At 30.5% G+C, this 72089-nt stretch overlaps 1 protein-coding gene across 1 annotated transcript; it reads right to left on the bottom strand.

The window, feature by feature from the left end:
- Positions 1-29482: 29482 nt before the first annotated feature.
- On the bottom strand, positions 29483-47691 carry LOC107456761 (uncharacterized). The gene is made up of 3 exons (XM_016074706.4): positions 47510-47691; positions 36869-38046; positions 29483-31952 (listed from the first exon to the last, which is right to left on the bottom strand). The coding sequence occupies exons 1-3, from the start codon at positions 47547-47549 to the stop codon at positions 30630-30632; spliced, it is 2541 nt and encodes an 846-aa protein (XP_015930192.1). The 5' UTR covers positions 47550-47691; the 3' UTR covers positions 29483-30629.
- Positions 47692-72089: the final 24398 nt, after the last annotated feature.

Raw genomic sequence — 72089 nt, 5'->3', positions numbered from 1 at the left:
CCATTTATTGCTTTATTTATAGTATACTTTTTTAGTTTACATTTGAGCGACGACGAAGATTTCCTGACCAAACCTTAAATCTAAAAACTATTAATTAATTGTTTTATTGGTAGTTACTAGTTTCAAGTTATTAAATATTTAGTGATGCCGGATTAGCTCCCTCTTTGTAAAATATAATTTTAGTAGAAATAAAATTAAGTTATTTTTCAGTATGTTTCATTTTAAATAATTTTTACTCCTCTGCACAGTTAAAATTCAAAGTGTCATATAAAAAGCAACTGTACTACAGTTAACTCGTGGTTACACTATTATGTGGTGGGCGTAACTATTCTTATGGGATAACATTAAAAGGTAATTGGCACGCTGGGGTATTCGATAGTATAACTAAGTCATGATTTAATGATTAAGTAATATTACGATTACAAGAGGAGTTAATAATATAAAATTGTAAAAATATGTTAAGAAGTTTACTATAATCGTAGACACCTATTTTGTCAAAAAAGAAAAAAAAAAGAAGCATTTTTTCTGAAGTGATGTGAGAAGCACATTAAAATTTTACAATAGAAAAATATGTAGATTATTATGGTATAAGAAAATTATACTCATAATTCAATTTTTTCCGCTCAATTAAATTAAATGATAAAAAATAATAAATGACTTTTCAAAATTACTTTATGCAAGGAATTTTTTGGGGGAAAACCTGTTTTATAAATGGATGAGCTTTTTTTTTTTTTTTTTTGAATTCCTCAATTAGTCTTAAAAATATGACTAAAAACGTAAAAAGTGAAATTAACTTTTAGGGGTTCGAGCCTTGGATTGTTCTCCTGATCAATTTCCCAGATTGCGGCTGCGTCCTGTATTTCGAATATTAAAAACCCAAATTTGTAAAAAAAAGTAAAGAAAACAAACTATATGTTTATTCAGATAAAATACTTTTTCTTGTCCGATTTCGTAACTTAATTAAGAGTTAGCACTAAATAATTAGCACTATTTGGGGTCATCCCCAGGAACCATCGAGATTGACACTCAGTATGTGAAAATCCGAGCATTAGAACAAAAGTTTTTCAGGATACCTCTTTTTAATCAGTGATTTGACTCACTTGATCTAAGAATCATTGATCCAAATGTCATGATTCGAATCACTGCTCTGAATCACTTAAATCAAAAAGTGTTCAAATCACTTAATTTTAATCAGAGATTTAATCACTTAATTCGTATCATTGATCTAAATAGCATGATGCAAATCAGTAATTTGAATAATTTGATTCGATTTACTGATCAGAATCATTTGATTCGAGTCATTGATCCAGATCCCAAGATTCGAATCAGTAATTTGAATCACCGAATTCACAGGAAATCTTATGAATCATATGATTGCAACAAAATGATTCAAATCGTGGATTTGAATCATGTGCTTCAGATAACTGATTCAAATAATGTGATTCAGATTATTGTTTCAAATCAAGACATTTTATCAATATTCAAAATAAGTGGTTCAGATCAGTGATTCAATTCATGTGATGTGGATCAATATTCAAATCAAGTAATTTATATCAGAGATTCTAATCACGCGATTTTTATCATTTTTCGAATCAACGGATTTATATAAGTAATTTAAATCACATTATTCGGATCAATAATTGGAATCAACGGATTTATAAAAGTAATTTAAATCACATTATTCGGATCAATAATTGGAATCAAGCGATTCAAATCTCTGGTTCAAATCAAGCGATTCGGACTAAATGATTCGAATCATGCTGTTTGAATCACTGATTATTACGAAGTGAATCGGGTCACTGATTTGAATCATGCGATTTGTGTCACTATTCAGATCAAGTGACTAATATCAGTGATTCACATCAAGTGGTTCAGATCAATGATTCGAATTAAGTCATTGAAATCGCTGATACGAATCATATGATTTGGATCACTGATTCAGATCATGTGATTCAGATAGCTATTAAATCAAGTGATTCTGTTTAATGATTCAAATCTTACTTTTTAAATCACTGATTTGAATCACGCGACTGAAATCAGGGAATCTAATCAAGTGGCTCAGATCTTATTTCGAATCTAGTAATTTGGATCACTGATTCAAATAACATGACTTATTGCTATTTACAAATCAAATGCTTCAAAAATGAAATTTAAATTGCAAAAAATATGAAAAAAAGTTTACTTAATTATCACTATTTTTTTTTAACAAATGTCGATGGAAAAAAAATTATTCATTCTCAATAATGAATTTTTTAAGTAAGTAAATATACTTATTATAGCTGTCGTATAATTATATTGTATATGTTGTTAATATGCCATTAAGACTTTAAGCTAGGTAAAATTTAGGAAACTACAAAATAAATATGCTACGTTTTTTATTTATGTTTCTATCTGAATCCATCGAATTCTTTCATTGGAAAATCTCATGTACTTAATAATGAACAGGTAAGAATCTCATAAGTTGTACAAGAAATTTTTAAATGTATATGACATAGCATCACTGCGAAACAAAACTAACTGAAATTTAAGAAACAATTATTTATTGTAATTTAAATTTATTTCGATAAAAACAACTAGTTCGGATAACAGATTCGAACCATGAAAGTTAGCTGATTCTATTGATTCGAAATCACTTAGATGATTCGTTTTGCCCAACTCTAATTTATAAGATATCTGTTGGTAATGACAATTAAAGCTCTTTACTATCTAAATTTAATTTATATAGATCATCAAACAAATGAAGCACAGCAAATCTAAACTTATTTTTATTTTTCTATATTTTACACTGACGTTGCCATTCATAAAACTATGTACAAAAATTATGTTAAGCATCAAATACAGGTGGCGCTTCTGAAACTAGTTGCTGACGCAACATTCTCCCACCTTTTGATAAATACCATTTATCAAAACTATACAAACTGCAATATGGCAATATAAAACGCGAATCTAGAGTTCATAGTTTTTAAATTTCGTTTGCGTTTTAATGTTCCTACCACTCCTAGAAATTTTTCTATTGAGCACTTCGTGTACGTCTTTTGAAAGACGTACTCCCTCTCCCTCCCTCTTCTCATTGTTGAAAGACGGAACCTCCAACGAACACACCCGCTGTACGGGTCTCAACAACTCTCCATAGGCGGTTTTCAGACGCACTAACCTACTATTAACGTCTTTGCCAGGGTAAATATGAACGACACGCCCTAAAGGCCAAAGTGCGCGTTTTTTATTTACACTTTCAATTATAACGATATCATCAATTTTTAATGATTGCCCAGGGGGTTTTGTTGATCGTTTAAGCGAGATATTCTGATCTAAATCTTTGTCTCAAATGTTCTCTGAGACGTTGTTGATATTGAATTCTTTTCGTAAAATTTATTTTATCCATATGATTAAGATCAGGAACGCCCACTTCCTAGAGGTTGCAAGTCATCCGAGTTTTCTGAAATGTTTGTAATAGGTCTTGCATTGATTATCAATTCGCAATCACAAATCAAAGTTTCTAATTCTTCGTGAGTCAAACTCACATTGACAAGGACTCGTCGCAGAACTTACTTCACAATCTGTATAAGGCGTTCCCAAAAACCACCCCACCAACTCGCTGTTGTCGGGTTAAACTTCTATGTTATTTTCTTGAAACTAGCCTATACTTCTACTTTGATCCCTGTGTTAGATTTTGGCCACGCCTCTTCCTATTTCTTGAGCCACCTACGGGAGTCAATTAATTTCTTTATGGAACAACCTCTCGAAGGCAGATCTCCGGGGTTTTTCGAACTAGGTATGTACCTCCAGTTCTGGGGATTTGAAAATTCCCTGATTTCCTTAACCCTATTTTGAACAAACACTGTCCATTGCTCTTGCTTTTGAATCCAACGCTGTAGGAGAATCTGACCAGAAAAATTTCTTCTCACCCACAAGATTCAAGGCCTTTTTAACAGAAAGAGCTAATCTAACACCAATATTGCAAGCCATCAATTCCGATCTTGGAATAGACATCTTTTTTAATGGAGCAATTCTTGACTTGGCAAGAACCAGTTGAATTTTTACTTCTGTTTCATTTTCGCTCCTTATATATACGACTGACGCATAAGCTAAACCGGAAGCGTATTGACAAAACATACCGTAGATTATAAACGTGGCGATTGCAGGTGGAATTGGCGATGGATTACGCGTAAATGTGGTGGGAGAACGAAATTACATTAATCTAAACAGTGTAATTCGATATTCTTTTTCTCCTCCTCGACTAGCCGTGATGAATAAAAATAACTCATTAATTCTTTTTAGAAGAGAATTAAAAAAGAAAATGACCTTTTTACTGTCAGGATCACTTTACAAATACACTGTATTCATATTTTATTAAACGCTATAATTTATATTTCATAAAACGATCCAGTTTTTTGATATAACAGATTCAATTTTTTAATTTTTTTTAGAAGAATTGTGTTGGCAATTCGCAAGAATTGTGTTTGCGAAGAAATAAAAATAATTTATTAGTGAACCAATCACAAAAAATAACGTAACATTTTAATACTATGTTTTATTGAAACGCTATTTTGAAGAATTAATTCTATTTAGCTTTTATTGTAAGAAAACATAACCTGTTTTATTTTAGTGATATTCTCTATTAAATCAATATTCTCTATAAAAGAATAATGTAAGCTTTTTTATAAATATTATTTTTTTAAAAAATTAACAAAGACATTATTTACTAGAAAAAAAAATAGAGTATTCAAAAATGTTATCACACTTTAAAGTAATAGTTTCCTGTAAACGATATAATCAATATTTTTAAAATAAAGTTTGAAAGCGTTTGTTTCATTACTAGAAGCATTCATTATAAAAAAAATATATTAAATTACTTTGTTTGCGTAATTTTATTAAATAACTTTTTTTTTGCGATGAGACGAGATCTTAAACTTTGTGAAAAATTGATTCAATTTCTTAATATATATAAAAGTCGGTAAATAATTCATTCATTATGGAGGTCATAGATAACTTGATACTTTTTCAATATAAGAATAATAAATGCAATTATTAGAAAATGCACAATTTTAAAAATATATTTTATTTACATATATTGCGTACAGGTTATTCTGCAACTATCATACGTAACATAAATTTATAGATTTCTGAATGCTGTTATATGAGCTTGGTAATTAAAAATATAATTAAAAAATAAAATAATTAAAAAAATGTCAACCTTCAATTAAAAATTTCCTGTTGTCAAATATTAAAAATAATTATAATTTTTTAAAAACTTTTTTGGGGCACAAATTTTTAATTCTCGAACTTAATACTATCCTTCATATGAAAGTATCAGGAAATTTATAAGAGAAGAACTATATTTTAAAATTGAGACATTAGCGACAACAGAGGTTAGATGTATGCGCTGAGTTTAAATAAATTATATGTTATAAAACTCATATTTAAGAGTTAGATCAATGTATTATCAGGTCATAAGAATATTTTTTAATAAATAAATGAAGTGATTGTTTGATTAATTTGATTTGATTGAAGTGATTTGATTTGTATTACAATTGTAAATCCTGGGTGTTTAATGTTAAGTTATACATTTCTTTAGAAATAATATTTGAAATATGCAAAGCTGGGCGGCATTCATTTCAACTTAAAAATCATAAACTTAACTTTCAATAACTACAGATAAATAAAAAAAAGTTTGATAAAAACTTTAAATGAAATACTTTTAGAAAAATTCTTTTTAAATAATATTTAAATAAAACACAATCTCTTCGCCTGAGTGATTTTGTAAGGAATTCTAAACTTTATAATTTTACAAGTTAGGTGAAAAGTAAATATCTTACAATAGTAGTAGGGAATTAAGGAAATTCTAAATCTAAAGTTTGAGTCCTAGAACGTAAACATCTGATCATTAGATCAAAAGTCAGTTTTAGATTTTTCGTTTACTGCTCACTGTACACTGAAACGCGATTTTTTTTTCTTTTGAAATTTTGATTTTAATGCCCTTACTTCAACCTCCTTCGAGTTATGCTTATTTTATAAATTTAATCTCAATTTTATTTTTCCCTTCACTTTTAAACTGTGAAAGACTTTTTCTCCATTTGTAAATTATGAAAAAAGTTATTAATCTGATTGCGTAAACAGTTAATTTATTGAAATTGGGTATTCTCAATTAATTCCTTTTAATAGTCATTTATATTATTAATAATAATTATTTGCACAAAATTATAATAAAGGAAAAAGTTTGATTAGAAATTTAAAAGTTCTTGTTGCGATAATTAGGGAATTTCTATTGACAAATTCAAGTAATTTTTTTTCCGGAGCAAAATGCATTTTTATTTAAAATGGAACAGTGCCGACTGTATATTTATACGATAAAACACTCTCTAATCGCTAAAACCGATGACAGGAAAAAAATTTCGTTTTTTCTTCTTTTCCACAAAAAGTTTAAAACTTAAAATGTTGTTCTTTCATTATAAAGCAATCGCATAATAATCTCGTATCATGTAAAACTTTATGACGAAGTTACTTATCTACCGTTTTACATATATAAAATGAAATAATTATTGAATTCTACTTGCATTTTAAAATGTAATACTCAATCGTTCAATGAATTTTACGATTATTTTTATAAAACTGTGTATAATGAACATTTCAACTAAAATAATTAGTACAAAATAGCTGCTAAAATTCTCTTAAACACTTATAAATATTATACATTTATAAATTTCAGCTTTTCGCATTATTGCTAAATCTCTACGTCGAAAAATATTTAAGGAATCCCATAATAACTGAAAATTAAATAAAATTTAAAAAAAATTGTAAATGGTAATCGAGCAGAACCTTTAAGTTTAATTAATGAATATAGAATTAGAGACAAAGTCTCTGCTAAACAATAATTTTTTTTTAAATCTTTTAAGTAAACAAACTTTAATGAAATAAAATCATTTCATTATTAAGGATTAGAGGTTATAGTGAAATTATAATTTTAATTAGTGGATTAGTAGGTAAAGAAGTTCACTACTCGAAATACATTTAATGAAAGTTATGAAAATACTGAATTATGGAGGTAGTAATATATAATTTTTTTAATCTTAGTTTTATTACGACCTTCTAAAAAACGCTAATAAACACAATTATGTCAACAGATACAAACGATTATGTCGGAGCTATAAAAAAAAAAAAAATTACGCTTTATATTTCATTTAATGCAGAAGAATCTAATGAAGATCAGCTTATTTGAAACTCTGAAATGTCACACCCATATGTAACTTGGTGAATGATAGATACGTGATACCAAAAAACAAAACAAAAACATAAGCACACAGCTGTTTGGCGATTTGCGAGAACGTTCGTTTAACGCCAATTGAAAGTTTCGCCAACCCTTTTATAATCTACGGTATGTTTTGTCAATACGCATACCGTAGATTATAAACTAGGCGATTGCACGTGGAATTGGCGATGGATTACGCGTAAATGTGGTGGGAGAACGAAATAACATTAACCTAAACAGTGAAATTCGATATTTTTTCTCCTCCTAGACTAGCCATGATGAATAAAAATAACTCATTAGTTCATTTTAGTAGAGAATTAAAAAAGAAAATAACCTTTTTATTCTTAGGATCACGTTACAAATAAACTGTATTTATATTTTATTAAGCGCAATAATTTATATCTTAAAAAACGATCTAGTTTTTTAATACAACAGATTTAATTTTTTAATTTTTTTACAAGAATTGTGTTTGTGAAGAAATAAAAATAATTTATTAATGAACCAATCACAAAAAATAACGTAACATTTAATACCATGTTTTATTGGAACGCTATTTTGATGAATTAATTCTATTTAACTTTTATTGTGAGAAAACATAACATGTTTTAATTTAGTGATTTTCTCTGTTAAATCAATCTTGATAAAAGAATAATGTAAACTTTTTCATGAAAATTTTTTTTAGAAATTAACAAAGACATATTATTTATTAGAAAAAAAAAATTGGAGTATTCAAAAATGTTATCACGCCTTCAAGTAAAAATTTCTTGCAAATGAAAAAATTCATTGAACCAATTCAGAAGACTTGGAATCTATTGGATCGGTACTCCCTGACGTATGATTTGTTGTGGGAACATAGAGGACTTTGTGACTCGACAGATTTAACGTGCATCAGTCACAATTTACTACATGGGGTGTCTTCGGCCGACGGGGATCGACTCCTAGCCCTTTTGGACATTGGCCCAGTGCCTTACCAACACGGCTATCTCGGCCCCTTCTTCTTCTTCCTTACTTCTCAAAACTAGTTTGTTCCTGGTGAACTTTCATATTTTAAATAGTTGAAGAATTTTTTTTCTTCCCTTTTCTAAATTAGCAAGTAAAGCTGAATTTTATTTGTTGATGTTTAGGACAAAATCTTTTCATCTCTTCCTGTATATCCGTTTCAATTACAAGCAGAAATTTGGATCTTGTTGCTTTCCTTCTGTTTTTTGATAGTGAAATCTGTCAAGAAAAAAATGATTTCGTTAGCGTGAAAATTTATTTATCTTTTTTTCAAGAAAAGCTTCGCATAAAATTTGTTTATTGAATTTTTCAGAGGTGACATGCATTATCATTACAAATAGACATTTTGTATACATTAAATTATTTAATCAAGTAAGCTTACAATCAAGTAAATAATTAATCAATTTAAAAAAAAATGTTTGTTCGTTGATAGTTGTCAGTTCGTTAATCAGACTTATTATATTTATTTCTTATCTGCCAACGCATGCATTTTTTTACGAATTTTTTTCTATTGATAGAGGTATAACTAATACTTTCTTAGAGCCGCTCCTGATGCTTCATTATATATTTAAGGATAATTGCTGGAGCTTATTCATGATTCGGTGAAATTCAGAATTTCATTCAGCAAAATGGGAATTCCTCCCCCCCCCCCATTAAAATATTAGTTCATGGCGCCCTTTGACGCTACGCCTATACTTCCTCCCCATAGCTGTTATCATTAATAAGTATTAATGGTATTCTGATCCTTTTGGGTGCAGATAATTTAAAATTACTATCGTGTTTCAGTTTTTAACTCCTCCCAGTTGTGATTTTTAGCAATTTTATAACTTGAAGCAAAAGTTGGCGTGTCTTGATTAGTAGGCGGGATTAAAAAGGCTTCTCATGATCAGAATATTCCGATGACTGAATCGTGCTGCCATCTATTACAGTACCACTGCTCAGCTTCTTTTTTATGATGTATTTAAGCATCAGAGTTTGAATTAAAATTGATTTCAACAATTGCTTTTACTAATTTTCATTGGAAAAACTAGTATGAAGCTTCTTACCTATAGTTTCGTCATTTTTTCTTTTTCTGTTTGCAGAAGTAGCAGGGACGCTAGATAGTGGTAAGCGTTTTTGCAATATCTGTTTTTTTTTTAATATCTTTCCTTTCAATTTATGCCTAAATCATTTGTTTATTTTGAATTTTTAAGTAGATTACATTCTTGTTAATTTTATTAATTTTTTTCTTGCTGTTTAGCTACCGTTTTTTTAACGATTCAATATTTCAGGTTAAGGTTTTGATTTAAACTAATTATGATCTTTCAATTTGATTCACACCGCATATTAAATATTGTCGTCTGTCTGGAGATATCCGTTAGATTCCATCTTGATTTCCGAGATCGTCTAGACTCGTTCCTGGTAAAACCCAGGTTCACTTCAAAATACAAAAGACACTCATATATTCACAATTTAATATCACAAAGTGTAATCGTAGGCAACTGAGTACACAATTTCAAGACTAATTAGCTACTCCCTCAAGCATTTGAGGTACTGATATCTGATGTGAATGACAACTGGCATTTTTGAGTGAAAGATGTAAAAAAGCGGTGTATCATGTAGACTTTTGAATCATTTACGCGTGGGAAATTATTTAAAATCAATTTTATAAGACAAAGAATCATTTCATATCTGCTTGTTTCTGAAGCTCTAATAAAGTTTTCAATCAGGAAAATAATCATATATTAACACATTTACGTGAAAGAATTTTTCCTCAAAAGTGGAGAAAGTTAGCAGCCCTGTATACTCCATTCTTTCAATTAACAACTGACGGAGAGGCGAACTGCATCACTCTACCAAAGAATATATAAGACACACTAAAAAAAATATATTCTTTGGCTCTACACCGATGAAGCCCTTGGGGGGTGGGTGAAGCCAGAAAGTGCTGCAGAGATTCAATGTGTCTATTTTTATTATCTGAAATATTGTATATAGTCCTTATCCTGACTAAGATGAAATTTTGCTTATTTAGCTTTTTTTTTATAGTGTTTAAACTTTCATCATGCAGATTTGCTATCGCAAACTCCCCTTTAAATTTAATTTTTGATGAAGGAGCAAATAGCTCCTTCAGCTAGGAACTCCTCACAGAAATTTGCATATTCATCTTGGTTGCAGTTCCATATAAAATTACTTTTGCCCATTGCTATTTCAATAAAAAGTGGGCGTTTTTTCGCAGTTTTGCACTTATTTCCTCATACATATTTATATATTCAATTTTTTGCATCCGTGAAGGAAAAACAATGTAAAACTTAGTAATCTTCTTAGGATTTCCATTCAGAATATGGAAGAGTTCAACATTTGGCCTTCTGTCTAATAGGTAAAACTTTAAACGGTTTAAAAAAAAATTCATTTATTAAAACTTATGAAAATATTTTGCTACCAGTCTACAAAATAAATTACATTTTGCTGTATATGAATTAAAGTTTCATCGAGGAGTTAAAATTAATGTCGTTCAATATTAAAAAATTCTACCGGAACTACAGCCGATCTGCGTTCTGGGAGAGAGATTACAAAAAAAAAAAAGCCAAGAAGTTATATTCTTATCTTATTGATTGGTAATAAATGAAAAGTTTCAACATTTCTTTCTATTTAAATTTCGAATTTAGATAGAAGATGGTAATTTTTAATTTTCAGCAACGTGTAGTCACGTCATTATCACAGATAAGGGTCAACGAGTATACACGTCTTTTGCACTTTACAAGACAAAGGCCAAACTTATGTCATTGTTTAACTTCAAAAAAAGTTTATGGCTTAAGGACAAATTTTTTTTCCTGTTCAATAAATTCGTTTTATGCATAAAGTTTTTCAAAGGAAAAAATAAATGAATTTATAAACCGAACTTCCCTAGAGAAGCTTAGAAAGTCATACCTCAATTTCTCTTCTTTCTCAGACACAAACGAGTCTGCACTGTAAGTAAAAGGTAATGAGATCTTAACAGATTAAGTCTCGAACGATTGGAAACTTCTAAACCATTATTATCGTAAATTATTATTTAAGCGAGTAAATAAAACGTGATTGAATTCTAAAGAATTAATACTGAGGAAAGGAAGAATAAAATATGGAAACAAGTTTAATTGCCTGATAAAGCTTAGTGGTATTTTTAATAATTGGATATTTTCTTCTCGTAATTAACAATTTTTTGATGTTTTCTGTTACACCTTCCTCATTAGGTATTGGTTATATTTCAATAGCATTTTGTATCTTATCGTTTTAGAAATTCATAATCCCTAATGAGTGTACTATTTCAATCTGCACTGAGGACATGGATTTTATAATTGTATACTAAGAGAGGTCATTACAAAACATCTCGTGAATTTATTGATAATAGTGTAGGCTTTGAAGACCTAGGAAATGCCATTCCTTATTTAGCACATTTTTTACATACATTTTCTTTTAGAATATATTCTTGCTTTTTTTTCAATTTATCTATCAAAAAAGCAGAGAATGACGAAAAGTAGAAATCTGAACGAAAATGTAATGACTTGTTTCCCAACACCAGTTTAATTTATTAAAAAGAAAGGCAAGAGAAAGAAATTCAGATACAATTTTATTTTTAGTTTCCGTTCTGCCAAATTTGGATCGAAAATATTGATATTCAACATACTCTTGAAATTACAAACCTGGACGTACTATTCAGTCTTATTTAGCTAAAGGTCACTAGGTTTCAGTTAAAATTCTAACTAAATTAAGTAAGTTCAAGGCTTAAGTAACCTATTACTCACCAAATTTATTATTCTTCTATAATATTTTATTGTTAAACAGAACTAGATAAATAAAAACTTATATGAATAAAAAACGAATTTTATCAAAATACAGTATATATATATATATATATATATATATATATATATATATATATATATATATATATATATATATATATATATATATATATATATATATATATATATATATATATATATATATATAGATAGATATATATATATATATATAAAGAGAGAGAGAGACCGAATCGAAGATGTCATATAATTTAACGGAAACTATTGTGTGAAATTTTTTTTTTAACACAGTGGATATCAATTGTTGTCACAAATACGTGCCAGTATAAAACCGTATCAATCAGGGTAAAAAGATAAAGCTGGTAATTAAAGTAATTCTTTAGCAGTTTATTTGTGGGCGGAGTTACAATTGTTTGATTTATTTAATTCACCATTACTTTGTTCAGAATAAAACTATTTAGTTATACTTTGAATTAACATTGATTACATATATGATTAAACTAACAATCTATATTATATAAAACGCTAATACGTAGATATGTATCAATAAAACCGATGATATTTCTTTTCTCGCGCTGGCAACAGTTTTCATTTTTAATTGATTGGATTCGGCCCGCAAGAGCACGTAGTGAGCAACCAGATGACAATAACCAGAGTGAGCATTATCAGGTTGTTCAATTCAGATTCATGCACTAAAAACATGACAATATTTAATTTAAGCTCAATTAGGAATTAATTAATTAATTGAAGTGAGAATGATTTAAAAGGCCGCTGTTGAATTGATATTTTTCTACAGGGAGCTACCTAAACGTCTAAAAAACGTTTAAGTGTTTGTATTGAATGCATTGAATTTTTTTTATATTTCGCGTTTTATTATGCATTAAATCTTCACGCTTTGAAATGCAGAATATTAGTGAAGCAATATTTGATAATTTATTTTGCTAATATGTTTCTTATTTAGCTAATGTTTTGATTTTTTCACCATGTACAATCTAAATAGCTAATATACTTTTTTAAGAGCCAATAAGAACATTGGTAGAATTCTTCTACATAAGTACAATACTATGTCTTTGATGATAAAATACTATGTCTTTGATGATAATATATTATGTCTTTGTGCTAGAACATTGTGTTCATTGGCGAGCGAGCGCAGCGAACCATGGTTCACAGCGTAAACCACATAGGATTGCGTAGCAATTCTCGGGGGTTGGCGAGCAGGGGGCGGAGCCTCCTAGTAATTAAAGTAAAAGCGAAGTAAGTTTGACAAATTAGAAAAGACTATACTAAAGTTACCGTTTTTTATTTAATTACAACTTGATTCTGATTTTGTACGAGAGCATTTCTGTACCAACCATCCCCAAGGGGCTAAGAGTGTAAGTGATTTAAATCATTGATTGTGTGTGATTTAACCTATTTTGTCCCGGCTTTATAAATTGAAATGACACAAAAAGTGGTCTTATGGAAAAAGTGGTACAATATATTTTCGAAATTAATTGGTTTTTCTACTGTTAGGGCATTCAAAAAGTCTTTGATAGATCAAAAAGTACTTGCCTCTTATAATTCTAGATCTAATCAGAAATAACTAAATCATTGTGGTATCTGAGAATCTTATAATTCTCCCAGATAAATGAAAATTCTGAAAAAAGTTTCCAATCACAATGAATGTCTTTGAAAAAAAGGAACTGTCCTAAACATATGACGCTGGGCGTTTCCCGGTTAAACAGAACCTAGCAATCCAACAACTGACTCCGTTCGTAATTTAAACTTTCTATTTTTCCTGCACTTACCCCAACAAGGTGGTAAATGCTTAAGATAGAGAATAGAAGATACTGACGTCAAGACGGAAGGCAGAGTCAAAAATATTAAAAATGAAGTCAATATAATTCTTCATTTTTTACTGGTAGTTTAAAGTATTTAAATTTTTAATTTTAAAATTCGCTGCGGCGGTGCTCTTTTTTTTTTTGAGTAATGAGCATGCACTATAGTCCATTTCACCTTAAGTTGGCACTGGAGAGAAAGGTAGGTAGACCGGATTACAGCCGTTATCATGGAAACTGGGTTACTCTTTAAGTCAGTTGGGGAATGAGGTAGCAAAAAAGGGAGAGAAAGTGGCCAGTATTGGCGCTTAAGAAAGCAAAACGCTGATTTATTTTTAATACCAAGAATCGTACTAAAATTTTGATCAGAATACGGAAAAGAACACGATTTTTTAGAGCATTTCTAATAATTATTATTTTAAGATATTAGTTGTAGGCTGATTTCTTAATTAGTAGTTAAAAAGCAGATTTTCTTATTACGAATTTTTGAATAACGAAACTAATTTTGAACAATAGAAAAAATATATATATTTAAAAAGATTCTTTTTTGCTGAAATCTAAGTAAAAAAAAAAAGAAATGCATAGATGCGCATAAATACTTTGTTTTAAATATTTATTTTTATATGCTTATTTTATGTAGATTAATGTACTACATTAATTTATCCCTCATTGGTGTTTTGATGGGGAAGGAAAAGTCAGCATAGGCAGGAAATTATTGATCATGAAAAAGATAATACTTATGTTTTATAATATTTACTGTTCTCTTTTTTTCATATAATTATGATTTTTTAATTAAACGAAACTAATTTTAAACATAAAAAATATATTTAAAAATATTCTTTTTTGCTAAAATCTAAGTAAAAAAAAGAAATACATAGATGCGCATAAATACGTTGTTTTAAATGCTTTTTTTTTGTAAGTTAATGTACATTAATTTATCCCTCATTGGTGTTTTGTGGGGGAAGAAAAAGTCAACATAGGAAGGAAATCATTGATCATGAAAAATATCATACCTATATTTTTTTAATATTCACTGTTCTTTTTTTTTTAATAAATAAAAAATTCAAAAAAAAATTTTTTTGAGGGAAGTTTTTTTTTACTATAAAAATAATTTTTTTCTGAAATATATTTGCTTCTAAGAGACAAAAGAACTTACCTAAAAATAATAATTCTCAAAAATGGTATAAATTTGGACTTACAGTATTATCCACATGGAGGGTGGTTATCATGTTATTCATTTAATATTTTAACAGTTGACAGTTCCTTCTGCCAACTCTTTGAGGGGTCGCCCCTGAATTGAATTCAATCCACAATTTCTCATCAAGAGAAATTTTACTTGGCTGGTTAAGCTTATTTCTTCAAAAGAAAATACGTATTTTAAACTATCAGAACCTTCCCTTACTTTTCAGGATCTTTGCCGGTGAAAGGAGGCTTAAGAGAAAAATCCGTATATTATTTAAGTATTGCAGATTTATTTAAGTATAGCAGTATAGTTATTTAAGTATAGCAGAATTAGTTAGTTTCGAAATATTTTGTCAGATACTGAAATATCTTAATTTTTTCTGCACAAGAAAAAGAATTTCTCAACTTTTTTGCTTTGTATTTAAAAAATAACAATTAAAATATTGATTGGTTTAAATTAACCTTTTGATGTTTAAAAAAAATTAATGAATCAAATTTTGTGTCTTTTTTGAAATTATTTCAATTCCTATACATAACTAACGGATTTGCTCACTTATATTGTTGAATTTGTATTTCAGATAATATTCAAAAGTCCCTTTAATTAAGCAAACTAAAAATCTTAAATTTTTACCATCACTTTATTAAAGTTCCTATAAAAAGCGAATTGTACTTCAGAGCTACACATGGCTCAAAATTTGAACCTTTACAGAGATTGAATAAAGCAAAAACAATTTTTACTTTTGTCGTAAAAAAATAATAATAAAATCACAGGTTGAATAAGCTATACAGCATATATGCTCAACTGTCATCAGTTTAATAATATTCACCTGTCTATTAGATTGTTGTTTTTTTTAAATTCATTTTGAAGGGAACGTTTTTTTTTTCATTAAATATTGTACATATTAGGTTAATACTTAGAAAATTATATAATCAAATACAAAAAGAAAGCGAAATGAGAACTGCACAAAGCCACAAGCGATAGGACACTGCTAATCGATAGAATGGAAAGAGAATGGAAAGATCTGGCTGACCAGTGTAAAAACATAGCCAACGCGCTAATTCCTTGGCCTTGAAAACTAATCCAGCGTCAAACTAAAACACCCCCTTCTTTGTACATTCGCTTTACTGAGAAGGTATTTATAAGTTAAATACATTTAAACATGAAAAACTTCTAATGCATGTTTCAAGATAAACCTTTCTTACTATACAACATTTATTTATATTTGTACGCGCATTTAAGCTGCTATTAATTCCAAAATAGTGAGGAACTACTTCTCAAAGGCGGAGTATTACATTTCCTACCCTTCCCTGCAGTGCCAACTTAAGTGGAATGGACTATAGCATAGCCACCGCGAAATAATTCCATTGAGTTCAACAAGGTATTTTAGTGACGTCACAAATAATGGTGTATAGCTGTTAACCGCTACTTTTAAATATTTGTCTCTCATTGAACAACAGTCCCGTTGGTCCTTCGATATGTCTTTATTAACCATTATCAAGAATATTTAAGCATTATTTTACAGCTATTAATGCCAGACGCGGTCAAATGCTTTGGTCGCGTCCAGCAGAGCTGAGGCTTCATTCTTGAATAAACCATAACTAATGATTTCAATTAGGAGTAATATCTGTTTAGTTGTTGAAAGTTTTTTTTGAAACCCATACAGCTTCTTCGGTGAAAAAGTAAGTAAGGGTTCGAGCCTTGCGATTATGATTCTTTCTAAGATTTTTCTCATGTTAGGGAGGAGACTTATTGGCCAGAAGTTCTCAGGATGCCTGGAATCCTTTCCTGGTTTTGGAAATAAAATGATAGTAGCCTTTTTCCAGTCGTTGGGGGTAGTAGTTTTGGTTAAGACATGCATTATAAATATTAATAATATCATTCATCTTGTTTAATCGAAGTTGTTTAATCATTCTATGATTGATATTATTTTCTCCGGGCAATTTTCTATTAAGTTTTTTGGTGATATTATTCATTCATTCTTAATTAACATTATCGTTAACATTAGGCATAGCCCCGCCTACTACTGCTATTGAAATAGTTGTTGTATATTAGGTGTACCGATCGCTATTTTAATTATGTCTAGTGTTTATGAATTTGAAACATGCTCTGCGTTGTTTAAGTATTTCAAATGGTGATTTTCTATATTAGGAACTTTATATCGAGAATTAGCGACTTCGTTAAATTGAAGTCCGACTGTAGTATCTCATTAATTTAATTTAATTGACAGTCAGATTTTGTTCTTAAAATTGCATCTGAGGTGTCAGAACAAAAATTAGGTTGGAGCTACTTTTGAGATTTCTGCCCCACTGACAAAAATTGATATGGTGCAAAACGATTACTATCACGTCATATCAGACTTTAATTCATTTTTTGTTTACAAACCATATTTTTGAAGTTATACTTCTTATGCGACTTCCAACAAAGTTGCGTTAAACGTTTAACGCTACATTTTTATTGGCCGGGAAATCACGTGGTAGGATCCAGTTTTCCCTCATTCATTTCCATATTGTTTTGGTTCTCACTAGCATAAAAATAATAAAACTTTTGTTTTTCTGTAAATATTTTTTTAGTTTGTTTTGATACACATATAATTTAATAGGGTAGTATTTTTTATTTTCAAATTTAGTGGATAACAATTGTAAAAAATGAGTGAAAACAATCCACGGACAATGCGACGGATTTAAGGTTATGTCAAGGTACGTCTCTTGTAAATATCAATAGATAGTTAAGTTTTCTCTTCTGAAATTACATTATGACGCATTCACATACATTATTAATGCAAATACTCTTTCCAGGGCGAGACGACGAGGCAACCACAAGCATTTCCACTGGTTCAAGAGGTCCACGAGGGAAAAATGCACAATATTACCGTGATTACAGAGCACGGAAGCGAACGGTGCAGGCATAGATAGAAAAAGAGCCGTTGAATAGAACTAGTGATCCTATGGCGTAACTACCACTATAAATATTAAATACCAATTCACTCGTATATAAGCCATGTTAACTTGGTTCTATTATGAGGTACCTTTTGATAGATGAAGGTTGACATAGTCTAAAAATTAAATCCCTTCAATTGTGACCTACGGATGTGATAAGATATTGTCAATACATACCCTCCAACTTATGAGGATTTTGAAAATAATTCTTTCTAGTGGTAGCGAACCAAAGTCGAAATTTTTAAAGCAAATGGATCTCTCACAAAACGTTTATCAGAACTTAAGTATCTGGCCATATGGCATGCACTTTTATAAATAATAGAGGACAAATTACGCTAAAATTAAATTTTGAAAAGAAGATTTCTGAAACTACGGAAATTCAGTAGCACTTGGAAGGTATGGCAATATTGATGGATGAATCCACATTAAACAGTTGATTTGCTTAAAAAAAATATAAATATACTGCTCAAAAAAAAAAGAAATCCGGTGAAGTAAATAAAGTCTCCCGGTTAATAAATAATAATGAGCGAAATGCTAGAAAAAAAATAATAATAGCGAAAAGCTATAAAAAAAAATGATGGGAAAAAATAGCGAAAAAGCTAGGGAAAAAAAAAAATAACGAGCGAAATGCTTGGAAGAAAAAAATAAAAATATACTGAGCAAAAATTGAAGTTAATAAATAAAAACAGCATTAATCAACTAGTGGAATTCATTAATTGAATTCTATCACAGATACAATTCTGGAAGGGGAGTCCTTCTACGACTGCTGATTCTTCTACAATTAACGTCGCAGGTTGCGAAGTTTAACTTCTTCCGTGCGGAGGGACTCCACGCACTTTTTTTTTTTTTGGAATTCACATTTATTATAATTTTTAAAAGGTGAAGTAAATTCCTCCTGGTAATTGAAAGCCCACCAGGGCAGGTACTGAGTAACCAGGACAAATCTAAATTTAAGCAATTATCTTGGAGTTAAACTTTAAAAAAAGTAGGCGTAATTATCTTTATTCAACAAGTTTTACTATTTAATTTGCTATCAATTTAAATGCAAATGTACCTGTAGGAAGACTCCAAAAAAACATAAAAGGCTTAGGCTATTACATTACTTTAGTTATCACAATAACCAGCAAAGATTAATTATTACGCAACGCATTGCCAATTATTGCTTTATTAATAGCTTAACGTTACTTGTTAAAATCAAGACAATGTTTTACGACAAATATTTAAATATAAAAACTATTAATTAAATTTTTTATTGGTAGTTATTAGTTTTAAGTTCTTAAATATTTAGCGATACCAAATTGGCTCCGTCTTTGTAAAATATAATTTTAGTAGACGTGAAATTAAGTTATTTTTCAGTACGTTTCATTTTAAAAAATTTTTTCTCCGCTGCATACCCAAAATTCAAAGTATCATATAAAAAGCAACTGTACTACAGTTAACTCGCGGTTACACTATTATATGGTGGGCGTAACTATTCTTATGGGATAACATTAAAAGGTAATTGGCCCGCTTGCGTATCCGATAGTATAACTAAGTCATGATTTAATGTTTAAGAAATATTACGATTACGAGAGGATTAAATAATATAAAATTGAAGTACTTACTCTAAGCAAAAGAAGAAGAAAAAAAAATAGAATGCTCGTTCAACTTTTAAAAGGTTGGATGGCTCTTCATTGTGTAAATTGCTTTCATGCAATTTCAAAGAGATATTTTAAAATATGCATGATCGTTAACTGTAAAAATATGCTTAAAAGTTAACTATAACCGTTGAGACTTATTTTTGTCAAAAAATGAAGCACTTTTTCTGAAGTGAAGTGAGAAGTACATTTTCTCACCAAATTCGGATTTGTCACTTCTTAAATAGTGGGAGGATACGAAACTTTGAGTATTAACAGTTTATCCGCTGTAACGGTTCAAAAATTTGTTACTTTACTGTTATTTAAATGTACCATGTTTCTCTCTATATCTTTTGAAAAATTGGTTAAACCAAAATAATTCTTTCACAACCAGTTATTAGCAATTTACCCGAAAACAATGAATTGAAATGGAGAATTCAAAGGAGCTAAACTTTTTTTTTTATTCAATTTGTTGATAGTAAAAAAAAAATTTAAGATATACATTTTTATATACTTACATTTTTCGGCTTTTTATTTTTAAACCTGAATCAGATTTTTATGTCATTTGATCGAATTAAAAAAATAAATGTTTTAAAACTAGTTTTAAGCATAGATTACGTCACCAAATATTAGTGTGTCACATTTTACGCAATACAAGTTAACCTAGAAATGAAAGAGTAAATCCTTTCTTTACTTATTTAACCCCTTGGGAACGGGTGATTCATAAAAGCATTCGTACAAAATCAGAATCAAGTTGTAATTAAATAAAAAACGGTAATTTAAATGTAGTCGTTGCTAATTTGACAGCCTTACTTTGCTTTTACTTTAATTATTGTTAGTTTAATCATATATTTAATCAATGATAATTCAAAGTATAACTAAATAGTTTTATTTTGAACAAAGTAATGGTGAATTAAATAAATCAAACAATTATAACTCCGTCCACAAATAAATTGTTAAAGAAATACTTTGATTACCAGTTTTATATTTTTACACTGATTGATACGGTTTTATGCTGTCACGTATTTGTGACAGTCGGCGTGAAAGGGTTAAAGCTGTGCAATTAAGAAACGCTGAAATTTTTAAGAAATTTGTAAATAGATAACTGGTAGATATGTTTTTTTTTTTAATTTGATATTGATCATTTTTAAAAAATTTTTTTTTTAAAATTTGGGAATATACTTCTAACCTTCTCCAGTAATCTAGCAACAAATTCTCGCGAACTTTCTTTCCGCCCCAATAGTGCTACTCCTTTTAAATTTTGCAGGATCCTGTTTTACGAGCCTTGATAAGGTAAAATTGTTAAAGGACGGAGCAGTTGAAGTTTTTTCTTTTTTTATATACAAGATAATTCGTAATTACCATTTTTAATATTATAAATTTGATGCTTATAAAATAATGAAGAAAACTGTGCATAAATTGCATTGTATAAGAACTATAATAAGTTAAGCTGCTCCTGCTTGGAGTGCCCTAACGGCCATTCAAAAACGCAAACTCAAGACCATTCGAAATAAAATGATCAGAAGGTTCACGGGATCACCCCGTTGACTTAGAATGAGCGATATCCGCAATGACTTAAACACGACATCTACGGAAGAGCACAGAGTTCTTTTATGTGCTTCCTTTTTCAAAGACGCAATAAGCTGCAAAACCTGCAATTACAATAAAATATTTGACTTTGAGCTACTCAGCGATAGCAATAACTGCAATCCGACAACGGTGTTTTTGCTTTCAGGCGGCGTTCTAACTAAACGTTTCACCACTTAAATTGTAAATATTTCTTCACTATTTAATCAAGGTTCCTGTCTGCACACCATTGATTTGACTTGATTTGAACTTCTATTTGAACTCTTATTATTATTCAGAACTCTAATTTTCCATACAGATTATTAAAATAAATACTGCATACTGCCCTTTCAAATTAAAGTTGATCATATTAGATGGCGCCACTAAAGCTTGTCAAAATTTAAGTAAAATCTTCACGTCCGTGAATCACGACTTTTGTATATATATAATCATCATTTATTAAAGCTCATACTCAATTTTCTGTACATATTTATGGCAATTAATGTAAATATCTCTGTTCAAGCATACCTGCCAACTTTTACGCATTTAGCGTAAAATTTTATTTCTGTATTTAAAGTGGTAGTAAAGTGTTTGCTTTATATATATTCCTTGCATTTATAAACTTAACTTATAATCTTTTTGATCCACCACTATTTTTAAAAAAATTAATCATATATAGTAATACTGTGTCAATAATCCGCATAAGCATGTTCAAAATACAAAGTAAGTTTCTGCCTTAAATTGGAATTTAAATTTCATATCTCTACCACTGGGGAAAATCATCCTCGAAAGGATTACAAGTTGGCAGGTATGGTTCAAGTTTGTATTTTCTCTAATCATGATAATATTATTGTAAAGCTACCACAACGACTGCTTATATTCAAATTGTTTTTAACTCATTTTTGTAATTTCATGATGAATGGGATAGAGGCAGCTGCGCTGCCCAGTTGTTTTTAAATAAAGTAAGTAATGCACACCATTGAATCCCGCAAGGGGGGATGTGAGGCACGCAGGAGCTGAGATAACTGTAAATTTTTATGTAATTATTTCTATATATAATTTTTCCTTTAGCTATTATTAGCTTGCAATGCCCTTTTATTATACCCTACTGACATGAGCTTCGGTTACGTTTTCTACTACTCCACTTAGACCAGTTGTTTCCAACTGGCGGCGCGGGGGCCGCATCCGGCCCGCGAAGCCTTTTTTTGTGGCCCGCGAACTAAATATATTAGTTGTCAATTTTTTTGTGGACAATTTTCGTAAAAAATCTCTATGGGTTTGAAATTCTTTTCTCGTTAATAAAAACCTAATTCCTTCGTTTCTGTGAAATTTAGCATACCAACGGTGCAAAAAAAATTCTTTTTCAAGTTTTGCATCCAAGAAAATATTTATTCAAATACAAAAATAATCGTGTTTGTTGCTCTTTTTTATTTCATTTCTTTGTATTTTGTGAATATAATTTAGCATGTGTCTATCAGACATTTTCTACAAGAAATTCTCCGATTTAACTTTTTGAAACCACTCATTTTGGACGAAAATATTTACACACACATTTGTAAATTTTAAATTTAATATGTAAATATCTATTCTCTGGTGGTTGCAGCATACAAATCTCAATTTTGTTATTGAACATTTTGTGTGCTACTATGTAAGTTTTAATATCAACCATTTAAAAGTTTTATAACTTAACAATTAGATATCTGTTGCACATTAATTGTTTACTACATGGGTGCACACTAAAGTTATTGCATTTTTAATATGCAATTAAATATTTTTAAAAATCTACTTCTTATTTTAATTTGTAATTCAATACTTTTGTTTTGTACAACTTGGTAAAAATCTGACAATAATATTTAATGTTCCTTCAAACATAAAAGAGTCCTACATAAAATTTTGATAAAGTTGCGGCCCGCCATTTGATTTGTGTTTTTAATTGTGGCCCCCGGCCTCATGTAAGTTGGCAACCCCTGACTTAGACGAACGAGTTAGGGCAACGCCTCTTACAATAGAAAGCCTCCACACGGTTTTTTATAGGCAGTCCGATCAGACCACAATGAAGGTAAACCAGTTTACGAAAGAAGCCTTTAATACGAGATCTAGTAAAAATAAGAAAGTGGTAGCAAATATATCTCTAAAAATTTGTTTAATTTATGAATATAATTGGCATGTCTTACTTACTTTTCTACCACTACAGATTCAATTCTCAAATATTTATCAAAAATTTCTCTCAGTCGCTCACAAAAAAGAATTTGGGGTAATGCTCACAACTGTCCCATTTTTAAGATAGTCTGAGCAGACTACTTATAAAGAACCGTGTGGAGGCTTTCTGATGTAGGAGGTGATGGTTAGGGCCGCTGACGGGGCCGAAACTTAGCTAATCACCTCGCATAGGCTGAGCATAAATTGTAGGAAAAAAGAAAAGTTTTTATTTTATTTTTTATGCAGCTACGAACTAATACTTTACTTTTACAAAAATATGTCTTCCAAAAAATTATATATATATTTTTTTTATTTTACCCATTGGCAAATTAGGACTTTGTTTGGATTTGATGGCTTCCACATACTTTTCAATCGCGTTCAAGACAAATAGTAAGGAGTGCGCATGCGTCGTCATTGCATGCGTTGCTATGGCAACCGTTACTGGTTTTCTTTTTATTTTTTCCACCAGGCATTTTTAATTTATTTCAATATTAATAATTTAAAGTATTTTTATATTCTATTTATTATTAACGTATAATTACTGGCATTACTGTGATTTCAATAAAAATATGAATGAAGCTGAAGAAGGAAAAGTATTTTGTGACGTCTTGAAACACGTACATAGCAGGATTTGAAAACCAATCAGATGACACACATCAAATGAGACAGTTTTTGCAAGCCATAATTTGGAATGTCGTGGCGTTTAACGGAGTCAATTCAGAAAGAAAAAGCATTTGCATACCTGCCAACTTTTAATCCCTTCCTGTATGGTTTTTCCCAGTGGTATTAAAATGGAATTAAAATATCAATTTTAAGCAAAAAAGTACGTTGTATTTGAAAAAGCTTATGCTGCAAACTATAATAGTAACGCATATTAATATATATGCTTAATTTTTTAAAAATAGTGGAGATCAACATCATTTAAAAATTAAGTTTATAAAAGAAAAAATGGTATATATTTACTACCACTTTAAATATGAAAATAAAATTTTACGCCAAATGCGTAAAGGTTGGTAGGTATGCATTTGACCAATGGGTAACCAGTGATCGTAATAAGGCGATTGCAACTTTAATTTGTTTTTAATGAAATGTATAGATATTTTTTTATATTTCGTTTGATGACTATAAAGCTTTACTTAACTGAATGTTGTGAATAATAATTTAAATTATTTAATTTAATGGGTTGTCTTCTAAAGAATCTTTTTGAAGTAAGATATCTATATATATATTTCTCTTACACGGCGATAAAAAAAAGCCTCATTACAACTCCCCGAATGGCAACGCTAGAAAATCAACCAATGATTGGAGCTAAAAATGTCACATGCGAAATTTAGTTTAGGTGGCTCAACATATAGCGCTTCTAAAAACGGAAACTGAAATAACCAGAGTGTAAAATAGTATGTGCTTATGCGCATCGTATTTTTTGTTAAATAACTTATTTATTATATATCAGTTTATAGATGGTAACGAGAAGAGTTTTTTGGTTGCTATGGTGACTAATTAGAATGTAAATTGTTTTTTTGAGTGAGTGTGAGATTTGTTTTTCGGAACTGCGATGCTGTAATTTTATTGTTTAGTTAATAAATCTTCCTTTTATATTAAACGTGATAGTAGTTTCCTTAATTATTTGATTCGAAGTCCTTGGAGTTTTATTTGAGGTCAGTTTATTTTGTATTTTTTGACAAGAGTATTTTGTATTTTTTGACAATTTTTTGACATTCTCACCAAATGAGATTTCTTCCAAAATTCAATGCTTTGTTTATGCAGGCTTTTCCATTGCAATTCACTTATTTCAATTTTTAATAGACTTAATTATAGCAAAAATTTTAACTTTTTTAAAGAGATATCAGTTTTAGAAATTTTATCTTAAGATTTTATACTATAGCACATTTCTAATAGGTTAAACGAATTACATGTCATTTATTTGAATTCAAATTTATTTTAATGACTCAGTATTTACTAAAAAGATGTAATTTTTCTTTAAAAAAAAGTTGTTATATGGATTTGAATGATTGTTTGGAATTCTTAGAATTTTGTGCATTTGCAATGTACCTAAGTTAGTAGCGAGCGAAGCGAGCTTGGTTTGCGAAGCAAACCAAATGAGATTGCGTAGCAATTTTTGGGGGTTGGTGAGCGTTAGCGAGCAGGGGGCACAGCCCACTAGTTTATTTTATTCTTTGATAACTGAAGTTTTGATATAATTTTAAACTTCAGTGTATGTAAATTAACAAAAAGCAATGAAAAATTCTTACTTTCATTTATATTATTGATGCGTTAAATTTAAACTTTCTTAGTTAGAAATTCACAATAATTGAATCCTAAAATATGAAATGAAGATAAATATTGGAAAGGTTCCCATAAGAAGTAAATTTTCATTAAAAAAGAATTCTAGTGAAAAATCTGAGATTTTTACGATATTTATTTTATTTAAATTATGTCACTTAAAATAATAAAGAAATAATGCCGATTGCATTTCGCACAATAGAAAGCAAATTTTAATACTGAAGTCATGTAAAAAATTAGCCCTTTATATAAGTAATTATATATTTATTAGTAAAATCTTCATTGAACAGGGCTGCCAGTTAAAAGCTAAATTTAAGTGTTAATGAATTTTTTTTTATTCATTTAAATTTATTTTCCACACCACAACATATGGATGTTTTAAAAGTTCATATGCGACGTTACTTTATTCAAGGTTCCCACGGTACAGAAAGTTTTTAAAGTGGAAGCAAACGTGAAATATATCTAGCTATTAATAATTATTTCATTTATAGAAAATATGTTATTTATTTTTATTATAAATAAATATAAGTGGGGAAAAAAGAGCATCATAGAAGTTTAACGAATAATAGTTGAAGTTGGCTGATATACTAATAGTATACTATAGTATCTAAGCCTGTTCGATTGCTGGAGGAAACGGCGAGGAGTTCAAAAACGATCATTAGAAAATCTTCCAAGTTTCAAGATGCAATCAGTTTTAATTTTATATGACATTCTTCCTTAACTGCTATTTGCCTGTCTTATAATTTATTTTTCTATTGAAGTGTAATTTTTATTTATTTTCCTGTTTTCTACGTTTATTTGTCTTTTGCAAACTTTTGAAGGTGGGCGATAATTCACCAAATTTCTGAATACAACAAAAATAAAGGCGTCGGTTCATTAGATTAGAAGATATTATCACTAATAACATAACACTTTACCTTAATAATAGTATAACACGTAATCTTAAAATCTATCTTCTATATTATATAAAACGCTAATACGTACGTATGTATCAAGAAAACCGAGGATATTTCTTTTCTCACGTTTGCAGCAGTTTTCATTTTTAATTGATAGGCTTCGGCGAGCAAGAGCACGTAGTGAGCATCATATGGCTAATCTATTTTATATAAAACGCCAATACGTTTTAATTGATAGGCTTCGGCGGGTAAGAGCACGTACTGAGCATCATATGACTAATCGGGTGAATTCTCACCGAATTATCAAAAAAATTCTCACAAAATTATCTTCATCGAAGCCGATGCTTTACATCCGGCGTTCAGTACTATTTCATATTGTTTTACAACACTTGGTTTTAGCCCTCTGGTGGGAAAGACTTTAAAACAAAACTTACAACAGTTACTTTTCTCAACAACTGAAATTTAGAATAGTGTGATTAAGAAAAATATTTGAACTGTTTGCAATTTCAAATTAATATTGAAATGCACAAATTTAGAATTTTCTACAGTGAAAAGTTTTCGGAACTTCCGTGTTCAAAAAAGTATACAAAAGCTAGACGTTAAGAACGTATCCAATGAGCGAGCATCGAATTGCTTCGCAATCCGAAATGAACTGCGAAAGCAATTCCGGGGGTTGGCGAGCGCGAGCGAGCAGGGGGCGAAGCCTCCTTGTAATGATTTAAATGTTTAATGAAACACGTAAGCATTTTCACTAGTCAGTAACGTTTATCATAGTTCTTGTTTTGAAATATACAGGGTGTTCTAAAATTATCTTTACATCACCTGGCTTGAAATTGATTACAGACTGGAAGTGCTTAGGGCCACCAATGGTGCGCATGTTGAAGTGTACTAAAAAAAACTTTATTAGTTGCAGTAATACATGCAAAAGACAGAATATAAATATCTTGTTTATTTGCGAAGTTATGAATTTTTGAAGTTGTAAGGAGAATTTTGGAACACCCTGTATTGCTTTATAATGATTTATTCCCTTTAATTTATAAAACATAATAGTTTATCTTAAAATATTAATTTAATATATACAAGACGGAAGAAAAAAAAGCGCTTTTTTAGGCCCGCAGACTCCGAATTTATACATACCGAAAGACAAGTACACTTCCGGAAACTTACATTCGATTCGATGATGATTTTTTTATAGTGATGGCAAAATTAAAACTGCCTTAACACGTTGAACGCCACTCTAATTTTTCATGGCTTGCCCATTAGGCCACGTTAAATAACTACAAACTAAATTTGCAATTATTAAACGGATTTTGTTATTTTTTTTAGAAGGTTTATCATGACATATCTGACAAAAGTGGTGCCTCAGTAATGTGCGCGTAGCGCCACCAACCTATTCACCTTATACTGGTTTGTTCTGTGCTCATATACCTGCCATCATCATCAATATTTATCTGGGCGCCTGGGGCCTTTTTCCCATTCGTCTTGAATTGTGATCTTTAGGGTGGTTCTTTCTGGCAATTGGAGTAAAAGGAATTTAAATATTTTGAATTTTAGCTAAAATTACGTCACTACAAAAGTATCATATACCTGCCAACTTTTACGCATTTGGCTAGAAATTTTATTTTTCTACATTTAAAGTGGTAGTGAAATGTATGCTTTCCTATATTCAGGGGTGAAAGCGAGACGGAAAAGAGGAAAGGCTGGTAGTAAAACCATTTCAGTTATAGCTAGTTTTGGGGAGGAGTTTACTTGTTCTTTTTTTAAATTTTTCAACAATATCTACTTTATCTTGGAAAAGAAGCAGTTTCATATATATGCCAGAATTATTAAAGAAATCTTGATAGTTACAGATACTTCATTTTTTTCGAAAAAAATGCTGGAATGAAATATTTTACGTACCAGGTTTTTCTCTTTTCCGTCTTGCTATATAAGGGCTTTCACCCATGCCTATATTCTTTTCCCCTGCTTTTGAGCTTAGGCTCACCATTTAAATTTTATTCACTGCGACGAATGAGTTAGGGCCCCTTCGGGGCCGACACTTAGGTAAAGACTTGACATAGGCATAGGCCTATATTCATTGCATTTATAAACTTAATTTATTACTTTTTGAGTACCACTATTTTTTAAGAAATTAAGCATATATATTAATAAGTAATAGCGCAAGGATACCAACGGCGTAAATATTTGCTTGCTTTTTAAAAGGTATAACATGAAATCAATCCTATAAAGTGGTGAATTATATAAGCCTACGGATTATTTAGAAATGGTGATGGATAAAAATCTACTAAATTGAATTTATTAAACCAAGAATCCCAATCGATAAACTACCACTTTAAAATATATATTTACTGTCCGGAGCAAGTTGGCATCTCTGATAGTGTAGTCGTCAGCAAAAGCCCTTTAAAAAATACAGAGCATGCTTTCTGCCAATTGTAATTCAAATTCCATTTTACTACCACAGGGGAAACTCATCTTCGAAAGGATTAAAAGTTGGCAGGTATATATATATATATTATTGGTTTATGAGGTTTTTACTTACCGTTACTTCTAAATAATTCAAAGGCTTAATTCAAACGCCGCTCGGTTATTATTGTGTCGTATCGCACATTTTGAGAAGTGAGCAAAACTAACCGAAAATCTTCAAAATTTAGTTTATAGTTCTCTACCGTTTTAAAACATATGTCGCATCCGAAGTTGTTGGCATCAATGCAAAAACATAAATTTTACTGCCACTTAAAAGTAAAATACCACTAATTAAATTTTAATGCAGAACACGTAAATATTAGCTACTATGCTAACGTTAAAAAATCGCGTTGAAATCACGCCCGTACGATATTAGGCTGCTTGAGTCAGAGCTCTTTTCATAAAAGTTAAAAAGGTTAAACATCTACTAAATAAACATCGACTTTAGTTTTAATAATAAATTATACTTGTCATAATGCTTGATTCAAAATATATTGCTTTTATTTATATTTATTTATTTCAAATTACAAAACATAACACTGTAACTTAAAACATTGTTTAAAACATCTACTGAATTATGTAGTTTTTACTAATAAATTAAATTTGTCACAATCCTTGATTCAAAATATATTACTTTTACGCATATTTATTTCCTTTAAGCTACAAAACATAGCATCATATCTTAAAACATTGTTTTAAAAATCTACTGAATTATGTACTTTTACTAATAAATTACATTTATCATATTCCTTGATACAAAATATATTGCTTTTACACTGTTTTATTTCTTTTAATTGCAAAATATAACACTATATCTCAAAATCTTGTTTTAAATATATACTGAAACAAGTAAACATTTTATTATATAAATAAAAATAATATTTGTCGTAATCCTTGATATGTTGCTTTCAAACGTATTTATTTCCTTTAGATTACAAAACATAACGTCATATCATAAAATATTGTTTTCAAACACCTACTGAAAAATGTAAGCATTTTTACTAATAATTATATTTGTCTTCATCCTTGATTTAGAATATATAATGCTTTGATACCTATTTATGACCTTTAAATTACCAAACATATTATGTTTTGTGAATACGGAAGCAGAATACTCTATTTTAATCAATTTGTATCTAGTGTCCTATAAAATGGACTGTTCCATTTGTTCAAAAATGAAGAATGTGGTAGTACACGTGTTTCATTATTAAGATTTATTTCACATAAACAAGATAGTTCTGACTACCATGATATATTAATAGCATAAATACTTATTGTGTTTAGCTGAATTCAAAGCTCAGTGTTTGTATTAAGGCTAAAATGGTAAGCTACGGTAAAAAGTATCCTTTTGAAAGGCGATTATGTATTACTACCGCGTTTTGATGTAGACATCATTCATATATCCATTGAGTTTCATGATAAGGCTTTAAACGGGTTAAGAGGGGTTAAAAGCTAGTTGGAAAATATGACTACAAATCGAATGTGTATTTTAAAAGCAGTTTGATGGTTTTTACTTTAAAATAAGTGAATGATAAAATTATATATACATTACATACAATAAAATAAATAATAATTAAAATAACACAATGTTCACATAAAATACGTATTTACATCACAAATTATGCATATGCATACTAAAACTTTGTTCATAAGAGAGTCCATATTCTTTGTTTTGCACTTTTATCAGATGTATAGTCACGGTTCAAGTCAAAATATACATTTACATCACCTAGTGAAGAGTCAGTACTGTCTAAAATGGGTTCCTCTCGGGGCTTCGTATAAGATGAATTGTGGGATACCTTGTCAGTTTTTTCAAGAAACATTTTTGCATCTCTCCACCACTTGTTAGTGTTATTTTTCAAAGCAGCTTTCTTCTTTTCATTGGTATTGGTGTTATCTGTCTTCTTCTTTCTGCGGCTGAAGTCAGTTTCCTTACTCAAATCCTCGAGCTCTCTCTCCAATGAAGAAGTCGTTTTTTCCTTAGACACATCGGAAACTTCATTCTCTAATCTCCACTCCCTTGATTGTGGCGATTCTCTGGAGACGAGAGCAGTTCCCGCTCCCAAAACATCATCATATTCCGGCTGATTATTATTCCATACGGGTTCATCAACATCTGATACGTACGCCCGATTCAGCCAAACAGGTTCTTGAACGGCGGAAGACTCTCGCTGGTCATTCCAGCTTTCTCTCACGGAATCATCGATATCAGACCCCCATCTTTTCTCTAAACTACTTCCGAATTCGTTTTCAGCACCATTCCACAATCGACTTTTTTGATTGCTGTTACTTTCACCCCAATCACCACCTTTAACACCCCTATTGTTCCAATTTCCATTTCGGTTATCGTTCCTTTTAGACCCTTGATCGGGACCCCAGTTTTTCTTACCTTCATTTCGATTTATCTTTCCATCTGTGTTTGGTCCGTATGCATTGGAATCTCCTTGTGGTGAAGTAACGCCAGTCCCAGGTCCTGTTCCAGGCACGCTAATTACGGGTCTCTCGGTAGGCCTTTGGAAACCTGGAGTTGAACCTGGAATAGGAGCAACAGCCTCGTCTGGTGCATAGTTTCCCCCGAGATCTGGATTTGGTTGTCCAATATCCCCACTTCCTGGTACTCCAATGACACCTCGATCACCAACTGGTCGAAGATTTTGGTCAGGCAAATCATTGCGGTTTATTGGTCCTACATAACCAGGTCCATTGTCAGAAATATCTACTGGTGTTGGTGTCGTAAAAGGACCTCCCGCTCCTGATGTCGTTCCTCCGGGATATGAGTCTCCTTTGAAGTTTCCTTGAGCTCCATGACCACCCTTGTACAGATCAGCATTCAATCCATAATACATGGCTGTGTCATCACAATTGAAATTGAACCACCAAACGCAGACAAAATATTGCTGATTAAATATAGTTCCCAATGGACAAAGGAAGGCGTCATGGCGGCCATCAGCTTGGCAAATATGAAATACCTGAAATATTACAAATTGGAAATTATTTCTGCAGTTCTGAAAGGTATGTGTGGAATTCATCTAACTATGCTAATCTTTTTATTTGTAAAGTTAAATTTCATTCTTGCGAATTTTTGTTTCATAAAATGATTAAGGATTATCATTTGAACCTTCGATTTTCGGAGAATGTACACTCTTTAAATTTTTGAATGATTGCTCATAATTTTTTGTATAAGATTTCTTCCTTCTCTGTCTCTTCTTTTGACTATTGTTTTAATTATTTTAAAGCTCATCTCATTTAATGCTGATATAGAATATGAAAATAGTATTACAAAAAAGAGTTAGATTTTATATCTTCTCCTTGTGCATAAGCAAATGTTTATACAAATCCTGTATATTTCCTATCTATATATACCCTCAATATATTTCTACAAATATGTCTTTTCACCTTTTTAATTTCCGATTTATAACTTTTATAATTTGAAGCTCACCTAGGAAAAGTGTGATTTCGATTTTCAAACAACTTTTATGACTATTAAAGTATTATGTTTTTTGAAGTGTAAAAGAGGTTGAAATTGAGGTTTAATAATGAGAATTTTTTAGATGCAAAACATAACCTCTCACTAGAGCTACACCATGGGCTATTGGTGACGTAATGTGGCTTTTTATTTAACAAAATTTTTTTTTAAAAAAACGGCAATCGATTTGCATTATTACTATGAAGAATTTTTTTTAAAGATGTACTTCAACTCTTCAAAGATCTGAAAGAGATGTAATGACGGTAATAAATATATTAAAATTACGATCATTTAAAGTACACAATATAGTATTTTCATGTAACAATCATAGAACAACGTAATAAAATATCAAGATACAACACTTTTAAACTTAAGAGTAATGATATTTTATGTCCAGTCAGATGAGACAACGTCTACTTAGGGTTAAAAGTATTTTGGATCTCTTTATGGGGGCAAGAATTAAATAAAAGCCATGTTACAGAGGAAGCTTGGGCTTGTTCGTCCATACTCATATTTGGCAATTTCAAATATATCTGATAAATTTCTCTCAATTACTTTTAAATAGAGAACATGGGTTCATTTGCACAACTGGTTCACTTTTTAAATAGTCAGCACAGACTACATACGAAGTATTGTGGGGAGGCCTTCTGATGTAGGAGGTGATGGCTCACCTCAGTGTAATCTATGTGATGCTGGACAACTGTGAAAAAGTATTGAAAAGTTCGTAATCAAATGGCATGATAGCCAAAAGATTGGCATTTGTAAAATTTTATGCAGGAAACCAAAGTAATGGATGGACACATTTCTATACAAACTAATTTTAAGCGATATTTGTTTCAGTAACGAATGTTTTGGATAAATTTACATGGCAAAATACACAATTGGTATCATCATGCCCCAAGCATTTAGAGACGATTTTCTTTTACCCAAGTAAAGGATTCATAAAAATGACTAATAAAGTTTTGTTATTAAGTTTTTTCCATCTTTAACACCAACAATTTTGAATTGAATTGAATTTTAGTAATTTTGAAAAAAGGAAGGGAACCTTTAACAATTTTGGTAGCTTCAAGTTTTGTATGGGTAAAAAGAACACCGCTTTTAAATGCTTCAATCGTGTTTATTCGAATTCTGCAAACAATTCAAAATCTTCCAACACATTTGCTCTCAAAGGAAAGATTGTCTGCAAAGAAATGCTCAATATAGAAGTACATCTTAGTTAGTGTAGAAGTGTTTTAATTATTTTATTCAACCCATGAATCATTGCGCAACAGCATCAAGATTGCTAATTAACCCCTTGGGGACGGGTGATTCAGAAAAGCATTCGTACAAAATCAGAATCAAGTTGTAATTAAATAAAAAAACGGTAACTTAAATGTACTCGTTGCTAATTTGACAGACTTACTTTGCTTTTACTTTAATTACTGTTAGTTTAATCATACATATAATCAATGTTAATTCAAAGTATAACTAAATAGTTTTATTTTGAACAAAGTAATGGTGAATTAAGTAAATTAAACAATTATAACTCCGCCCACAAATAAACTGCTGAAGAAATACTTTGATTACCAGTTTTATATTTTTACCCTGATTGATACGGTTTCATGCTGGCACGTATTTGTGACAGTCGGCGCGAAAGGGTTAATACTCTTTTAATAAAATATTTAATAGAGTGGTAGACAATTATAAAACTAAAGCCTTCAGAATTTTTGGTAATATTGTTAACATTTCAAAAAAGCATGTATTCCAAAAAAAGAAAAAAAATGAATTACTGCTGTTCTAGATTAAAATTTTAAAAGTATACCATTAAAGTTTCATAAAAGTGGTTGCAAACTTGTCACTATAGCTACAACTTCGATTTGAAAAAAAATTTACTACAAAAGATTGTAGCACAGATTACAAATATACTGAACCATTTATGTTTGTGGCATTCACGAATGGATAAATTTTTTGAAAAACAGAGTGGAAACGAGGTGGTTTTGCTACTACTTTTTAACTTTTTGTATGAAAAGGAGACAGATCAAAAGCGCATTTTTACGTGACATTGTGCTAAAATTACTAGTCCGGGAAAATTATGTCTTACATGTTTGAATTGTTTGCATGACATAATGATAAAAAATATTGTATATAAAATTGCAAAATGTAAAACAAAACTACCACTTATATTATTAAAGAAATATATTAAGGAATTAAGGCTTCTACTTACGAAGCATTGTATCCATGGGTGAAAGCCCTTAAATAGCATGACGGAAAAGAGAAAAACCTGGTACGTGAAACTTTACATTCCAGCAATTTTTTCGAAAAAAATGAAATATCTGTAACTATCAAGATTTCTTTTATGATTCTGGCATATATATAAAACTGCTACTTTTCCAAGATAAAGTAGATATTGTTGAAAAATTTAAAAAAAGAATAAGTAAACTCCTCCCCAAAACTAGCTATAACTGAAATGGTTTTACTACCAGCCTTTCCTCTTTTCCGTCTGGCTTTCACCACTGATTGTATCACCAATTATGTCTGTAAATAAGTACCTACGTATATTTTCAAATCATGCCTGTATATAATTATCATATTAAAATCTCTTGTAATACAAATTGGTTTTTATTTTATCAAGCGATAAAATGGCCATATATAAGTGGTAGACAATTATATAACTGAATCCAGGGATGCCAACTGCTCCGCTCTCTGGAAAAATTTTAATATAGTGGTAGCGAATTAACATAGTTACGCCTATTTTAAAAAACAGTAACCAAATAATTAATGCTTTCAGGTTGCATGTTATATGATTCTTATAATTTTTGATATTTAGTTTTGGAAAACATAGTTAAAATTAAAAATACTAAACTAAAAATTACTTAAATTTCGTTACCGCTAGAAAATACTATTTTGTAAAGTGGAGCAAATTGGCAGCTCTACGATCGCAAAATGGCGAATTATATAAGCTTTCGAATTATTTAGAAATACTGGTGGATAAAAACCTAATAAGTTGAATTTATTAAACCAAGAATTACACATTAATAAACTACCAGTCGAAAATATTTATTTGCTGTCCGGAGCAAGTTGGCATCTCTGCTGAATCTTACACAATATTTGGTAATTTTGCAATAATTTAAAAGTTTCAATACGTGAAGGAAACTGCGGAAACTAGTAATAGGTGCACCGGAGTACCTGGCCAAAAAGGCCACCTCCGTAAATTATATGATTACAAACTGAATCAAAGGCCATTGATGTTGAAATTATTTGGGTTAGTAAAATAATATGTTAGGTAGTTAAATAATATTGTGGAAAACGTAGATAGAAAGGACAGCACACAAAACAGGGATAACACAGACAGGTAAAAACATAAAATACGTGAAGGTTAGAAAATTTGCTTTTTATATAAGCTTTTGAATCATTTGTAAGTAGTGGCGCGAAATATAACTTTACATTCAAATATATAAAAGAGAGAATAACACATTTAAGCATAAACTTAGCTACCACTAGAAGAATTTTTTACAAAAAGCTTAGAAAGTTGGCAGGCCTGCATTGATGTATAATTTTGTATACTTATTACTAATGATACTTGGCAATTTTTCCGCACAAACGTTACAAATTTTAAGACACTCCGACCCACCCCAATGCTCGCAAAAAATCGGTTGGAATCCTCTTTGTGCTATAAATCAGCAAAAAAAAAGAAGAAAAAAAAACACACAGACACATAATTAATCAAACAAAAATTCTTCGAAGATTCAAAGTTACGTACCACTTTGTTTAATAAATATAAATTCATATAGTAATTCAAAAATTTTAAATGGGAAATTTTGCATTAGATTACCTTCCCTATAACTAAGGTGCAGACTTGCAATTTAAAAATTTGCTTTATGCTGCCAGCTTTAAGATAGCAAAGTATTATTTCCCTGCCATTGGTGATTCCGTTCGTAGTTTAAATGTGGACGGGGTTATAATTGTTTGATTTATTTAATTCACCACTACTTATTTCGAATTAAAAATTGTATGGTAACACTTTTAACACACATGGTTTGGATGTGTTAAATTTAAAGTGAAAGCAAAAATAAATCTGTCAAATTAGCTATGCCCAAACTCAAGCTACAGCTTTTTATTTTTTACCATCCTGATACTTATTCCTTAGGAATACATTAATGACTTGCCCGTCCCAAAAGGGTTAATAATGATCGGTAATTAAATTAAATATAATTTAAATGATTAATAAAGTTAAATATTTCATGAATATAAGTAACTACATAAGTATAACTTTGTAAAGTATAACTATAGTAAAACTATTAAGTACAACTATAAGTAACTATATAAGTAAAAAAACTTTGGTGAATAAGTAATACCTAACAATATAATTTTTGACTATAACGAGTTTCCCCACGAAAAAAAAACAAGATAGTTATTTTTTAATTACAAAAGTTAACTTACTTGACATTGCGCTTCAACGTCACCATAATATCCAGGATTTTCATGTTGTTTGCAATCAAATCCTGTAGTCGGAATAGTGTTGTAGTTTGGATAATCGACACCAGGAGTTCCGGGTATAGAATCTTCTAAACGCCACTGACTTGGGTCATCACCTGCATACCTTCCTTCATCACCCCCTTTGTAATTGCCTTGAGGAACTCTCCCATTATTTGCTGGAAATCCATCGAATCCCCCAGTGTTTTCTGGAACATTTTGACCATAATCCCCACCACTGTCACCTCTGAGATTGCTTTCAATAATACCTGGTGAAGTATCCGGTCGATTAGAATTATCGAGAGGTGGCTGTCCTTGATTCGGGAAACTATCTTGTATTGAATCATCTATTGGCGGTACGTAGGAATCACCTGATGGTCCTAATGAATCTCCAGTTATTGCATTACTGCCATCATCAGGTGTCCATCCAGCACCTGTAACTGCCCCTGGAAGTTGCTGATTGACCCCCTGATCCCATGCCGGAGTTACTTTTACTTGTTCGTCTCTGTTATTCCAATCACCACCTCCGTTTCCCGAATCTTTTATTTGAGAATCATCAGGATTCCAATTACCTCTTCCATCAGCATTCCATGAATCCTTTCTTTGAGCATCATTTTCTCTCCAATTTCTACCAGAAATATCATTTCCTTCATTAGACCAAGAGCCAGGATCTTTAAACTGAGTGTCTTCAGGTCTAAACATTCTGTTCGAGTCTTCACCCCTTGCGCCCCAATTAGCAGTGTCCTTTGTTTGACTATCACCACCTTGAGTCCACGTTTGGTCTGGTCTCTGGTTTCCAACTGCATTTGATACGCTGTCATCTTTAAATTGCGTGTCTGATGGGCCCCAGTTTCTGTTATCTGGCTGATTGTTCCATCTTCCGTCATCCTTAAGCTGGGTGTCTTGTTGATTCCATCCTCTGTTTTGTTGTTGATTCCTACCGCTATCCCAAGCTGCGGAATCTTTTTGCTGAGAATCTCCCGGATTCCAGTTTGCTCCTCTATTGTTCTGGTTCTGCTGTGAATAACCTTGGTTATTATTTGTAGGTCCAGCGTTGTAAGATATGACTGGATCATAATGCCACTGATCCTCTCCTTGTTGTTCCCAATCTAGTCCCGATCCTAAGGAAGGCACTAGCAATATCCCTAAAATGGAAGTTTTATGTTTAAATGTCATGAAAGAAGTAAATATTTTCAAATTCTTATTAATGAATTCTAGTAAACTATTAACCCTTTTGAAGGCCGTGGTAAGTATACTTACCACCACGTTTTACCACTTTTAATTTAGGTTTCCATTTTTCAATAACTTCAGCTTTCTTGAAGTGAGTTTGAATAAAATTGGTAACCATTTGTCACTTTTAAAAATCGTATAAAAGTTGTAAAATACATAATTCCTTTTGAAGTTTGTAGCATTTAAGGAATTTATTTTATAAATAAAGAAAAATAAAAGACAGTAAGTTCCTAATAGATCATGTTAGATATATTTACCACCAAAAAAATGGCATTTTTATAAACTAAATGAGTTTTTTTTTATATCAATTACTGTTCTTAAAACAATTTCAATTCCAAAAATACTTTAATTTACCTTTACTAGAAATAAAGGGCCCGTAAAAGGGTTAAGTTTGATTTTCTTTAGAATTTAAATCCTACACCCCAGATATGCTTAAGCTCACAAATTCCTTAATTTTCAGTTCCTGAATTCTTGAAAAATTTTAGGATTCTTCTATATATACGGTACTATATTTTATTTTCTATTGAAATTCTTTATAGATAATTATACGTATCTTACAAGACTTATCGGACTTTTGTTAACATTTTATTTTAATAGAGTGGGGATACTTCTTTTTCAAACTCTTGAATTAAGAAATTCATTTAAAAGTTATTTCAGCATCACTAGATATAAATAAATTAAACATAGATAAGTAAAGGCAAGGCAGAATCATATAGTACGGTGATGCAAACTTGCTTCGTTTTATCAGATAACGCTTACAGTTGCACAAAATTCAAGTTTATTGTTTTAAAATTATATTTTTGCTTGTTATAAATTATAAGGATTAGGGTTTTCCCTATCATTACATATTGATAATTTAAACTTATACACAGGGCTACCAACTACTTTGCTTTTTGCAAATATTTGAAAAGAGTTACCACTATAGAGTTGGAACAAATGGTGTTTCATATGAACTTTTGAACCATTTACATGAGATGATGTGGAAAACGGATTTAAATCAAATTTACAAAGCAAGGAATCATGCATTGAAACATAAACTTATCTACCACTAGAAGAAGCTTTTTTTCCAAAAAAGCGTTACAAGTTAACAGCCCGGTATACATAGAGTTCCTTTTTATTTCTGATTACCTCTAAGTGAGGCTGAAATAATTATTTTTTTTTAATTTATTGAAACTTTAACTATTAACGCATTGTTGGTGTCTTTTGTAAGAACTACCCAGTGTTGCCAGTACTTTTAACTAAAAACTGAGAAATATTCCTCAAAGTGGATTTCTAAACACCTTGATTAGGAACTTAGCACAGTTGTTATTTAGTATTTTAATTTCTAGTACGTTATATACAAGAGTCATACTCTGAACTATACTAATGTATGTACTACATCATTTTAAGTACACTATGCAAAACTCATACTTAATTTTTAAAATTCTTCAAATAATGAGATTAAAGTTATTAGTTATTACCATACGAAAACTCTTAGTTTTACAGGTATGCTAACTTTCAATGCTTTTTGTAAAAAAAATTTCTAGTGGTAGCTACGTTAATGTTTTAATATATTATATTTTTATCCACTTAAACTTATTTCCGCACCACTGCACATAAATGATTTAAAAGTTCATATGCAACACCAAATAATTTAAACATGTAATCGTAGTCAAAAACTATTTTTAATCGTTTAATCTCATTCATTTAAATTGTAATTAAATGCGACTATATATAAATTCTTGGCACAATTCAAAACAATTGTTTTTTTGACTAAACTTTCATTCCGGTACAACGAAGACTGAAAAATTATTATCTTCACCAACATTTAGAAAAATTAAATTGCAAACAAAATGCAGCTAAGTGTCAAGTTTAATTGTTTTTTCCAAATTGACAGAATACGACTCACAGCAACCTTCTTCAACGGTGATGCATCTAAACATAAGATATGTATGTAGACAGTGATAAAGTGCCTTTTTTTCTATTAAATTTGTATTCCGACTACCATTCTGTCTATCACTAGAATGTTAGTAGTCTACGATGAATACAAACCCTCCAACAACTACGGAATTTCCGTAATTCCAGAAGAAATCATTTTTTCTTGTGGTAGCAAATGTAAAGTATTGATATCTTTACAAATAAGTATTAAAAGTACTTCGTCTATCACTACATAAAATAGTATAAGCAGATAAAAATAAATAGTCAAATATATTGGTGGTTATACAATTGTAAGCTTCGTTGAAAGCTTAGTGAAATAACATTCCAAATGTCGGAGATTATGAAAATTGGAATAGCGCCACAAGCGGCTTCAGCAGACCATTTTACAGAATCAGGACTAAAATTTCCGTTCTAGTTTTTGTCACAGCAAAGGATGAAGTAATGCAGACTCTTTCATGAATAAACTTTCAGACATTTACAATGCTTCCCATACCGAGAAATCTTTGGCAAAAAGATTTTAATTAATCCATAATTGTATTTTGTGTGTTAACCTGGATTTTTGGGAGAGTTAATAACATAAAAAATAAAAACTATATCACAATAATAAAATAAAATAAAACTATATCATTTTTGGAAATCATTAATTTTCTAATTTTTTAATATTCTGTCTTTTTATCTTTTAAATGTATTTTTATTTCTCTAGTATGATGTAACCTCTATCAGATTATTATCATCTCCGTTTTTAACATTTCTGTCTTTTATTCTACTTACTGCTGAAAGTTGTGATACCGACAAGTGAAAAGATTTTTAGCAAAAATAAACCGTTTGAGGATGGTTGATTTTAAACGTCATTTCTAGAGAAAAAAAAAGGATTAAAAAGGATTACTCAAGGGTGGGGATAGCTTGGTTGGTAGGGAGCTCGGCCCCAGTTCGTGAGAACGGGAGTTCGAATTCAGCCAGCCGAAGACTTCCTATGCAGTAAGTGGTGACGGTGGATTTTAAGGGGGGTCAGGACCCTTAAAACTCTCAAAAAATCGATTTTTCAAGAATCATTTTTTTTTATTCCTTGCATTATTCTGCGCATTTTCATATCTTACATTTCGAAATCTTTCAATTGGTTCAAAAGTTATAAGGGTTAGAAGACAAGTCACTCACCAACAATTGCTTTAGTGGGCGTGGTCGCGAATTGCTTCATTTCGGGCTTATCTTATAGTTTCTAATAATAATCTGAGATTTAAAGTGTCTACAACTCAACTCTGCTCCAACCCTTTGCAGATTTTATTTGTTTATATTCGAATTGCATGCGTTTTTTAATCTTAGATTAATATTTGTACATTCGTCTATTAGCTTTCATTTTAGTCAAAAATCTAGTTTCGGTTTGATTTATTTATTATAAATAATCATGAATAATCCTCGTAGATCTGGTCAGAGACCAAAAAAGAGAAGATTTCGTGGAAATCAATTTCGGCAAAGTGTAAATGTGGGCAGTTGCAATGTTTTTATTGAAAAAGAGGATTTTAAAAGTGCTTCTAAGAAAAAGCTTTCGATGTCATGTTCCAGTTTCAAGGATATCGAAACTGAAACTAAAGAGACTTTTGATGGTTATCGCCTTATTGATGTTGCTTCCTTGATAAGTTTTTTCAATAATGTAGCTGCTTGTAGAATTTGTCATGCTTCCTTGAAAATGACTGAGAAATCCCAGTGTGGATTGTTGTCTTCTTTTGAAATAACATGTCAAGCATGTCAGAAAAGGGATGTTTTTAAAAGCTGCAAACTGATAGGAGTGAATAAGAACATTCCAGAAGTAAACAGAAGATCTGTTTTTGCAATGCGGTGCATTGGTGGTGGACTTTCAAGTCTGCAGACATTTTGTTCTGTGATGTGCTTGCCCAAGCCCATAACTCAGAAATCTTATGATAAAATTAATTCTAAAATATTGGAAGTATCAAAAGAAGTTGCTTTGTCATCCATGGAACAGGCAGTTAACGAGGAAAAGTGTCTATCAGATAATCCAAACAGTCTAACCGTCAGTGGAGACGGCACCTGGAAAACCAGAGGTCATACGTCTTTAATAGGCGTATGTACCCTGGTAGGCGGCGAGACAGGAAAAGCTGTTGACATAGAAGTAATGTCGACATTCTGCAAAGGTTGTGCTTCGTACAAGGGTCCAAAGTTTGGCTTGAGATATCATAAGTGGCTATCTTCTCATAAAACAGTGTGCCAGAAAAATCATGCCGGCTCTTCTGGAAAAATGGAGGTTGACGGCATGAAGAGGATTTTCCAAAGATCTGAAGAAAAATATGACGTCAAGTATGAAACATACATTGGCGATGGTGATTGTAAAACTTTCCAGGCTATTTGTGAGGCAAAGCCATATGGAAAAGATGTTTCGATAACCAAAGTGGAGTGTGTGGGACACATACAGAAGAGAATGGGCACTCGTTTGCGAAAACTCAAAACTTCATATGGCAAAAAAAGGCTTTCAGATGGTAAGACGATAGGTGGTCGGGGAAGACTGACAGACGTAACAATAAATAGAATTACAAGTTATTATGGCAATGCAATTCGCCAAAACAGCAATAACTCAGTCAACATGCGAACAGCGATTTGGGCCATATGGGCTCATACTTGCAGCACGGATAAAGAGCCGATGCACTGGTTTTGTCCGAAAGGCGAAAATAGTTGGTGCAGCTATAATAAAGCTGTGCATAACAACAAAGTGCATGAGTATAAGCACCCAATGCTGGTTGCTAAAGTTGTTATGGAGGCAATAAAGCCAATATTTAATGATCTGTCTCATCCGTCTCTTTTGAAAAGATGTTTGGGGGGTAAGACCCAAAACCCAAATGAGTCGTTGAACTCACTCATATGGAAGTTTTGCCCTAAATTTGCTAGTGCTGGCAAAAATGTTGCCGAAATAGCTGCATGTATGGGTGTTTGTGTTTTCAACGATGGAAAAAAGTCTTTGATGTCTATTATGAAACTGTTGGAGCTACAAATCAACAAAAAAGCAAAGCAAAACTTTCATGCTCAAGATAAACTCCGCGTAACAAAAGCTGAAAAGCGAGCTAGTGAACAGTCTATTGTAGCTCGTAGAGTGAAACGACAAAAAAAGATTTGTGAAAATGAGAGAATGAAAAAAAGTGAAGGGGGGGATATGTATATTTCTGGTGGCTTTTAATTTTTAAATGTTTTTTTTTATATTGATTTTATTATAAAATAATAAAATGTAAGAAATTTATTCCTTTATATCTATGTCTTTGAGGTTACTTAGGATTTCTAGATAAACATAAAAATGGATATTGTTATAATAATCAAAATTTTAACTTTGTGGTCATTTTTATAAACAATTTTTTAAAAGTTACTAATTTGAAAATCTTTTGTTTGCTTTTGAAAATTTATTTTAAAACATCATCTTTTAGATTTTTATAAATCTCAAAAATCTATCATTTAGGTTGGTTTGGTTTTTGTATCAATCATTTCTAATGTTTGAAAAGTTGATTACTATTTGACTCGATGCTCGTTATGTGACAAGTCGTTGTGAAATGTTACTTTATTTTGTTTATAAGTCAAATTTAGTTAATGTATTACTGTTTAAGTTGTATGTAGGTATTGTAAAATGATTTATTTTATTTATTTAGGCATTTTTAGAAAAATATATTGAGTGGTATTCGAAAAAAACAAATTTTTAACTTTAAAGTCATTTTTCTCAAAATGTGATATGTTGAACTTGTGCGCACTGCGTACAAAGAACTAATTGATAGAATTGTACGAAACTTTAGGAAAAGTTTTATGATATGGTTTGCTACAACTGGTACCTACTATAAAAACCATTACTCTCTTAAAATTTTTTTAAATAATTGTTTAATGTGCCAAAAATAAAGAAATTTGAAAAACTTAAACTTTTTTAATTTTTAGAAAATTAAAATATATGTATATCAAAATAATATTAGGTAACACAGGTTTAGGGTAATTATAACTTTAATTTAAAATTAGTTTGACATTATTTTGATGATATTTGACTCGTACGCTTTGCGCGCAATGAAACTCACTTTTTCGAAAATAAAAAAATTTCACTATATTAAAAAAAGTCTGTATTTTTTTTATGAATGATTTTTTTTGAATTTAGCTATTTAATTATATTGATAATAGTGCTAGTAAATGATAAAAAAAATTTCATAGCTTTAGGATAAATTCAAAGATAGTTACAGTGTGTCGAAAATATGGTATTTCATTGTATCGTTTAAGGCGTTAAAGGGTCCTGACCCCCCTTAAGTCTGTCAGATCAAAAAGTTCTCATTATTCCCATAATAAATTATGTATCTGGGGTTACTGAATTGGAGATTGATCGTTTCTGCTTCAGATTCCAAATTACGATTAGTGGATGAATGAATGGGTCCGCCCAGTTAACGGGCTGTAACGTCTGTGTGGCTGACGTCGTATTCTTGGCCATAGATGGCGGCACTGCAAAACGAGAAACGAACCCTGCGCCTTAAATCGCTTGGTTTCAATAAGCACTCTTGCTGGTTGGCAAATGGCATTGGAAACAACTACAGGATTATTCTCATAATTTTATTGTCATTTATTTATTTCTTTTTCCATTTATTCTCATTCTCGACACTATTCTTATTGGTCTTCCCAAAAATTTCAGTTTTAATTTTTCTTCACCCCAAAGAATGAAAAGTTTTTACAAGGAAACTTTTCTAGTGTTTCCAATTCCCCCGTTTCAAGCATTTCCCTTATGGAAGATTTTACACTTGCAAAAATAACTAGAAATAGATTTAGAAAAGGGAATTATCTAAATACTCGATTAATACCAATATTTCCATCCAGGAGAACGCTTGATTATAACTAGCTTAACTCGTTCACGCTGGGGTGACCCATCGGCGGGTTACGCTAGATTGTCTCATCGGGTGGCAGAAATGCCAACTGTTCTGGACACGCCAAAATGATTAAAGAAACGGTAAATAATTACAACGTAAATTTTACAAATATTTGACTATTTTTGCTTGCGTTTTAAAAGGTATAGCATGACATAAGTGCTATAAAGTGATGAATTATGTAAGCCTACGAATTATTTAGAAATAGTGATGAATAAAAATCTACTAAATTGAATTTATTAAACCCAAAATCACAATTGATAAACTACCACTTTAAAATATATATTTGCTGTCGGGAGCAAGTTGGCATCTCTGGGGTGGCACACCGGAGTAAAAACTGGTAACAAATAAATTTCATTTTTTAGTTTTTTTCCGGGAATAATAAAAATCCATAACTACCAATTGTTTTTAACGAATGCAATTTTTAGATTGAATTGCTTCTTCGCAGTGATAAATTTCCTTACGGTGAATTGTTATTGTTGAGAATAGATTAACTCCTCTCGAATATTATCTAATATTGAAATAGTTCTTCTACCAGTATTTTGTCTTTTCTCGTACCAGTATTTTTACTTTTCTCGGCGTGTTAATTTTTTATTTTATTAATATTTCAAACATGTTAAAGAATAGCGGTATCTGTCTGGTGAAATTTGAAAATTTATTTATGGCCAATGGTTTGTTGTTACTTTTTTTGACAGAGGCTACTTTTTAAAATACTAGGCAAACTTTTAAAAAAAAATTTGAAAGTTCTGAACAATTATAAACACTATTGATATTAATAATAAAAGACATTTCGCTCTAAAGATATCTCAAAATATGGTAAAAATTACAAGGTTCATTTCTAATAAGAACAATTTTATGAAATCAAAGTAAAATAAAGTAATATTCAGAATATTACAAGATAATAATTTAATTCCAAATGTTAAAAAATATAATAATCTAAACATGATGTGAATTTTCGATTTAAAAAAAAGTAGTGAACAAGTGGAGACTGGCAATTTTTAAATCACCAATTGTTATATTTAGTCGCCCTGTAACCAGTGGTGACAGTCAAATTATCTCTATAGGGCAGTGTTTCCCAAAGTGTGGTACGCGTACCCCCAAGGGTACGGGAACAGTTTACCGGGGGTACACATTCTTATAAGAAATATTTTGCAAGAAACGGAAATGTCAAAAACTTTTATTTAAAAACAAAGCTAGTCATTAAAATTTACAATTACGTATATTTCTATTTGCTATTTTTTTGCAGAGTTAACAGTTAATAATTAGTGGTGTCAACAGCCAGTTGTGATTTTTAACTTTTGAGCAATGTTTTTATAGTAAAAAAAACATTCATTTTTTTATTAGTGGTACACAGCGTTGCGAAAAACTTAGAAAGGATACACAAAAGTCATAAGTTTGGGAAACACTGCTATGGGGTAAAATATTCATAACCACTATCGGTTATAATTATACAGTGTCACAAAGTTAAATACAGTTTAAATACAGGACTTTTTTTCAAAATTCGACTTCTCAAGAACTATTCACTCTATTTCGCTCAAATTTTGTATTTTGTCATGTAAAATTAACGTACTTTAAAATGATGTAAAAAATCTGTATACATTACAAGTAACAATTTTTCGCCTAATATAAAATAAAATAATAAATATTTAATAAAATTTTTTTTATTTTTACGTAAATTATATTTGGATAAATGAATTATATTATTGAGTGTAGACATTTTTAAATTTACATTTTTCATTTAAACTTTCATGCGAGTATGAATATTTAATACAGACGATTCAATGAAGTCACACAGCAAGAATTATGTTATGTAGAATTTTCTTTATGACGTAATGTTATATATATATACAGACCTGCCAACTTTTAATCCCTTCCATTATGATTTTTCCCAGTGGTATTAAAATGGAATTAAAACTTCAATTTTAACAAACAAATAGGTTGTATTTGAAAAAACTTAAGTTGACAACCATGATAGTAACGCATATTAATATATATGCTTAATTTTTGTAAGAATAGTGGTGATCAAAATCATTTAAAAATTAATTTTATAAAAGAAAAAATAGTATATATTTACTACCACTTTAAATATAAAAATAAAATCTCCCGCAAAATGCGGGAGAGTTGGCAGGTATGTATATATAGTGAATGTTGACAATCACATAATCGCTTTCGTAAATGACAGAAATATATACTAGGTCTAGTTAAATGTCGGTATGCCCTACATCAATGTTTTTTTAAGGTCAAGTGCCATTGCCCAGTACGTATTTAACAGATACTCTGAACACTGATTTTTCTCCTTATCTATCATCAGCAGATATTAAAATATCGAATAAATATAATAACGCATTAATCAATATCAAATCGGATATAACAAACATTTCGGACATTCACCAAAGCGACTATGTGATTGTTGACATTGACCGATGAAATTTGACATTCTTTCGATTTTAGTCATTCTCGGTAACATATATGAAAGCCAATCAAAATTGAGAACGCATGAGTGTGAAAAAGCAATAATTTTTAATAATGCGAAATATAATAATTTTTAATAATGCAATATATAACAAACAAATTAACTTACCAAGGTGTAAAAGAAAAAATCCATATTCTTTAATTTTCATCTTGTTTTTTGTACCTAAACGATAACGAAAGATTCCATAACTAAAAAAATGAATATCTTATAATACTGTATTAAAATACGATGCATTTCCTTAAATATTATATCAAAGAACATGCAACAAATGACCTTGTTTTATATGAAACTTCAAATAATAAATATAATTTAATGTGATTTGCGCAAGCACTCAGAGTCGTAAATGTTTTTAATAGAGAAAATATTTTATAACGTTTGAACTAAAAGCTCTTACGATATGTATTAATCTCATTTTACTCAACATGATAAAATACAAAGGAAATACATGGCAAAACTTAAAATTGGTTTAAAAAGATATAAGAAACAAATGGTTTTTATTAACTCAGATCTACTATAAATATTTCTATACTAAATTAAACTTTTGTTGAGCTTTAATTTTTTAAATTTGTTAAATAAATTTGACACATTTTGAAATGCGCTTTTAACACGTTGAGCGCCACGCTGATTTTACATAGCTTGCCCGTCTGGCCAAACAGTAATTAACTACAAACTAAAATTGCGAATATTAGACAGATTTTACTAGTTTAAAAAGGTTTAGCAAGACATTAATAAATAAAAAAAGGAGTGGTGAATTATTTATTACTACGAATTGTTTAAAAATAGTGGTGGATAAAAATCTACTAAATTGAATTTATTAAACCATGAATCACAATAAGAAAATAAATTTTCTGCAATTCCATAAAAGAGTGGAAATTTATTAGTTCTATATTATGTTATACGCTGTCAGCCAGCTGTTTTTCGCGGCCTATGTGAAAGGTCAGAGTCAGCAAGCGGTGGCAGACACAGCCTAAATGTAATTTCAGTGTCAGCCACCGGTTTTTGACGCGGCCTAAATGGAAAGTCCAGTGTCAGCCACCGATGGCTGACGCGGTGCTCAACGTGTTAAGAAAATTGATGCAGCTCGAAAAGACTGATTTTAAAAAAATGTATACAGTTCCAAAGGTAGTAGGCAGACTGAAATTTTTGCTCGTCACTGTTTTGAAGTAAAATAAGAACAATTTTAAAATGGAACTGGAACTAAATTAATTTAATGGGGCACCTACACAAATGTGCTTATGCCCGGTAGAAAAATTTTAATACCTAAAGAAATGATTTTCCTTAAATTGGAATGTTTACATGATAATTTTAAAATATTAACAAATGTAGTGTGGAGAACTTATTGTCGACTAAATCCATAAAAAGATGGTAGAAGTAAAGCATATTTATTGATGTTGTTGTCGCAGACAGTTAAGGTTCTGGTGGTGCGATTGCTCTTGTTTTCCAGTGCCGCTATCTGTGACCAAGAATTCGTCTTCTGGCACACCCATATGTCATGCCCTGTTATACGGCTGACCGATTTATGCGTTATTAATCCAGAGATAGTAATTTTTACCTGAACCAGAGAACGATCAATTTCCAACTCAGTACCCTCAGAGGTATAATTTGTTATGGGGACATGGAGGACTTTGTGATCCTATCTACTTAACGTGCACCAGTCACCATTTACTAGACGATGAGTTTTCTGCCGTCTGGATTTGAGTTCCCTTTCTCAGGAGTCCAGCGCCCTGTCAACCAGGCTATTCCGGTCCCAACATTAAAAATAAATAATAATATTTTTATAGATGAAGTTGCTATAATAACTTCTCCATACTACATTTGTTAATATTTCAAAATTGTTGATATTTTACTTTAAAACAGTGGCATCCATGTTAATAATTTTTTTTTTATTAATCAATATCCAAGATAATCAATAGTTCTCGAATCAATATTCATATATAGCAGTATCCATGTTGCATGATTCTTCATCAATCTGTAACCCTGTTCATCGATTGTTCATTAGTTTTTGAAGCTTCTTGTCTAAACGGTATCCGTCTTAATAAATTTTCCATTAATGAATATCCGAGATCATCAATAGTTTAGAAATCAATATTCATGTGTACTAGTATACATGTCAAATGGTTGTCCATCAATCAGTTACCCTGTTCATCGATTGTCGATTTGTTACCATCCAATTTTGTTATACATGTTGTAGGAATATCAATTTCCCCTTTAACTCAGTTTTGATAAAAATTATTTTCCTCCTTAATTTACACACTAAATATGTATAAACTGAACATGAAAATCTAAACTAAAATTGGAAGATGTGTTTTTCTTATAATAAATATATTAAAGAGTCTGACAATATTCTAATAAACTTTTATTAGAAAATTCGATGAACAAAAAACAAAAAAAATCAATGATTTCAAAAAAATCAAATCACCGATTGTTTGCGTGAAACGTCTCATCTTTCCAAAATACATCTCTTTCCATTAGTTACGAGAAATAATAAAAAAATATCCATTAGCGAAAATCCAAGACCATTGTTATACTTCGATAAGGTAAAAAAGCTCTCGAAAGAGGAAACAATTAGGAAATTAATTTCGTATTCATACTTAGAGGATGAGAATGCTTTTGTGTGAATCGATTCATCCGTCTAGTGAATTGTCTATTGAACCCTCATTTAGCTAGCCACCGGAATGGGTCGCGACCCCTGACTGTTCGTGTTATGCATTAGTGGGTTAAATCAAGATTAAATCAGTCAGAACAATGTATGAGAAAAGTGAGAGTGAGAGCGAGACTTTCGGAATTAAATCATTTAAGTTTTGATCATCTCTTTTCCACGATTAACTGGCGTCTCCTACAAATGATGCAATGATTTTAACTTACTGTTTTCTTTCTTATTAACTCATTTTCATATCTGTGATATAATAATTATTACGTAATATGAAGCAATAAAGTGAGACAAGAGGAGATAAGGGTTAACTGAAATGTTTCATATTTGTGATACAATATTGCATCACAAATGTGTATGTGATTCAATATTCCTTTGCAATATTGTATTAAACAATAAATGAAGAACTGAGTGGATAAGAGTGAAGTGAAATTTTTAATACTTGTGATATTTCTTTAATAAAAGAAGAGTAAACTGGATATGGGTTAATTGGAATTTTAGTTACTTTGAGTAAACCAGATCCAGTGTTTATACACACTATATAATTAAATTATAATATTGCTTTACAATATTGTGTTGATCAATAAATGAAGATCTGAGAGGATAAGGGTTAGGTAAAATTTTTCGTATATGTGATTTAATATTTTTTTTGCTATATTGTATTAAACAATAAATGTAGAACTGAGAGGATAAGAATTAAGTAAAAAAATTTCATATTTGTGATATTTCTTTGCAATACTATTTTAGTTATAAGAGAAGAGAGTGGATGAGGGTTAATTGAAATTTTAGTGACTTTGAGTAAAACAGATTCAATGTTTCACTTATGAAGAAATAAAAATTCTTCTTGCATTTACTTCTTGTCCGCAATGGATAAAATTTTTAAATCCCCAGCAAAAATTAGAACGGTCTATATCTAAGCGTTCTCAATCTTGATATTTGAATTTGCTACCAAAAGAGAGGCTTGTTGACTTGACAAAATAATAATTCATAATTAAAAAAGACTGACTAATTAAAAAAGACTTATATTCCACTGCAAAAATCTAAATTAAATCTAAGCTTTTTTTCAATTTTCGTAAAAAGTCCTTTTTTATTCATTTTGTAAATTATTAGAATATTATTAGAATTATTTTGAAAAAAAAAGGGAAATGATTGATTTAAAATTGTTTAAAATTTAAAAGCAAATGAAGCTACGTGGTTATTGTTAAAAAGAAAAATAATAATTTTTTCACAAGAAAATTAGATTGAGAAAATGGGATGATATAGACAGAACTTTTGAACAATAAACGGAATCATACAGATAGGAAAACTTTTATGTGGAACTGCAATTGTTATAATTTTTTTCTATTAATTCCCCAGATCCTTAAAAAGAACTTTGAAAACAATTAAAGTTATTTATTAAAATAAGAATATATTTTATTTTATAACCATAACTAAACAGCCGATCCAATTTTTCGGTTATACGACTACCAAATGTTAAACTCTGTAGCGTTGTTATTTTGAACCCAATCCAGAAGACAAGGGAACTCCTGGGTCAAGTATTGGGAGAAATTTACCTTCGTGGAGGACTTTTTTTGAAGGAACTAACCCGCATTTGCGTTACATGAAGAGGAAAACCACGATAACTTCCCCATGGCTAGCTTGACGGCAAGGGGACTCTAACCCACGATCCGACTACACTGAGGATATTTTATGCTAGCACTGTGATCGGTGCAAGCCAGATGCGGAATTCATATCGACCATCCAAAACTGGTTCATCTCATTGGAAGGCAAACGCTCTATCCCCTGAGCTATCACAGCTCAAAAAAAAATAATAATAATAAGCAGAATAATACAGACAAATTCAATAAAGTGCAGCTATGACAGTAGTTAAGACCCTGAAAAGATATGAGGTTAGCAGGAAGCAGTTAAACCCTTTGACGCAGAATTTTTATAAAACATATTTTTCATACTTCTTAATTATTTTGTAATTTTTTAGATCGAAAGAGAAAATATTCTATTTAGCATTTTAATAATTTATGGTTATGAAATATAGCATGAAAGACCTGTAACTTTTTCTGCGTTAAAGTTAAAAGTCTCCAAACATAGCACACTTCCGAGCAATAATTTTTCAATTCTGCACTTATTTGTAGTTTTTTAGATCTGAAAAAAAAAAACAGTAACTCATCACTGAAATTTATTTTATTTTCAAAGTCAATTATTGATCAATTGAATTTGAATGGAAAAAAAAACTTTTTTCAAACTGTTCTGTTTGAATTTGCAGGAAGAAAATTAAAAGACGTCAAAAGTGAATAACAACAATATTGATAACAGTGATTAATGTTAATTTTGCTAATCTTATTAATGTATTGAATGCTAATTTTAATTTTGAGACGTCAATAAAGGAAATAAGGGATCTTGATTGATATGTGATCGACAAACAGACAAATTCTTTTGAAGATTTTTTTTTTCAGGATTTCTAAAAATTGTATGGAGCTTGTTTTCTGTTAGGAAGAAGACAACTTAGATTGTGGTCACCTTTGCATCGTTTTAAGAAATTAGAAGTCTGACAATGTTACTTTTTCAGCATTTATATCAGAAATAAATTAATATGTCTTTCCTATAAACCCTTTCGTTTGCTATTACTTTTCATAATGCTCACTTAAAAATCAGAAATGTGCACAGGGGAACCTCCAAAAAAAGACCACCTTTATTATTATTATTATATATTATTTATTTATTGATTTAAGCGAATTCTTCTCTTTACGACCACCTTTGGAAGACGATAATTACCTTTAGAGTTGTAAGTTAAATTAGAAAAAAAAAGTTTTTTCAGTAAAAACTAAGTATATCAAACAAACCTATTTTCATTTTTGAAAGCTAATTTTTATGATTTAAAATTAAATACAAAAAATATAATTGTTTATTTATTTAAAATGGTTCAATCACTCATAATTGATTGGTAAATATTTGTTTTTTACACGTAATTACAGCAGTGAGGATAATTTTTATTGACGCTAAATTTTATTCACCGATCCGGTTTTTCGTGACACAAGTGTCATTTCCGCACCAAGGAAATGACATAGACGAAAATTAAAATCGTTTGCTAAAAACCAGGTGCATGCGATAATATTTTGAAATAAATGGAGGTAACCCGTAAGAACGACCAACTTCCATTACAGACCATTTTATTCAGGAACGGCGAAAAGTCGATCCCGAAAGGTTTCACTGTAATTCAGCACAATATTTTTTTTTTCGTAATAGCAGATGGCCAGTAATTTTTAATTCGTTATAAACGTTCGTTATAAAACAAAGGGAGATAAAATGAAACTAATTTATTTAATGAAATCGCTGCAATATATTAACTGGTAATAAGCATTCTGCTTAAAAAGTATTAAATCATTTTAGGTAATATTCCAGAGATGAAAAATTGCACCCGAAAGCGAATAAATATTTTCTAGCGGTAGTTTATTAATTGTGATTTTTAGTTTAATAGATTTAATTTAGTAGATTTTTATCCACCGCTATTTCTAAATAATTCGTAGGCTTATAACAGTCACCGTTCTATTATAGTTATGCCAAATACCTCCAGCGGAGGCGAGGCAGTCTGCCACAAAACCTCTTCTCTCTCTTAAACTTGTTTGTTCACTACTTCATTTTAATTTTCTCTCAGTAAAAGATACCGAACCCCAACTTTCAGTTGCGCTTCGGAGATTTATTATTTATTTCCACTCAGCTGAATTAGTTAGAGCCCCTAGCGGGGCTGATGTTGAGATAACCATCACATATGAGTATAGTTATGCCGTATTAAACCTTTTAAAAAGCAAGCAAAATTCGATCAATATTTGCAAGATTTAGTTTGTAGTTATTTACTGTTATTTAAATTACTTTGGCGTTGCCAATTTGCTCCGGAATTCGGATAAATAATTTCTATGGGTCGTAACTTGTTATGTTTTCATGTTTGATTCTTTATTTAGTAAATTTGATTTATGGGAGGTTTAGACACCACTACTTCTAAGTAGTTCGAGAGCAAACACCCCTTAAAGATCCGATCATTAGATCAAAAGTTATTCAGGGAGCGTGGTCCGTTTATTTTCTTACGCACTGTGCATAATCTGCAATGTAACGTCAAAATGAAATGGATAAATTGCTTTTTTTATGAATAAATATAAGAAAATAAAATCGATCAATAATAGTTATTTTTTAAGTACATAACGAAAGTAAATAAAGGATTAATTTAAACTGATCTTTATTCAAAAACAAACCTTTTCGAAGTTGTTTATTCTGTCGTTAAAGTCATTATGAGCAGTCAAATGTTAACCTATTGTTACTTATTATACCAAAAGTCTTAATTTAAAGTAATTAAATTTCTCAGAGAGTGTTATAAATATCTACCCAGCTGTTTTGATTTTTCATTAACATTTTGTAGCAATAAGACGAAGAGTTTATGATAAGCCACTTAGTAAATATAATTATTTACCTTAAAGAAAATTGTTGTTCTTAATGAATCAGCATTTTTTTTTTAAATTGCCACAATATTTTCCACTACGTCGTGTTTAAATGCAAACATTAGCAGAGATGCCAACTGCTCCGGACACGTCAAAATAATTTAAATAACGGTAAATAACTACAAACTAAATTTGGCAAACGTATGACCAATTTTGCTTGCTTTTTAAAAGGTTTAGCATGACATAACCTTAATTTAGCGGTGAATTATATAAACCTACGAATTATTTAGAAAAAGCGGTAGATAGAAATCTACTAAATTGAATTTATTGAAACCAAGAATTACAATTAGTAAACTATCACTTGAAAATATTTATTCGCTGTCCGGAGCAAGTTGGCATCTCTGCATTAGTCACAGTCCTACAATTGATAATGTTAAGTCATTAATCAGATATATTACGAATTAGAAGGAAAGAAAAATTAATTTTCAATATAAGAAGTGGCGAATTTATATAAGCCTTTGAATTATTTAGAAATAGTGGTGGATGAAAACCTAATAAATCGAATTTATTAAACCAAAAATCACAATTAATTAACTACCACTCGAAAATATTTATTTGCGGTCCGGAGCAGGTTGGCATCTCTGTATTAAGCATCTTCAGCCCCAACCTGAAACTTTACCTATTGAAATTAAGCAGCTAAATTAAGCCTTACCTATTGAAACGCAGAGCTATAAGCGATAAGCAGAGAGCTCACCGCACTTAACTATACTCAATTAAACATCTACTGTTGAAAAAATTATTGTTTGAACTTATCATTATATGACATAAGTTTCATTAGCCTCAAATGTTAAGCTTTATTTCAGGATGATAATTATTAGTGGTAATATTCATTTTGGTGCTTAAAATTACTTAAGATTGGGCCTATTAGTTTTAATGTGTGATATTTTGTGCTAAAAAACAAATAACATAACGGAAAATTAAATTTTGGGGACATCATCACTTAACATAAGTCACTTAACATGTTATACGATGTCCTCAAAACATCGTATAACATTAATAACTTTTTGATTTATGAACCATTGGGTCCAATAATTTTTAATGTTATGTAATATTTATAGCTAACAAATATAGATGGAAAACATAAACATTTGTGAAATAATATTTTGAGCTTATTATAACTTAAATTAAGACTAATTAGCTTTTAACGGTATGTGATAATTCGAACTGAATAACATCAATGGCAATCACGACCACAGCAAAAATTAAGTTTGGGGCTTATTGTAACTTAAATTAAGGCTAATTAGCTTTTAACTTACTTATCCTCTACGTGCCTTGGGCACTTAAGCATATCCCTCCAACACCTCCTGTCTTTAGCAATAGATCTTGCTTCCTCCCAGCCAGATATTCTACATTCTTTTAATTCACCCAAAAACATGCGCTGGATGGTAAGTCTGGGTCTTCCTCTTGTTCTTTTACCATCAGGGGCCATGTAAGCGCACCAGATGAAATTTTTTTTGGGGCATTCTAAGGATATGTCCGAGCCAGCTCCATCTTCGTTTCTTAATTTCATCTTCGATTGTTTTTATTTTAGCTTTCTTTAATAGATTTTGATTTGATACTTTGTAAGGCCAGAAAATTTTAAAAATAAATCTTAACATTTGTTTTGAAAGGTTTCTAATTTTTGTATTTCGATCTTAGTCTGTTTCCAGGTTTCAATTAGCCTTTAACGTTATGTGATAATTAGAACCGAATAACATCAATGGCAATCACGGCCACTGCAAAAATTAAGTTTGGTGATTATTGTAACTTAAATTAAGGCTAATTAGCTTTTAACGTTTTGTGATAATTAGAACTGAATAAAATAAATGGCAATCACGACCACTGCAGAAATTAAGTTTGGATCTTCTTTACTTAAGGCACTTGGCTTCTAATATTGGGCGATATTTCGAGATGAAAAATATCGATGACAATTACGATTGCTGCAAAAATTAATTTTTGGGCTTATCTTTACTTAACATAAGGCCCGTTGGCATTTAACGTTGTGCGATATTTCAAGCTAAAAAAAGTTCAATGGCAATCACAATCATTGAGAAGATGATTTCAAATACAATAGTTGAAACTTAATACCATAAAAACAAATCGCTCGAGTTCAAAAATTGATTCTGTAACAATCTGAAAAAAATGTAAGACTCTCTCTAATCTCTTAGACAACTTAAAGTTTCAGTTTTTCGGTCAGACAGTTGCCCTAGAAAGTCAGCTGTCCGTTGTTTCAAATACACATGACATTGGAAATTGAACATTCTACAGACATTCTTTTAAGTTGCTTTATCAGAATTTTAAAAATATTCGATTTTTTAAATTATTTTATACTCTTAATTTAAAATATTTTATCTTTTATTTAGTGATTTTTTGTTGTTGCAGGACGTGGGGCATGGTGCATATACAAAAGCTGTAATGCATTTGTTTTTTCACTAATTACTTACCGGGGTTCCGATTAAAATTCATATTAGTCAGAAATAATGTTTGATACAATTATTTATATTTATATCTATCCATTATTTATTTAATATTTTGGATACTTCTGTGAAGTTATTTAAGTAATGTCAAAATTAATAAGCAAAATTAAAAACAAAACTTCTTATAGTAATATACATAATAAATTATGAAAAAGTAATTTATAAATATTTGCATTAGTTTGTCCTTGATATTTTTAATTTAAAATAAAATAACCCCGCAACACATTAAAAACGATTCTGATATTCAAGTTATACGTTTTCATTTCAACGAAAACTTTTATTTATTTTTAGTTTTGCACATGCCAAAAACCGATTCGGAAATGGACTAGCTGCCGCTCCTGACCAGTAGATTCAACTATTAGTCAAAAACCTAGTTTTAGGAAAATTATTTATTAAATGATGAAAAAATTTCGCTCTATGCAATTTGTTTTATTTTATAACCGTCGTTGAACAGCCAATCCCATTTTTGCGTTTAAGGCTACTAATATTCAATTCCGTAACCTTGAACCCAACATTCTGAATTGGGACAAGGGAATTCCTGAAGCAGGAATTGGGAAAAATTTGCCTTCGCGCAGGACTTCTCGCATTTGCGTTACATGGAGAGGAAATCCACGAAATCCTACCACAGTTAGCCTGAAGGCAAGGATACTCTAAACCCATGATTCGTCTACCACTGAGGACATTGTACGTCAGCACTTTGGTTGGTGCAAGCAGGGTGCGGAATTTGTAATGAACAGCGATTGCTTAATTCGAACCCGGTACACCTCATTGCATACCTGCCAACTCTCCCGGATTTTGCGGGAGATTTTGTTTTCATATTTAAAGTGGTAGTAAATATATACTATTTTTTCTTTTATAAATTTAATTTTTAAATGATTTTGATCACCATTATTCTTACAAAAATTAAGCTTATATATTAATATGCGTTACTATCATGGTTGTCAACTAAAGTTTATTCAATTGCAACGTATTTGTTTGCTTAAAATTGAAGTTTTAATTCCATTTTAATACCACTGGGAAAAATGATAATAGAAGGGATTAAAAGTTGGCAGGTCTGTCATTGGAAGGCGAACGCTCTATCCCCTACGCCATACCTGTCAACTCTTCTGGATTTTCCGGAAGATTTTATTTTCATATTTAAAGTGGTAGTAATTATATACTATTTTTTCTTTTATAATCTTAATTTTTAAATGATGTTGATCACCACTATTCTTACAAAAATTAAGCACATATATAAATATGCGTTACTATCATGGTTGTCAACTTAAGCTTTCTCAAATACAACGTATTTGTTTGCTTAAAATAGAAGATTTAATCCCATTTTGATACCACTGGGAAAAATTATAATGGAAAGGATTAAAAGTTGGCAGGTATGCCCTACGCCACCATGGCTCCATTCTATACGTTAAATAATTGCAAACTTACAGCAGTCTCTCTAATGGTTTTTCTGAACATAATTTTTGACAAATTTCATTGAAGAAGTCGGGGTTCCGCCAAAAGCGCCGCAATCATTTAAGGATCCATAGTCGAAAAGAATTGGGAACCGCTGCTCTAAACAACCATAGCGGCATTGATATTTTCCATTTTTATTTATTTTTTTGCCAGATATATAAATTTTCTTTCATTTACTTCTGTGTTCTGCATATATAAGTGTTAATATGTTTTGTTTAGATTATTACTGTTGATAAGGATGAGTTTTTAAGTGAGAGAACAGTTGAACTCATTTAGTTCACATTAATTATTATTTTGCTGCCATTTAAAATCAAACAAATGTGGAGATTTTTCAGCTTGATAACCATTTAACATGATTTGATAACTATGCAGAGATGCCAACTTGCTCCGGACAGCAGATACATATTTTAAAGTGGTAGTTTATCAATTGTGATTCTTGGTTTAATAAATTCAATATAGTAGATTTTTATCCACCACTATTTCAAAATAATTCGTATTCTTATATAATTCACCACTTTATTGTACTTAAGTCATGCTATACCTTTTGAAAAGCAAGCAAAAATAGTCAAATATTTGCAAAATTTACTTAGTAGTTATTTACCGCTTTTTTAATTATTTTGTCTTGTCCAGAGCAGTTGGCATCTCTGACTATGTAGTATGATTTGATTACTATGTAACATGATTTAAAACAATAATAAAAAACAGTCTCAATTTCTATCAATAAGTGATTTTTCTATAGATTATTTTTGTCTTTTTTCGATCACAAGTTCGATTTTCTTATTTTAAAATATCCATAATACATTTATACACTACTGGCAGATTATTAAATATAATTATTTCATACTTCTAATAAGTATGATTATGATTCAGTAGTTTATTTGAAGGTATTCGTGCATCAGGCATATTCAACTTTTCAATAAAAAAAAGGAATAATTTTTTTAATAATCAATATGAAATACTAATAATAAGCAAGTTTAGCGAGATAATAGTAAGGCACTAATATGCCGAATATTGCCCGGTATTCCCTACACTGATGCTATTTTTAAGGTGAAGGGTCATTTCCCCGTATTTTCTACATTTGTTTCTTTTTTATGTTTTGAGCAAAATTGTCCGCTAATAATTACACTTAAGCTCCTTTTTAAGTCTAACGGTCATTCCCCGGTATTTTTTTTACGCTTTTTTCTGTTTACTCTCATTGCCCAGTATTCCTTTCATTTTCATTTATTTATTTCCTAATCTTATACTAATTACTCTCAGTCTCCACTGATAATTAAAACATATTTTAAAATCTATGAAATACTGAACTTCATATTCCTCACACATTGAAGTTTAACTACCTCTTTTAAATTAGCCGTTTGACGTAAAATTTAGAAACCTCTATAGTACAAAAAATTGCTGACAAGAAATGATCTTTGTTTTCTCTGTGCTTTACATTAGGCGAATCATTCAAACAAAATATGTCTAACTGCATTTGTCCTAATATACAATGCTTAGGTAATGCGTAATTTTTTTCTTCATATTACATACTTTCCGTTAAGAGTTGCCGTAATCAATACCGGTATTTCCTACATAATCAGTAACAGATACATCTCAGAATTAGTCTGTTGTATTCCATAGAATGACGCGCAAATATAGGACCACTTTATTTCAAATATCAATCCCCGTTTTCAATACATATTTTCATATTTCACCTAACAGCAATGGCAATTTACTAAGTTTTACTTGAATAATATTTTCCTTAACGGAAACTGGGAACGCCTCAATACGTCCTAGACGTATTGAGGCGTTCCAATTTGGAGGCAGAATGGAAAATTTATCCATTTAAGGTGGTGTGGGTGAAAAGGTTACCTACTTGTTCCGTTCTAAGTGTAGGGTCGTAAGGCAGCCATAATTGACATAGCATGCATTATTTTTTATTAACTCTAAGACTAATGGATATTGCATTTGCTTTCATTAATAAATATACATTTAATGAAACAGAAATTTAATTTGATTGGTTACTATTAATAATCGATGGTTATCATAACAATACCCGAATAGTGCATCTTAAGAACAACAACAGTGCACGAAGTGACAGACGATTTTCACTTAACTTTGAACCAACTTAGTGTATGGAATACCGATCAATGGCACTTAACCTTTAGAATTATGAGACTAAGGAATTCGGGAAATGGCACCTAATTTTTATAAAACAGAGTAGAGAACTTCAGACAGTGAATATTAACTTTGAATAAATATTAGTGTAGGAATTAATCGAGCATTGACCCTTTTGCAAAAAAAATATTATTGTAGGTCATACCGGGCAAATGACGCGCACAATTTTGCATTTCTATTAAATTAAATTGTGAACAGTTAATTTTATCTACAACTAGTCTTTCGCTAACATTTGGAAAATACTTACAGGTCTGTATTTTTTAACAATTTTTAAATAGTTTAACAATTATTTTCAGGCTGGCATTAGCCAAAATAAATTTAAATAAAAAGCTGGATTTTGAAGTTATTATTAACTTTTTAATGTGATAAAGAATCCTTTATTTAGTTCAAAAACAAAAATTCTCTTAAAAATTCTTAGGAAAATCTCTTAAAACGAGCATGCATTTTTATTATTATTCTGGAGTTGTATACCAACATTAAAAAAAATTATTTATATAATAAGAAATGATGAGTCTCAAATGCTTATACAAGGCTCCCACAGACCTTAATTTTAAAAAGTGGTAACCAAAATTAAAAGTATTTCGAAATTTTAAATTTCTGTGTCACCACCACTAAAAAAATTTTCCCCAAGAAAATAAACAGACAGGAAAATTCTAGCTTCTGAACCTTACCTATGCATCACCTGCCTGGACAACGATACCTCAACATCTACTGAAGAAATTAAACCAATGCCAAAACAAGATCCTTAGAAAAATAACCTGTGCAAGATGGTTCATCCGGAATACCAATATACATACAGACCTCAAAATACCAAATCTATCACAAGCTAAATGCAGATTTTTTCGATAAAGCCATAGAATGTAAAATAGCAAATTTTAATGAAATCTTTAAATTTGAAAATTACATCAAAGATAAAAACTACAGACCAATAGCTGCACATTTCACCTCCGACGCCTCAGATCATAACTATCAAAACAAATAATTTCATCAACCTTTCTGAAAATAACGTTTCCTCATGCTGATACAATTCTTAACAACTCCAAAATCAAACAAACACAATTATAGAGCAAGCTACTCATTTTATTTTTTGATTCCTTTTTAGTTATTCAAGCAAAGTGCTTGAAACATTCATAAAAGCAACTCCACTTCCTGCTTACCTCAATGCTTAACCCAAACAGTGTTAAAATTCCAGATGAATGGGATAGGGGTCGCTTCGCGACCCAGGTGCCCAATAAAATCAAAACACTAGGACTAGCAGCTTCTGAACCACTTAACGATAATTAAAGTCGTACATTTAAATAAGAAATATCTTTTAGCATTATCCTTAATTTATTACCACTACTAATAGTTTTCAAAGACCGCTAGAACGCTGTAGTTTCACTTTTCTTTTAACTTTATTTGACGAAGGAAGAAAAAATTGCTATTTTTCTAAGAATTTTATTTTTTGGTGCATTTTCTGCTACCTGGTAGAAAATTCATACTCTTTGCAATTGTCACCGCCATTTTGTAATTGTTAATCGGAAAAATCTTCAGATTTTTCGATTCAGGTTTATCATAATTACAAAGAATTACAATTAAAAAATTACTTCAGACAAATTAGACTATATACAAAAAATTACTTATTCTTTTGCAATGAACCTTTTATAAAGCTATTTGCAATAAGCATTCCCTAAGCTGAGCTTTTTGCAAACCGTCTGAAATAAATCAGACTAACGGGGCAATGAAAGAACTAATCAAGCAAGTGGTTTCATGTAACAAGCCTAAGAAGTTACTTCGATTAGAAAATGCTGGAAACTTTTCAAATCAGTCTGGCGCTTTCCAAAATGAGGGTGGCAGTTTGCATAGCCGGATTAATTATTTGTTGAGGGAAAGACCATGGCATATTTAAACCTCATAAAAGAAGAGCAATACTTTTTTATCGAACAATGCTAGCATATATTTGTAATATTTTGTAAGTTTACATTTTAAGCATTTCTTTAAGCTACCAGCAAAATAATAAAAACAAAATTCGACAAAAAAAATGTATAGGGTAAATCCTATGCGTAGATCAAATAAACATAAAATTGTTTGCATTATTATTAGAGTATCTTTAAAAAAATTTTCATTGATAAAAATATGAAGAAAAAATTAAATTTTATATTTTAATTTTATAATTTAAATAATAAAACGAAATATTTCGAAAACATTCCAAGTTTTTTAATGTCTATAGACTCCCTCAAGATAAATTCATTGGGGAACTGCTATGAAAATACTCTTACCTTTCAGTAGATTCCAAATAAAAACACCATCAATTGATAAAGCACACAAAATATTATTCCTTGATTTGAAAGACTTGTTTGAAGAGAGAAGGAGATTCGAAATGTATACAGAGAAAAAGAGATATTAAAGTGTTGTATAGCCTATATATAAAGCCGCTTTATCCCAGAGATCTAGATTGATTCGAGATCGGGGTCATCTTCTTTTGTTTCACCTTCCCTCTCCCTTTCTTTCCACTTTTTCTTTCTTCTTTTTCTATTTTCACCCTCAGACAAACACTTTTCCGTCTCTCAATCATGAGATTCCATTTTGATGATCAATATAGAAAATTCGAATGTCAATCATAAACTCTAATATTTGCTGTGGGAGTTAAATACGTTATACACATTTAAGAAAAAATCTATTTAAGTCAAAATAAAATTTTTGAGATAAATACATAATAGCAAAAGCATAACTATGGCTTAAAACTTACTTGCATTTAATTACAGTAATATATACAGAGATGCCAACTGCTCCGGACACGCAAAAATAAATATAAAAAAACGGTAAATAACTACCAAGTAAATTTTGAAACTATTTTTGGTTGCAATTTAAAAGGTATTGCATGACATGAGTACTATAAAGAGGGGAATTATATAGGCCTACGTTAGAAATAGTGGTAAATAAAAATCTACTAAATTGAATCTATTAAACCAAGAATCACCATAGTTAAACTACCACTTTAAATTATATATTTACTGTCGGGAGCAATTTGGCATCTCTGTATATAGATATATAGAGGAATGCCATCTGCCCCGCTTTCTGTAAAAGTTTAAATTGGTAACGAATTAAGTTGTAAAAATTTGAAGAAGAAAGATAATTACATTTACTTCATATAAGTGTTACCCAGAGATGCCAACTGCTCCGGACACGCCAAAATAATTAAGAAAACGGTAAATAACTACAAGTAAATTCTGAAAATATTTGACAATTTTTTATTGCATTTTGAAAGGTATAGCATGAAATAAGTACTTTAAAATAGTGAATTATATAAGGCTGCGAATTATTTAGAAATAGTGGTGGATAAAAATCTACTAAATTTAGTTTATTAAACCAAGAATCACATTTGACAAACTACCACTTTAAAATATATATTTGCTGTCCGGAGCAAGTTGGCATCTCTGGTTATCATGAAAATAAAGTTGCATTTAATATATTACTTTTAATTTTTGATATGTAGTGGTGGAAAAATTACTTAAAATGAAAAATACTCAACTAAAATTAACTTAAATTTCGATACCACTTGAAAATATTTTCTTTACAAAGCGGGGCAAATTGGCATCTCTGTATGTATCGATTTACTAGTATAAATGCACCAAGCATTTGTCCCTCATTATGAGCTATTTTATTCAAGTTTTGTGCCACTTCCTTTTTATAGAAAAAAGTGGTGACTAAATTACGAAAGTCTTATTAAAATAAGATGCCTTGCCTACCACAGTGTTTCCCAAACTTATGACTTTTGTGTACCCTTTCGTATCCCTGTGTACCACTGATAAGAAAATTAATGTAATTTTTTACTATAAAAATATTGCAAAAAAGTTAAAAATCGCAACTGGCTGTTGACACCACTAATTAGTAACTGTTAACTCTGCAAAAAATTATCAATAGTAAAATACGTAATCGTAAATTTTCATGGCTAGCTTTGTTTTTAATAAAAATTTTTTAATTTTCGTTTGTTGCAAGATATTTCGTATAAGGACGCGTACCACACTTCGGGAAAAACTGGCCTACCAGAGCAAGTAGATGTTTTAAGCATCATTAAAACTACTTCACACCGGCCAACTCTTCCGGATTTTCCCGAAGATTTTATTTTTTTATTTAAAGTGGTAGTAAATATATACTTTTTTTCGTTTATAAATTTAATTTTTAAATGATTTTGATCACCACTATTCTAACAAAAATTGAGCACATATATTAATATGCATTACTATCATGGTTGTCAACTTAAGGTTTCTCAAATACAACGTATTTGTTTGCTTAAAATTGAAGTTTTAATTCCATTTTAATACCACTGGGGAAAATGATAATGGAAAGGATTAAAAGTTGGCAGGTATGTTACTTGCATTTACGAATTTTTTTGAGGTAATATTTTTATAATTAATGTAGTAGGTAACAAAATGCATGCTTTTTCTATTTCGTATCATGAATTTAAAATTTTAATTCAAAATTATTTTGGCCACTTTTCTATGTAAATAAATTAAACTAACAGATAAGAGCATGGTAATCATGTGTTGGTGTAGCTAGGTTCTGAAAAAAAAAATAACATTATTTCCTATTGTCTCTTTACTACTTTTTCGAAAATAATAGAAATAGAAAAAGTTAGAAGGCGTGTAATATCTATTAGTTCAAAAACGTTATAATTTCGATAGTTTCAGGGATCCCACAAGTAAAAAAAAAGGAAAAAGTGGTGACAAAATTAAACAAACGTCGATAATTTAATGCCTTCGTAATCACCACTAGATGTTTTTCTCGAAAAAAATTTCATAGGAATAAATATTTTAAGTTGGTAAATCTCCAAGCAATTAGACGGTATAATAAAAGTGAATATTTTACTAACATTGGAGTAAAACTAATGAAATTAATTAACATTTTTTAAAATCTACATAAATCTTCTAAGTTCTTAAAGCTAGTTTTAGACATAAAAGGCTGATGTTGTTTCTATAGAATGCTGTGAGCACTGTTCTGAGACCTAAATTATTAATTTTATTTTAAAGAATTAATGGATGAACCAGGCAAGTGACATTTTCTAGTATCATGTGGCTAGAATCATGGTAAGAAGAAAAAATTGGTATGCTAACTATTAAATAATAGATAATTATATAGTTAACAAAATTTTTTTAAAAAGCATTATAACTAACTAAATTATCTCTTTCTTACCTTTCCGATCCTCAATAATCTACTTGATTGCTCCTCTTGAGAAAGCTTTTAAATTTAGTGCTCTCAATACCTTACAAAAAGAATCAATCAGATATTTGATTGCTCCAACTGTTTATTTAAATTCCAACTCTTTTCCCAAAAATCTTAGCAAAACTGCTTTTTTTTTTCTTTCAAATTGGAATCTTAGTGTAACCTGCTGATTGCTATTATTAAAGATGATAAAGGAGGTGAAATTATAGTTCTAAACAAAGTTAAATGTTTAGAGGAATATCAAAAATGGTAAAGGTACGCATAAAGTATTACTTAAAAGTTCAAGGGCTAATAAGTTGAATAAAATTTGATCTACCATCAAAAATGTTTTTTTGAAGTATTCTCTTACACCTAACTCATGCCTGATCCTCTATTTTGTACTTTCAAAATAATTTGCCTCCTTTTTTCCTCATTTGAATTAAAATTGAAACTAGAAATTATTTTCAGAACCATCACCTCCTACACCAGAAAGCCTCCACACGGTTTTTTATAAGTAATCTACGCACACTATTTAATAAGTGAACCAGTTGTGCGCATGAACCCAAATTCTACTTTAAACAAGAATGAGAGAAATTCATCATATATATTTGATAATTGAATCTGCAGTGGTTGACAAGTAAATAAGACAAACCAATCATATTCATAAATTAAAAAAAATTTAGACATATATTTGCTACCACTTCCTAATTTTTCATAGATTTTCCATTAAAGGGCTCTTTCGTATACTGGTTTACCTTTATAGTGGTCCGATCGGACTACCTATAAAAAACCTTGTGGTGGCTTAGCTATGGATAATCCTTCGAGTCCTTTTTTTAAGTAAATACATGCACTATTTCGAAGTGAAAAACTTTAATGTTCTAAATTTCCTTTTTTATAAGCCATATGATGATGATAGTTGACAATGCCACAATTTATTAAATTCTTGATATTATGAAATCTACGGATCCGTGCATTCAATTAACGTTTGAACAAGATGATAATAAACATTTACCTTTCTTAGACGTTCCTATTACTCGTAATTTCTTTGACTCTTCAATACTGTTTATTTGAAATAGTTTTTGTGGTTTCGCTCCCTCTTTATATACTTTCATCCCATTCCACTAAGCTAAAGAGGAAAAAAATAGTGGCCTTGTGAAAATTTGTTTACTGTGCTTCCAAAATTTGTTATAATATTAATCTTTTCAATGAAGAACGAATTTACTTAACGGCGATCACTGTTGATATTGGATTTTCTTCTAAATATTATTGACACCGTTTATAGAATATTATATTGTCTCTCAATCCAACAAACTCTGATTCGAACTTTAACAATTTGATTGCTTTATCCTATTATCCAAAAATCAGTACCTTAATAGCTATGATTTTTAATTAAATTTCTGTTTAAAGTTACATTTGATATCCCTTGTAAATAAACTGAATTTCTCCAATCTTAAAGACCGTATAGCTGATAATCATAGCTCGGGCATTTATCGAATTTGTTTCGGCAATGTGGTGTATCGTTAATTAAACAAAATAACCGTACCTTATACTTTAACTTAAAGAATACTGTTAAGATCATGAAAATCTTCCATCACCTTAAATAACTTTAATTCTAATCATAGGTTTGAGTTTTCTTCTGCTTAAATCAATCAAGACTGCTTTTCATCTACCGAACTTAACTCCTGGGAATCACTCAATATTTCGAAAAATTTTGATAATTTAGATAATGATCTTTCTACGGGTTCACCTTTTCCCAATGTATGGAAATCTGTTCAAAATTAATCTTTTTATCTACTTTTCTAACGTCATTTAGAGATTAGACCTTGGGAAAGGTTCTTGTTTAGAGACTCAAAACTATAGTATGTCCATTTATGAACTTTATGTGTGCTTTTTTCATGTTATTTTTCACTTTAGTTTACTTAGCGTAATGTATGCCCTATCCATTAGGAAAGTAATTATTTGCTTTGTTTAATTTACCACTGCTTAATTTGAAATAAAAGACATTAAAGCAAACTCGAAACTAATGTGTAATAGTCGTGTTAAATTTAAGTAAAAAAATTAATTAATTTAATTTAAGCAAAAATAATTCAGTTCATTAAATATACCCGTACAGGAGTGAAAGCGAGACGGAAAAGAGGAAAGACTGGTAGTAAAACCATTTCAGTTATAGCTAGTTTTGGGGAGGAGTTTACTTATTCTTTTTTTTCAACAATATCTACTTTATCTTGGAACAGAAGCAGTTTTATATATATGCCAGAATTATAAAAGAAATCTTGATAGTTACAGATATTTCATTTTTTTCGAAAAAAATGCTGGAATGAAATGTTTTACGTACCAGGTTTTTCTCTTTTCCGTCTTGCTATATTAGGGCTTTCACCCATGTACCCGTATTAATGCGATCACTTAATGTTATTTTTCCTGATTAATAGATACCACCGAAAATGACACTTATGTGTCTCATCCGCAAAGCTATTCATTTAATTTTTTGCACTCTGCGTACTTCTGGAATACTATTAATTAAATGTAAGCACTAATTAACATATGGTGCAATATTACATACCACGACGAAATTAATAATCATTACAAAAGATTAAAATACAAAAATTTTAAATATCAAAGTGGGGACCTTTGATGTCGAATCAGAGAAGACAACGGAATACCGGGGCTACCAATCAATGCTTTTTTTTGCAAAATATTTCAGGCATTGGAAGGCAACCAAAAATTAAAGCTTTCACGATTTTCGGTTATTTTGCCAAAGCGAAGTTTCATATGAGCTTTCGTGTCATTCACATGTAGTGGAGTGGAAAATAACTTTAAAACAAATAATAATAAAAAAAAGAATAAAGCATTTTATTTTATATTTTATTACCATCATTGAACAACCTACCTTATTTTGAATTTACTACTACCAATGTTTAAATTCACAGTCTTATAATTTTGAAAGCAATCCAGAAAACAAGGGAACTCCTAGATCAAGTATTGGGAGAAAAATTCTTTCGTTGAGGACTTTTTGATGACACTAACCAGCATTTGCGTTACACAGAGAGAAATACCACGAAAACCTCCAACCGTCAGCGTGATGGCGAAAGGACTATAACCCCTGATCCGTCCCATACCACAGAGGATCTTTTTACGTCGGCACTTTGGTCGATGCGAGTCGGGTATGGAATTCGTATCGACCAGCCATTGCTGAGATTCGAACTGTCACCGCATTAGAAGACGAATAGTCTATTCCCTGAGCCACCACGGCTCAAAAATAAAGCTTTATAACTGAAACTCAAGCCACGGTGGCTCTGGGGAAATAGCGTACGCCTCTCATTGAGTTGGCCCAGATTCGAATCTCAGCGGTGGCTGGTTGATATAAATTCCGCTCCCGGCTCGCACCAACCACCGTTCTGGCGAAAAATATCCTCAGTAACAGACGGATCACTAGTTAGAATCCCCTAGCTGTCAGACTAGGTTTTCGTAATTTTTCTCTCCAAGAGAAGCAAAGGTGGGTTAGTTAAATCAAAAAGCCCTCCACGAATTCTAGTTTGCCCCTGTTCTTGATCCAAGTGTTCCCTTGTCTTCTGGGTTGGGTGCAAAATTACAAGGCTACTGAGTTGAGTAAATTCAGAATTGTTTCGGCTTATCAACGTCAGTTATAAGATAAAATTAAATATGTAACTTAAATTTAGCTACCACTAAGAGAAGTTCTCCCATAAAGGATAGAAAATTCGCAGTCCAGTCAATTATTAACACGTTGAATGTCACACTAATTTTACATTGTTTGCCCGTCTGGCCGAACGGTAAATAACTACAAACTAAATTTGCAAATATTAGACAGATTTTGTTAGTTTATTTAAAAGGTTTAGCATTTAGCATGACAAAACTGATTCGTTCGTTCGTTGTAGAGGAACTGGGTGTCTGAGGCCTTATGGCCCTTTTCCCATTCATCCTGAAATTAGACTAAGAAACATACATGACAAAAATAAATCTTCAGGAGAAAAATGGAGCTCTTGAGCATTGGTCAGGCGCCACAGCCCGTAAAACAGACCAGGTGATCGACTTCGCAGTTGACGCACTTGTCCGGGAGGGATATGCGATCCTGAGCATTTAACACAAGCTGGTTCACTGGAACATGATTTCTGAGTGTGACCAAATTTTTGGCACTTGTAACACTGATGACATATCTGACGAAAGTGGTGAATTCTATAAGCCTACGAAATGTTTAGAAATAGTGGTGGATAAAAATCTAATATATTGAATTTATTAAATCAAGAATCACAATTAATAAACTACCACTTGAAAATATTTATTCGCTCTCCGGAGCAAGTTGGCATCACTGTGTGTATAAATAAAACAATTTTTTTATGTTCTATATTGCATTAATTTCTTCAAATCATTTTAGTAACGTTAGTAATATTATAAAAAATTAAAAATTTACTCGAATTATGTGTTCTTGGCTTCGCCGGTCACCGGTGACCACCATAGCATTCAACGTGTTAATAGTATAATCTTTAATGGGTTCAACAACAAGTAGAAATAAAATAATGTTTTTTTAACATTATTAATTTTTAAACATTTCAAATCTTCATAACATTATTTATTACATTTTTTTATGGGGCAATAATATTTCGTAATTTTTCTGCTTCAAACCGTTTCACACATTTTTTAAAAACAATAAATCCTTTTAAAAGAAACGTTTTTTAGTGAAAAGTAATAGCTGCCGATGGTAATGGAATTAAAGTTTCCAAACGTTGGTGAGCATCTTCACGCACGAATTGAGACGATTTAGTCTTTCTAGTTTTTTTCCTTTAGAATAAAAGAACGTATTAGATAAATGATCAGTTATATCAAAAAAGACGTTTACGAAATGCAGTTCATAACAAGAGAACATTTTTAAGAGCTCACTTAATAGTCTTTATACACCCACTGTTCTTTTATGAAAGAAATGCGAACATTCAGAAAGGATTGCGTTATCTTTTTATTCTTTTCTCTTCTTGAATCTTTGTGCTGCCATTAAAAAAAATACAATTTCTATACTGAGGAATTTTTTTTCTCTTCATTATGTTGTATCCGTTTGAAGATTATGTTTTACAAAATAAGTACATAGTTTAAACACTTTCACTTTTGTTTTACGATAACGGTGTAAATAAAGTGAAAGTATTATAAAAACAATTGAAAGGGTTTAGGTAATGCGATGATAAATTAAATTTTTTTATTAAAAAATTGTGCCATTTTCATGTTGACATAAAAATGATATTATGCTATTTTCTGTGAAAAATTCCGGAAGCTGGTAAAGTGCTTATTTGGTGTACGATTTTCCTGCTGATATAAAGCTGAATATTATGTGATTCCCTTTTAAAAATTTTGTAAAGTACTTATTAGGTGTACGACTTGTCTGCTGATATTAAGATAAATATTATTATTTTTTAGTTCTAAAAGCTTGTAAAGTACTTAGTTGGTGTACGAGTTTCATGCTGATATTAAGATGAATATTAATTTTTTTAATTCTAAAAGCTTGTAAAGTACTTATTTGGTGTGCGATTTTCATGCTGACATGTCGATTTTCATGCATGACTAAGATGAATATTGTGTAATTCTCTATTAAAAATTACGGAAACAGAAAAATTACTTATTCGAAAACAAAACTATATATAAAAAATTTTAACCTTTGGAAAATGACCTAACATAAATACCAAACAGGGCTTACCCAAAGCTAAAAGTTTTTATGCATCAAGATGGAAAAAAGTAAAAACTGGTACGAAAATTTCAGTTCCGCTTATTTTCATTAAGAGTTAAAAATTCATGACTGCCCAGATTTTTGCGAAAGTTATAACATGCATATAGGATTGTTTCTAATCCTTGAGAAAGTAAATAGTGATGAACAGTTTATGATTAAAAATAGTTAAGCATATTTTATACTTCTCCCGCAAATCAGCTAAAATGTACTCGTTTTATGACCAGTATTTTTTCTTCTTAGCCTTCTTACATTCAGTCATTGCTCTCTGCCTCCTCAATTTAATGCGAGTTTCACAGAGATGCCAATTGCTATACATGCGATAAAATATTTTAAAAAAGGTAGAGAATGACAAATTAGAAATTGCAGACTTTTGGGTGATTCTGTCAATTTTTAAAAAGGGTCCAGCATGTCATAACTGTAACAAAGTGAAATATAAAACATAAACCTTTGAATTATTTCGAAGTAGTAATGAGTAAAAATCCTATAAATCAAATTTATTAAACCATCAAGAATCACACATTAGTGGACTACCTCTGGAAAATATTTATCTACTGCCACACCTTCCCAAGAAGCTGGAATCTTCGGT

The sequence above is a fragment of the Parasteatoda tepidariorum genome, chromosome 5, assembly GCF_982258835.1.
Source record: "Parasteatoda tepidariorum strain Cologne lab strain chromosome 5, Ptep-v5.0, whole genome shotgun sequence".
In the NCBI taxonomy this organism is placed as follows: Eukaryota; Metazoa; Arthropoda; class Arachnida; order Araneae; family Theridiidae; genus Parasteatoda; species Parasteatoda tepidariorum.
The sequence above is the reverse complement of the archived record's forward strand: the minus strand, read 5'-3'. Positions and strand labels throughout refer to the sequence as shown.

What these genes read in the sequence shown, in the direction of transcription:
- LOC107456761 (XM_016074706.4), bottom strand. Translation starts at nt 47,549, where the DNA reads ATGAAAATTAAAGAATATGGATTTTTTCTTTTACACCTTG. An exon ending in ATTTTTTCTTTTACACCTTG is followed by an intron (nt 38,047 to 47,509) that starts GTAAGTTAATTT and finishes CTTCCATTTTAG; the next exon opens with GGATATTGCTAGTGCCTTCC. An exon ending in ACGTTGAAGCGCAATGTCAA is followed by an intron (nt 31,953 to 36,868) that starts GTAAGTTAACTT and finishes GTAATATTTCAG; the next exon opens with GTATTTCATATTTGCCAAGC.